This window comes from Rhinatrema bivittatum, chromosome 3 (genome assembly GCF_901001135.1).
Source record: "Rhinatrema bivittatum chromosome 3, aRhiBiv1.1, whole genome shotgun sequence".
In the NCBI taxonomy this organism is placed as follows: domain Eukaryota; kingdom Metazoa; phylum Chordata; class Amphibia; order Gymnophiona; family Rhinatrematidae; genus Rhinatrema; species Rhinatrema bivittatum.
The window spans coordinates 484,402,827-484,474,915 of NC_042617.1; the positions used below are offsets into that span (position 1 = coordinate 484,402,827).

A 72,089-nucleotide genomic window follows, 5' to 3' on the forward strand; every position below is an offset into this window, starting at 1 on the left:
TTGAGAATGCATTAGCCAAAATTCCCAGCTATTTGTCTGATATCAAGGATTGACTTAGTGATGATAAGCTTATACTGAATGTTAAAAAACAAACAAACTGACATTCTGCTTCTTTTCTGTTTTTCTGTTTTAGATGTTCCATCTTGTCTTTTGTTTGATGGCCTGTCAATTCCCATTACTTGTCAAGTCCGAAATCTTGGCATTATGCTAGATTCTTCTCATTCTTTATATTTCCATATCACTAATATAGTAAGAACATAAGAACATAAGAAATTGCCATACCAGGTCAGACCAAGGGTCCATCAAGCCAAGCATCCTGTTTCCAACAGTGGCCAATCCAGGTTACAAGTACCTGGCAAGTACCCAAAAGCTAAGTATATCCCATGCTACTTGTAACACTACCTCCCTAACCCCAAACCACTTCCCAAAAACTCATCCCAAAACAAAGTTCCCCCTTACCATGGTCCATATATACAGAATCAGTCTGAACCTTATAAATAAGTTCTCTCTCTTTCTCTCCCTCCCTTCCTCCCTCTTCTTGCACCTACTTAGGAGCTGTGGCACACATAACATACACAAGCCAGCTGAGGAAAATTAGGGGCTATGCATGTTAGTGCTGGCCCCTAGGGATGTGAATCGTTTTTTGACGATTTAAAATATCGTCCGATATATTTTAAATCGTCAAAAATCGTTAGGGTCACGATACAATAACAATTCCCCCGATTTATCGTCAAAAAATTGTAAATTGGGGGAAGGGGGAGGGGAAGGGGGAGGGCGTGAAAACCGGCACACTAAAACACCCTAAAACCCACCCCCGACCCTTTAAATTAAATCCCCCACCCTCCCGAACCCCTCCCAAATGCCTTAAATTACCTGGGGGTCCAGCGGGGGTCCGGAACGGCCTCCTGAAATCGAATCGTGTTGTCTTCAGCTGGCGCCATTTTGCGCCGCCATTTTGCAAAATGGCGGCACAAAATGGCGCCGGCCATAGACCAACACGATTCGACTGCAGGAGGTCGTTCCGGACCCCCGCTGGACTTTTGGCAAGTCTTGTGGGGGTCAGGAGGCCCCCCCCCAAGCTGGCCAAAAGTCCCTGGGGGTCCAGCGGGGGTCCGGGAGCGATTTCCTGCCGCGAATCGTTTTCCGTACGGAAAATGGCGCCGGCAGGAGATCGACTGCAGGAGGTCGTTCAGCGGGGGTTCCCTCCAAGGCCACACCGATTTCAGAGTGGCCTTGGAGGGAACGGGGAAAGCCATCGGGGCTCCCCTTGGGCTCAGCGCATGTAAAGTGCACATGTGTGCAGCCCCTTGCGCGTGCTGACCCTGGATTTTCTAACATGCACGCGGCAGCGCGCGCATGTTATAAAATTGGGTGTACATTTGTGAGCACCAGGTAGCGTGCACAAATGTACTCCACGTGCGTAATATTTAAAATCGGCCCCATATTGATGTAAGCGTGCCCTTCCCAACTATTTAAAATTCACATAGCTCCCGCACAGCCCACTTACGCGCGTATGTGGCTGTTTTTGTGCATGCAAGACTGTTAAAATCTACCTCTATACGTGCATATATTTTATGCATGAAAATAAAATAGTATGTGCATAAGCTGGTATTTGGTCTTCCCACAGTCAATGCTGAGCATTAAGCCCATTAAATTTGACTAATATACTGAATAAGAAGATTTGTGTGTTTATATTTTTTTCAAGGGATTTAATATGATAGTTTTTTCATGTTTTTTCCACATTGTTCTTTCCTTCTTTTTGACATGATACCTGTTTCCTGTTGGTTTATAGGCACTGCTGAGCTCCAAGCCCTTTTTTCTGATCCCTGACAGAGTCTTATCATTCAAAACACTTGACCATTGTCAGGTCTTTTTGCAATGGACATGGACATTATCATGCAAGTTTTCTTGCATTTGAGAAGAACTTTCCTTTGCAACTATTTAAAGTTTAGAGATTAGATTGAATTTTGGATATTGATATGATTTTCTTATATCCTGAGTATAAGAAATTCTTTGAACCATTGAACTTTTTGTTTTAGCATATTATAGAACATTTTATCTGTACGCTAAACATGGATAATTTTGCTCCACTTGACCAATAACTATACCTTAGATCAGGGGTGGGCAAGTCCGGTCCTCAAGGGCTGCAAACCAGTCGGGTTTTCAGGATACCCCTAATGAATATGCATGAAGTAGATTGGCATACAACTGAGGCAGTGTGTATGCAGGTCTCTCTCATGCATATTCATTAAGGATATCCTGAAAACCCGACTGGTTTGCAGCCCTCGAGGACCGGAATTGCCCACCCCTGCCTTAGATGCTATCAGCAATCAATAAGCTTTAACGCATGTTGCTGTGATGGCTTCTTATGATGGTCATCAAAAAATAATGCTGGGTGTGTTTGGTCAGCATTTTTGAGAATGGAATTATGTTTTGGAATTTATGTTGATTTTTCTACTCAGGGATTTTTTGTGTTTGGGTGCTGTTTCATGTTGTGGGTGTTATGTAGAAGGTCCCTGTTTGATCCCCAACTTAGATCTTCCAATTCTCAGGTGGGCTGGGGATGCCTGGGATTATAGTCATTACATAAGGGTAACACCTGGTGACTGGCCCAGGACCATCAATGCAATGACCAGGCTAGATATATTGAGAGCAAGGGATATAAAATAGGAGGAAACATCTCTGGATATTTGTAATGAAGGATCAGGGTACCAGGTCCCAAATCCTGTTCTATTTGAGCTGGAAGTACAAAGGAGCAGGAGGAAATTGCCAGGTCAAAAATACAAATAATAAATCAGATGAAAGTGATATACCCTCAATTTTTAGTCATTTAAGAATAAAGCAGTGTGTTTCCATTTTATAAATTAAAAAAAAAAATCATCCTAATCTGATGGAGAGTGATATGGATGATATAACCATGTTAATTAAGGGACGATGAGTCTTCAGATGGGTGACACTAGTCTGATTTATTAGATAATTTTGCAAAAGACTGTGCTCATTATAATTTCATTTACAGATAAGTAGATTAAGTGAAAGTTTGTCTTGTTGGACTCTTATGATACATGTTCTATAGATACTTAGAAATCTGGCAAGCCTTCCATCTTTTTGTGTATTCCTTTTCGATTTTTAGAATTAATTACTCGTATTTTCCAAATCTGAGCTCGTTACAATCAGGTACTCTAGTGATTTCCCAACCTATGAGGACTTAACAATCTAACCCCTAGATTCATCAAAATGCTATAAAATTGAGAGAGAGAAATTTGTATAAGATTCGCATAATAGTCAACTATTTATATCACTATAGGAGAGTCCTCTTATAACTCAAGGTGAGGTTTTGGTGGGGGTCTAGTGCTTTGGGGCCAGTTTCACATGCCAAATGAGATGTACGAACAGCACAATACACATCAGTGAAGATTTGACGTGATTTGGAATGAGGAAAAGTACACAAAGATAACATTTCTACAGTGTACTCTCGCCCAAGCTTGATGCATCTCTACCTGGGTGCTATCAAGCTAGGGCAAGAGTACATTGTAGAAATCTCATCTTCATGTATCTTTCCTCATTCCAAATTACATCAAATCTTCACAGATGTGTACTATGCTGTTCATCCATCTGCCTGTGCATGTAAAACTGACCCCAAAACCCTAGAATACCACCAAAACCTCACCGCGAGTTTCTAGATGATCCTCCTATAGTTGTATAACTAGATGACTAATATATGTACCAACCTACAGGCTCTCTCTCTCTCTCTCCTGCCCTGCTCTGCTCTGCTGAAAAAAGTCCAAAATGGAATTTGCAATATTTATTGCAAATTCCATTTCAGGCAATATCGCACAGCTTAATACCAGGAAAAAAGGTATAGCTATTTCTGACATTAAAATGTGCATTACACTATTGCATGCAGCGTTAAATGCCCCTCATTTTCATTAACACCACTCAAACTCCTCTTCTTTGAATAAAATTTATAAATACAATGCGATAAATAACGCATGCATTATGACTTTATCTTGGGTGTTAGGGCCCTAGCGCCGCGATAATGGCCTAACACATTTTGATAAATGACCCTGTAAGTTTTGATAATTTATGACAATCTTAATATTAACACTGCTATCATAGTGAAAACATAAAGTACTTAGAATTCTAGGAAAAATAAACATTATGCAAAAGATACAGGGGTAGATTTTCAAACCGCGCGAATTGGCGTACTTTTGCTGGCGCATCAGGCGCAAGCAAAAGTACGCGGGATTTTAGTAGATACGCGCGTAGCCGCGCGTATCTGCTAAAATCCTGGATCGGCGCGCGCAAGGCTATCGATTCTGTATAGCCGGCGCGCGCCGAGCCACGCAGCCTACCCCCGTTCCCTCCGAGGCCGCTCCGAAATCCGAAATTGGAGCGGCCTCGGAGGGAACTTTCTTTTGCCCTCCCCTCACCTTCCCCTCCATTCCCCTACCTAACCCACCCGCCCGGCCCTGTCTAAACCCCCCCCCTTACCTTTGTCGGTGGATTTACGCCTCCCACAGGGAGGTGTAAATCCCCGCGCGCCAGCAGGCCGCTAGCGCGCCGGGACACAACCTGGGGGCGGGTACGGAGGGCGCAGCCATGCCCCCGGACCGCCCCGGGCCGTAACCACGCCCCCGGGCCCGCCCCCAAAACACTGCCGACACGCCCCCAAAACGCCACGCGGACCGGGCCCGCCCCCGACACGCCCCCCTCGCCAAACCCCCCGGACTTACGCGAGTCCCGGGGTCTGCGCGCGCCGGTAGGCCTATTGAACATAGGTGCACCGGCGCGCAGGGCCCTGCTCGCCTATATCCGGGCGGATTTAGGCGGATTTAGGCGGATTTAGGCGAGCAGGGCTCTGAAAATCCGCCCCAAAGTACTTAGAATTCTAGGAAAAATAAACATTATGCAAAAGATACAGATTTTAAATTATTTACAGACAAAAGCATTAGAAAGGAAATAAAGAATGGCATAGGTGGGTCTCTTATTATGCAAAGCAGTTTCATGTCCTCAAGTTGGTTTCATTCACTTCCAAAGAATTTTTGTACTTGCTTATTGTATAAAGCCTAGAAGAAAAGAAGACATAATAACATATATTAAAATTAGAGCATATTTAAGGGTAAATATTCAAAAGTGCACTAGAGATGTGCATTCATTTGAAACAAAGGGTACAATGCAACAAATGAGAACATTTTTGTTTCATTCATGGAACCCAAAAATGAATGGAGGGTGCCCACAAATTTAAATACAAATTTTTGTTTCATTCATTTATGTTTCCCATTCAAATCCCATTGAAAAGTGCTACAATGAGACTGATAAATATACCAACCAAGAAATTTGCGAATAATGTAGTAGAGAGGACAGAGTTGAGATGAGAGAAGCAGGCAAGTAGATATGAAAAGAATATAAAATTTTTCATTCTGGGTCAGATCAAAGGTCCATCAAGCACAGTATCCTGTTTCCAATAGTGGACAATCCAGATCACAATTACCTGGTAGATCACAAAGAGTAGATATATTCCATGCTGCTTATCCAAGGGAGAAGCAGTGGATTTCTGCAGCTCCACCTTAATAATAGTTTAAGGACTTTTCCTCCAGGAACTTATCCAAATCTTTTTAAAGTGCAGATAAACCAACAGCTTTCACTACATCCTCTGGAAACAAATTTCAGAGCTTAATTATGAGTTGAGTAAAAAAAAATATTTTCTCTTATAAGTTTTAAATGTACAACTTAGTAACTTCATTGTATGTTCCTTAATCTTGTAAAATATACATGTAAGGACCCTTCATAAGATATATACTTTTATTTATATATATTTTATTTTGTCTTTCTAAACGTGAAAAAATAATAATCTATTTTATAGAAAATGCCAATTAATTCCTGCTTACTGAAGTTTTCTGAAAGATAAGGACATACCCAGAGCCACTTCCTCTTAGCTGAGAAGTTAGAAACAAAGGCAAGAAACTGAAGGGGGGATAGAATGAGTCAATAAAATGACTTTGATTTTAACTCCATTAGATATCACATAAAAATTATATTATAGCAGAGTAAGATTTGCCAGCATGAAGCAGGCAGAGAGACCTGAGACCCGTACAAGATTTCAGCACAGAATGAGAAGATGTCCAAACAACTGCAGATAAAAAAAACTCAGGAAAGTACTGTGGACATTTTGTTAATCAGACCATGATTACAATAAAGGTCTGACATGGAGAGCCTTGCCATCCAATCAGATTTGAAATAAATTCGGTGACAATTTGCTGACATTGCAGAGTCATAAGGCTCAGTCATACCTAATGAGATATCTAGAAAGCCAATAATTCAGATGTCTATGACCTCGCTAACCAATGAAAGAGGCCTAATACCAAACTTCAATAATTTATAATTCAGATACAGGTAGTGACAAACTAAACTCTGCCTATGATGACTGCATGCAAAATTATCAGTATAGAAGTCTAAACCAAGAAGATCACAATGGACAACAGGAAGTCCTGGGAGCACAAGACAATGTAGAGAGTCCTGGCAGTACAGCAGCATGCCCTATTAAAGACTTCAATTTGGCCAGTCTTCTGAAGCAGCTAAAATTCAGGTGACATAAATCATAAGTGAACCTGGGAAGTGGGGTTCTGCTAAGATGGTCCACTAAGGGTTAGGATCCAAAAAACAAGAAAGGAGCACTACTGCATGCAGTCAATAAATCAGGCGAATGTGCAGAGTAAATTCAATGTCCTCACATAATTTTGAGTGAGGAAATGTATTCTTTGGAAATGCAACTCCGCAGTATTATAACAGGATATAATTTAAAGTGGGTCCCCCGACACGGACCCATGTTTCGCCACGAGGCTGCGTCGGGAGGAACAAACAGTACTTTATTTCTTCTACAGAGTAAAACAAAAATTATATTACAAAAACAGCAAATCAAAAAGTGGACAACAGGAAAATGTTGTCTTTTTAGGTCTTTTCATCCAATTTTACTTCGCTGATATTTTGTTGTTTTAGGCGCAATTGTTGCTATAGGGGTAGATTTTCAGACCGCGTGAATAGGCGTACTTTTGCTGGCGCATCAGGCGCAAGCAAAAGTACGTGGGATTTTAGTAGATACGCGCTTAGCCGCGCGTATCCACTAAAATCCTGGATCGGAGCGCGCAAGGCTATCGATTCTGTATAGCCGGCGCGCGCCGAGCCGCGCAGCCTACCCCCGTTCCCTCCGAGGCTGCTCCGAAATCGGAGCAGCCTCGGAGGGAATCCTCTAACGCCCTCCCCTCACCTTCCCCTCCCTTCTTCTACTTAACCCACCCGCCCGGCCCTGTCTAAACCCCCTCCTTACCTTTGTCGGGGGATTTACGCCTCCCTCTGGGAGGCGTAAATCCCCGCGCGCCAGCAGGCCGCTAGCGCGCCGGGACGCGACCTAAGGGCGGGTCCAGAGGGCGCAGCCACGCCCCTGGGCCCGCCCCCAAAACGCTGCCGACACGCCCCCAAAATGCCGCGCGGCTCGGGCCCGCCCCCGACACGCCCCCCTCGGAAAACCCCGGGACTTACGCGAGTCCCGGGGTCTGCGCGCGCCGGTAGGCCTATTGAACATAGGCGCACCGGCGCGCAGGGCCCTGCTCGCCTAAATCCGCCCGGATTTAGGCGAGCAGGGCTCTGAAAATCCGCCCCTTAGTGTTCTCCTTTCATTACACTACTGTACCAATTCTTGACCAGCTGTAAATTCTGCATTAATTTTAGTTTAGTTTTTCTTTTTTACATGTCTTTTTTACATGTCTTTTCAGTTACCGTTGGTTAACTTTATCTCTTTTAACGTTTGCCTTCTTACTTTCTACATGGCATCCCAGTTGAGTTTACCTTCCTGCTAAGCCCACTTCTAGGTCCTCCTTTCACTTTCATTTTCATTGAAAACCTGTTCCTGTAGTGCCCTTTCAAGTCTGACATGTAGTATCCACTTTTGATTGGCTGCTGACTTTTTTTGCACCAAATTGTTTAAAGTTAAATAGCCACTGTCTTCATGGACACGTCGCACTACCAGTGACGCTGAATGTGAAACTGGTTACAGGTATAAGTCTAATCCTGTTTATTATAATTTTTAAACATGTTGATTTTGTTTACAAATTTTTTCTAGTATTTTTGTTTAAATATTCTTTGTTTATTTATCCTGTGGTCCATGTCTCCTTAACCTTTTGCTTTTGCTTTCACTTTTGTTTTTTATGTTTTTATCTTTTTTCTTTCATTTTTACTTCACTGCTTTATTCTTTTCCCATGCCCGTCTGTCAGAATTGATTGCTGGAATTTTTGTGCTAGATAATTACTGCCATGAATTCTTTGTTAAAAAATTATTTTGTTTAAAAATCTTTATTAAGTATTGCTGAGGTTATATAGGCACCAGTCTTCATGTTTGTGCTATTTTTAGATATGCTAGATCGTTGACCTTTAGTATTTTAGATCTTTAGTTATGCCAACACCATTTTCCTATTGTCCACTTTTTGATTTGCTGTTTTTGTAATATCATTTTTTTTTACTCTGTAGAAGAAATAAAGTACTGTTCGTCCCTCCCAACACAGCCTCGCGGCGAAACACGGGTCCGTGTCGGGGGACCCACTTTAAATTATATCCTGTTATAGCACTGTGGAATTGCCATTTCAAAAGAATACATTTCCTAACTCAAAATTATGTGTGGACATTGAATTTACTCTGCACAATCTCCTGATTTATTTGACTGGTCCACTAAGGGTTAGCCCATTTGACATTACAATTATAGATAATTTATCCTGGTGATTAATTTGGGGCAATAGGAATCCAAGATTTTGATATTAGGCTTATGATTTGCATTCCCTGTGTATAGGCAACTTTAAGTTTAGAACGGCATGTTTTCAGATGTTGTCTAGAAAAGAAAGGAACATTAATGGACAACAACTGGAGAAACTAATGATAAAGAATCCCTTTCAACAAACAATTGAGGTTGGAAATGACAATTTTTATACCTATGAAGTCAGAGAAAGAATATACACGTTATTAAACTCATAGAATAATGTTTATAATGTGTATCTTATTCAGTGGGGGGCGGATTTTAAAAGAGTTACGCGCGTAATATATGTACGTAACACTTTTAAAAGCCTCCTGCGTGCGCCGAGCCTATTTTGCATAGGCTCGGTGATGCACGCAAGCCCCGGGATGCACATATGTCCTGGGGCTTGAAAAATGGGGCGGGAAGTGGGTAGGGAGGTTCAGGGGTGAGGGCGGGGCCGGAGCCTCCAGGTACAGCAGCCATTTGCTGCTGTGCCCGGGATTGTGGGCCAGCCGGCGCCGGCATGTGCAACCTACACCTACCCAGAGGCAGGCGCAACTTAAAAATTAAAGGTAAGGGGGGGTTAGGTAGGGCTGGGGGGCAGGTTAGGTAGGGGAAGGGAGGGGAGGGGTGGAAGGAAAGTTCCCTCCGAGGCCGCGCCAATTTTGGAGCGGCCTCGGAGGGAACGGAGGAAGGCTGCACGGATCGGTGCACACAAGTTGTACAATTGTGCACCCCCTTGCAAGAGTCGACCCTGGATTTTATAACATGCGCGCAGCTGCACACGCAGGTTATAAAATCGGGCGTAGATTTTAAAATCTGGCCCTGAGAGTGAACTGCAGCTTTTGCTATGTTCAGTGACATAGCTCTCTTCACTTGTGCTGAAATAATTACACAGAAAAATGATGAAAAATGTTATATTCTGTTATTGTCAGGAAACCTCTGTAATAAAATGAGTGCTTTCTTATCTGTGCCATATAGTTGTTGTTGTTCTTCGGTATTTTACAATCTTTGTACTTTTTCAATAAGAAAACAACCAAATCACATTTACTTGTTCCACTCTATTCATTATTTTATTGACCTCTATCATATCTGCCCTCAGCCATCTCTTCTCCAGGCTGAACAGTCCTAACCTATTTAGCTTTTTCTTATAGGAGAATCCTTCTATTCCCTTTATCATTTTGGTTGCCCTTTTCTATACCTTTTCTAATTCTGTTATACCTTTTTTGAGATATGGTGAAAGATCAATCAAGGTGATCCTGTTGTGCCTCTGATGCTACAGATTGTGGGTCTTGTTGATACTCTGCCTTGCAGCCACACTCATGATGTACCATCTTAGGAGTCTTGCTACCACTCATCCTTGTTGGAATAGCACAGGCTCTACATCTTAGAGGTCTTGCTGCCACTCTGCTTTGCTGTCATATCCCTTATGCTTACCTTGATGGTTTTGCTGCTACTCTATGTAAACCGTTGTGATGGTTACCTAACTGAACGACGGTATAGAAGAGTTTTGAAATAAATAAATAAATACTCATCTTTACTGCTATACCAAGATTCCACTCCTTGGGGGTCTTGCTGGCACTCTGCCTTTTTGCCATACCCCTTATGTTACTCCTTTAGGGACTAGCTGCCTTGCTGCTATTCTCATTATGCTACAACTTGGGGATTTTGCTTCTACTCTATTTTGCTACATTACCACTTATGTTACTCCTTAGAGGTTTTGCTACCACTCTGCATTGCTGCCATACCACTGATGTACCACTTGGGGGTCTAACTGCCACTCTGCCTTGCTGCTATACTCTTTATGCTGCATCTTGGGAATTCTGCTGACACACTGATATCCCACCCTGAGGGTCTTGTGGCCACTCATCCATGCTGCTATTTCCCTTATGCTAAACCTTGGAGGTCTTTCTGCCACTCTTGCCTTGCTGCCATACCCCAGACATACACCTTTGGGTGTTCTTGCCAATGTGGATGGCTGTTTTGTACCTCCCATGGTGCCTTAGGGTCTTTTTGCCACTCTTTGTGCTGTTTTATATCTATATCAGTGCCTGTGCGGGGGGGGGGGGGGGGGGGGGATATGTCACATTTCCTGCTTTTTTCTTCTTTCATGGTGCCTTAAGATATTCAAGCTACTCTTGGTGACACTTTACCCCTCTCGTGCTGCCTTTGGGATTCATGACACTGTTACTGCTGCCATCTTTTGAAGTCTTGGGGGTGTTCTTGCTGCTGCTTTGCTCCACTTGTAGTGCCTTGCAGAACTTCTGCCACTGTTGTTACCCTTTTGGCCCTTTATGGTGTCTTAGGATATTCATGCCACTTTTGTTGCCACTTTTCCACAGTCTTGCTACCTTGGAGATTCTTTCTCCTTCTGGTGATGTCTACCCACATGTTTCATTAGAATTCATTAGAAAACTCCAATTTTGAAGCTCAAAATAGGTGTCATTGTTTCCTCCATTGACTTTAATGGGAAACTAACAAACAAATGGAATGAATAAATCAACTTTTTTGCATTTTAAATGAACCAAATGAATGGAGGTGGCCTACGAAACGAATAACTTAACCAAAATGAATCGTATAAGAACTATTTGTATACAATGAAGGCAATGCATGCAAATAGATCTCATGCATATTCATTGTGGCAATTCTGAAAACCAGAATGGTTTGTATTAGAGATGTGAATCGTGTCCTCGATCGTCTTAACGATCGATTTCGGCTGGGAGGGGGAGGGAATCGTATTGTTGCCGTTTGGGTGTTTAAAGTATCGTGAAAATCGTGAAAATCGTGAGCCGGCACACTAAAACCCCCTAAAACCCACCCCCGACCCTTTAAATTAAATCCCCCACCCTCCCGAACCCCCCCCCCCAAATGCCTTAAATTACCTGGGGGTCCAGCTGCGGTCCGGAATGGCAGCGGTCCGGAACGGCCTCCTGCAATTGAATTGTGTTGTCTTCAGTCGGCGCCATTTTTCAAAATGGCGGCGCAAAATGGCGGCGGCCATAGACCAACATGATTCGACTGCAGGAGGTCGTTCCGGACCCCTGCTGGACTTTTGGCAAGTCTTGTGGGGGTCAGGAGGCCCCCCCAAGCTGGCCAAAAGTCCCTGGGGGTTCCGCCGCTGAACAACCTCCTGCAGTCGATCTCCTGCCGGCGCCATTTTCCGTACGGAAAACGATTCGCGGCAGGAGATCGTTTTCCGGACCTCCGCTGGACCCCCAGGGACTTTTGGCCAGCTTGGGGGGGCCTCCTGACCCCCACAAGACTTGCCAAAAGTCAAAAAACGATTCACATCCCTAGTTTGTATCCCCTGAGGACCAAGTGTAGGAGCCCCTGGAATTGGAGTACATTAACCAACGCAATGAAATGACCATGAAAACTGGGAAGAAACCTACTTTTATATCCAAACTGTTTTCTACTCTTTGTCTCAGCAAGGAGACGACAGACAGTTCTGTAGAAAACTGATCTATAATACTGGCTACGTTAAACCACCTGAAATCTGCTGCTACACTATTGAACTCAATGCCTCCAAAGGAAGGATATTGTAGAAAGAGGCAACTCAGAGCACATTTGTGGGTTGCAGCAGATTGCTGGCAGCTTTGAGCTCTTGGCACCATAGCTCTGCAGGCAACAGCCTGAAGTCTGTTTACTGCTGACATGACAAGTCTTCCAACTAATTCTCTGCAGCTCCATAGATTCAAAAAAAAATATTAGTTTTACTTTGAAAATAGAAAAAAAAAAGAGAAAAAGAAAGAAAATTGTAATGATGTATATTTGTTTGTTACTTTACATGCATAAAAACATATGAACATAAGAATTACCATACTGGATCAGACAGAGGGTCCATCAAGCCCAGTATCCTGTTTCCAACAGTGGCCAATCCAAGTCACAAGTGCCTGGCAAGATTACAAACAGTAAATAGATCCATACTGCTATGCACAGTAATATGCAGTGGCTACTCCCTAATGTCCAAATTTTAAAAGGGACACACACATAAATTTTGGGGGTTATGTGCATGGCTGAGCCTTGTGTGCACCGCACGCATTTTAGAATGGGCTCAGCCACGCACGTATCCCCTGATATGCACCGAAGTGCCAGCCTGCCTGAAAGGGGCGGGCTGGGAGGTATGGTCTGGGTGGGGCAGGGGGCAGGACGTGACAGCACCATTAGATGCTGTCCCAGGGAAGCACGTGCTGGCAGCCGGCTGGCGTATGGAAGACACTTCTGCTCTGGTGGAGCATCAAATATTGAAATAAAAAAAGGGGTTAGTTAGGATTAGTTTAGGGGTCGGGGAGGAGAGGGGAAAAGGGAGGAAGGGTAGGTAGGGTAGGTAGGGTAGGTAGGAGTAAAGGAAAGTTCTCTCCCAGTCTACAACTTAATTGGAGCAGGCTGATAGGGAACTGGGCAAAGGCCAGATTGTGTCACCGTGCGTACTATAGAAAATCCCCCCCTTGCACGTGTGAGTTGCGGGCTGCCCGCACATGTGCACATGGTTGTTAAAAACCAGTGCATATGTGCACACTAATATTGTATTTTATAACATGCGTGCATCCATGTGAGTGTGCTGGGAACCGTGCACACATGGACATGCACATACTCCTTTTAAAATCAACCCCAAAGTCTATTTGGTTAGTAACAATTTATAGACTTCTCCAGGAACTTGCCCAAACTTTTTTAAACCCAGCTTTGCTAAATGCCTTAACCACATCCTCCTGCAATGAATTCCAGAGTTTAATTGTGCGTTGAGTAAAAAAGAACTTTCTCCGATTAGTTTTAAATGTGCCAAATGCTAACTTCATGGAGTGCCCCCTAGTCTTTCTATTATCCGAAAGAGTAAATAACTGATTCACATCTACCCATTTTAGACCTCTCATGATTTTAAACACCTCTATCATATCCCCCCTCAGCCGTCTCTTCTCCAAGCTGAAAAGTCCTAACCTCTTTAGTCTTTCCTCATAGGGGAGCTGTTCCATTCCCCTTATCATTTTGGTAGCCCTTCTCTGTACCTTCTCCATTGCAATTATATCTTTTTTGAGATGTGGTGACCAGAATTGTACACAGTATTCAAGGTGTGGTCTCACCATGGAGTGATACAGAGACATTATGACATTTTCCGTTTTATTCACATTCCCTTTCTAATAATTCCCAACATTCTGTTTGTTTTTTTGACTGCCGCAGCACACTGAACCGACGATTTCAATGTGTTATCCACTATGACGCCTAGATCTCTTTCTTGGGTTGTAGCACCTAATATGGAACCTAACATTGTGTAACTATAGCATGGGTTATTTTTCCCTATATGCATCACCTTGCACTTATCCACATTAAATTTCATCTGCCATTTAGATGCCCAATTTTCCAGTCCCACAAGGTCTTCCTGCAATTTATCACAATCTGCTTGTGATTTAACTACTCTGAACAATTTTGTATCATCTGCAAATTTGATTATCTCACTCATCGTATTTCTTTCCAGATCATTTATAAATATATGCCCTCCTGATCGGTTTTTGAATGATATATCATGACCATTACCGCCCCATTCCTAATACGGACATTTTTTACCATTAGGCCATTGCACCTGGAGTCGGTTTTGGAGGCTGCTACTAATTCACTAACCCTCAATGTCCTGAAGAAAGCCAGCGAGAAGGAAGCTCTAAATAGGTGAATCTCAAATGCTGAACTACAAATATCGGGTAAGGCATTCCATAGCTGCACAAGTAACTCATGTGTGATAGGCTTCCTGATGTCCTTCACATGACCCGCCCCTTGGCTCCATCCAGCCAACATTTTCTTTACTAAGAACGATCTGGTCGGGTCACCTCTTCTTAGCACCTTGGTGAAAAAGGCAAATCCAGCGAGGTGCTTAACTGCCGTGCAGTTGGAGACCCTTGCTTCTTTAGCTCTTGCAATGTATTATATTATCATACGAGTCAAGGCCAGACCCTGCTCCCAACCCAATCCCTTGAAAAATGCCTGAACATGCTCGTATCCTCGAGAATAAGAGGTCCACGTAGCAGGAGCTACAGCACCGTGCAGCAATTCCCTGGTTGTCACGTCCCATTGGTCCATTAGCACTCCGGGAACCTCGTTGCTTCCTCGTCCGTGGTTGGAACCTGTATGCGAAATGTATTCCATTTAGCGCACGACAAAGCATCAGCCATGCCGTTGCTTACTCCTGGCACATGGCGTACCCTGATAGCTGTGTTTAAGCGCAAACACTGGAGGACTATCTCCCTACACAACTCGCCTACCAGAGGGAAATTCACTGAATGCTTGTTAATGACATCGACTACAGTTTGGTTATCACAACAAAATATTTTTCTTTTGTTGGTTAAACACTCACTCCATATCACAAGGGCAATCCGTATAGGAAATAACTCAAGAAAGGTTATGTTCCATGTCAATCCCCTTTCTTTCCATAAAACCGGCCAGGGCTCAGCGCACCATGAACCTTGGAAGTACAACCCAAAACCCCAACCGCCTGAAACATCGGAATAAATGCCCAAGTCATGATTAGAAACCAGGGGTCCTGCCATATTGATACTCTATTGTATTCATCTACAAATTTGGCCCAGACTTCCAAATCCTTCTTAATGACTGAGGACACCCGAATAAAATGATGGAGCTTACTAATTCCCACCGCAGCTAATGATAATCTGCATAAAAATACCCTTGTCATGGGATTGACCTGGCACGCAAAATTAAGACTGCTAATGAGTGACTGTATGCTTGCTAACGTCAACTTTTTTGCTGCTGCCCCATTCCTAATCATTTCCCTCAGCTTGGCTCACTTGTCGGCCGGTAGCCTGGATACCATCGCCTGATAATCCAACTCAATACCCAAAAAGGACTGAATTATAGAGGGACCCTCAGTCTTGTCCTTCACCTATCACCCAAAATTCACCTAACAATGTGGCACAGGTGTTGCACCCCTCCGGGCCGACGAACAGGAAGTCATCCAGATAATGAATCACATTCGGGATTCCAGCCCGCTGTTCAATGACCCAATGCAGAAAGGAACTAAACAATTCTAAGGATGCACATGATGTCGTACACCCCATAGGCATACATTTCTCATAGAAGTACTGCCCCTTAAAGCGAAAACCGAGAAGAAGGAAACTATCTGGATGCATGGGCAACAACCTAAACGCTGATTCTATGTCAGTTTTGGACATTAATGCACCCTTCCCGCATGCCCTTAACAAGACAAGGGCTCTGTCAAAGGATGCATATTGGATGGTATATTTGTCCTGTGGCAGATGGTCATTAACAGACCTCCCCGGAGGGTAAGAAAGGTTCTGTATTAATCTAAACAATTGTTACCACTGATGCGGAAGCACTCAGCTGCTCGTGCTCAGCTGCAAGTCATTGTCATTCACTTGGGTGGCAATAACCTTGGCAGAGTACCTGCTGAAGGACATTAGGGAACACCTCGTTAATAGCTGCAATGTTTAGAAACACTCGCTTGGTATGGTCCGATATCATACCACGGAGAAAATGGTGCAATTCGAAGCTATGGAACAGGGAGTGCCGGAAGTTGAATTGGCAGATAGGCGCATGCATACATAGTCTGGGGGTCGTCAGATACAGCTCGAGTGGGCAGACATGCAATGCAAAGGATTGTACCAGGATGATCTCGTTCACCTGTCCTATATTGGGCAAGATTTATTTAATAACTCCCTGCAGGAAGAGTTGGAGGCGTGCCTATGGAACTGAGATGAGATGGCTGCAGCTATGTTTTTTGGGGGGCATGAGGCAAGTCACCAACTACGTCATTGCTGGTGGCGGGATACCCGAGATTGGGCGGCATGGCAATGTCATGCTGGAAGTGCCAACTACAAAAATGGTGAGTTAAGTCCAGTGTAGGACGAATGTCAACAGGTCAGTGGCATGCTGGGTGCCCCAAGGTGTGGTCCCCCTTGCTTGACACAGCAGGGAGACTGGCTCGGCTATGTCAGTTATCAGTTATGTTTTGATTAATAAAGTTGCAGCCTTTTCTTACCCACTACAGAGTCCCGTGTTTGATTGAGGTGGGGAAAGGGATGCATGGGCTATCAGGGAGGGGCAAGAAGGTAGGCAGTGTGCAGGGCAGAACGGGGAGGGGGGTACATCCTGGCTGCCATAGTTATGGGAGAACTGGGCCCCCCTACCCGGCATTGCCCAGTTCATTGTTAACCTGGCACCAGGTGGGGAGTACCCAGATGTTACCTCCCTGCACTTACCCTCTCTGTAGGGGGACGAGGGAGGCAGGCCGCGCAGCATGCCGACAGCAACAAACCTCGCATCTTGCGGGATTTCGGGAGCAGGGACGCGGCGCGTTGATGACGCGACGCATGTACAAGCCACAAGACGATTGGCACCTCGCGATGATGTCCGCGGGCCTATTTAAAGGCCCCTGCCTGTCACCTAAGGCACCATTTTCCAGTGGCAGTTCCACATCCCCACCCTCCCACCCCCTCAATTGGCATAGTCCACCGAGTATAACTTTCTAGGCAGCGTGAGCGTCTCATGTTAAATAGTGGTATCAGGTCTCTTCCGCGGGTAGCATTAGTACTCAATGTTAATAGATAGCTAAACTATTTATGTATTATATATCATTTCATTGTTCATGTTGCAGCTTTGGGGTTGAATGTAAGCGGGAGGAGCAGGATACCCGAGCCGGGGCAGCACGGCAATGTCATGCTGAAAATGCCAACTACAAAAATGGTGGGTTAAGTCTGGTGTAGGATGACTGTCAACAGGTTGATGGTGCGCAGAGCACCCCAAGGTGTGGTCCCCCCTTGCTCGATGTGGCAGGGGGGTGGGTCAGTTGTACCATGCCATCTTGCTCAAACGCAGCACCTCGCTCTTCACCTCGCTCAGGTATGTCAATTATCAGTAATGTTTTGATTAATAATGCTGCGGCCTTTTCTTACCCATACAGAGTCCCGTGTTCGATTTAGGTGGGAAAAGGGATGCATGGGCTATCAGGGAGGGACAAGAAGGTAGGCAGTGTGTGGGGTGGAATGGGGAGGGGGAACATCCTGGCTGCCAGAGTTAATGAAATTAACCAATTTACCTATTAGTCCACCAATTTACCCAGTCCTTCTCCAGGTTATCAAAAGCTTCCTGATTCTTCAACCTGAGCTCCCCCAGTTCACCCAGGTCTCCCACCCAGTCAGTACTACATAATAAACATATTTAATATCATTTACACCAGATAATTAGAATGTATAAAAATACAAGGGTAAGTTAGCAACAACTTTATTAATACATATTTAAATGAACATTGCACAGCTAAATATTAAGGATGTACACACTACTTTTTTAAATTTAATTTTGTTAATTCTTTTTTGAGGATTTTTGTACATATTTTCTTTTTGTGGATTTAATTTTTTCATTTTTATCATGTATGTTTCATTTTTTGAAAATTGTGTGCATTATTTTCAAAAACCAAAAATATATACCGTATTTTCCGGCGTATAAGACGACTGGGCGTATAAGACGACCCCCCCTTTTTTATACATATTTTTAAGAAAAAAAATAATTTTACACTCAAACAGGAGCAACCCTATCTATGAAAAGGCAACACTACAAATACCGTATATCAGGCCCTAAAAACCAATATACCTCTTATTAGGAAAACAGAACTAGCAAGCAGCTATAGATCCCCACACATAAATAATTGTAAAACTATACTAATAAGCAGAATAAATGTTTCAAAACAGCTATGAACAGAATAACATCCAACAATTAAAAACTCATAAAAACTATTAAACATTCTCCAAACACTAATAAAATATTTCAAAAAAGCAGACACATCACATAATATTAAATAATTAAAATGGCAGTCAATCAAGAAAAATAAACTTAAAAAGCTACCTTTCCTTACCCCCTCCAGCAGCTCTCCTATTCCTCTTCCTCTTCCTTAGGGCCCATGTCTCTCACACACACACACCATACCAGTCATGCCCCCATGACCAGTTTCTGTCTCTCACACACCAATCATCTCCCAAACAGTCTTTGACACACACACCAGACACCTTCCTGAACAGTTTCTCTCATGCCATACACACACACACAGGCTTCCCACTCCCGTGTTCTGCTTACCGTACATATACGGGCTTCTCACTCTCATAATCACTTTCTCTGTCTCACACACACACACCAGTCTCTCTCTCATTTCCATGCTCACTCTCCACGTGCACAGGCTTCTCATTCCCTGAATCACATTCTTTCTCTCACATTCACACACACCAGTCTCTTTCTCTCACACACACCGTCACCTTATCAACCAGTCTCTCTCTCATGCACGCGCACACACACACACACAGCCAGCCCTCCCGCTCCCATGCTCTCTCTCACATAATCAGGCTTCTTACTCCCATGCTTTCTCACATACCCAGATTTCTCACTTCCATGCTTTTTCTCTCTCTCACACTCACATACACATCAGTCATCTCTCTGAGCAGTCACTTTCATTGTCTCTCACACGCGAGCTCGCTGACCAGTTTCTCTCAATCACACACATGCTCTCAATCAAATGCATTCTCTCACTTACACACAGGCTGGCTGTCTCTCTCACTCTCTCTCTTTCACCCCCCCCCCCCCGAGCACAAATAGTAGCTGCAGCAGCTTCCTCCTCCAGCCCCCGCAGGCCAAGAAAGAAGAAACCCATCGGCCGCGGGAGGCTCATGCTGCTGTCTCCTTTCCCGATTACCAGCTCCTTCGACTGCTCGGGGCCGTTCCTGCTGTCGCCACTGCAATTTTTTCACGCGGCACGGCTCTTTCTTCCCGCGCATCACTTCCTGTTCCGGTTCAAAGGGGGGGGGGGTGGGAAGAAGAAAAGGGAAGCCGCGGATGCCGCGGATTTCCACAGCTTTTTTTTTTTTGCACCGCTGCCGTTCCCGCTGGGCTTGAACGTGCTGATAGCCCAGCGGCAACGGCAGTGCGGTGCGCGGGAAGGAGAAAGCCATGCCGCATGAAAAAATAGCAGCGGCGATAGCAGGAACGGCCCCGAGCAGTCGAAGGAGCTGGTAATCGGGAAAGGAGACAGCAGCATGAGCCTCCCGCGGCCGATGGGTTTCTTCTTTCTTGGCCTGCGGGGGCTGGAGGAGGCGGCTGCTGCAGCTACTATTTGTGCTCGGGGGGGGGGGGGGGTGAAAGAGAGAGAGTGAGAGAGACAGCCAGCCTGTGTGTAAGTGAGAGAATGCATTTGATTGAGAGCATGTGTGTGTGATTGAGAGAAACTGGTAAGAGAGCAGGTGTGCCCTATAAGACGATACCCGGCGTATAAGACGACCCCCGACTTTTGAGAAGATTTTCTTGGGTTAAAAAGTCATCTTATACGCCGGAAAATACGGTACCAATTTTCTTTTTATTTTAATTTTTTTGTTTGAGACAGAAGGAAAATGGGTTCACTCATCCCATTTTACACTTTCATTTTGAATGAATTCACATTCCTACTGAATATGTTATGGCCGCCGGCCGCAGCGGTCCGCAACCAGGGTCGGCCAACCATCCGCAGCGTCAGGCCATCTCCGAGGCTCCCACTGTCATGGCCGCCGGCAGCAGCGGTCCACGACCGGAGCCGAGCACTTACCCACGGCATTGGGCTGCCTCCGAGGCTCCTGCAGGAGCAGGCAGTCATCCCAGATGCTCTCTTCGAGGCTGTTGCCACTGCTGAGGCCTGGCCGCATGGCTCCTTCCCTGCCGGGCTGCCTCCTCCCCCTCCGGGACTGCATAGAGCCGCTCGCGTGACTGAAAGCTAAATTTAAAGGGGCCACGACAGGAAGTTGTCGTGGCTCCTCCCTGGGACTCCTCCTTTAGTTCATGTATATAAGGTAAGGTCTACTGCTCAGACCTTGCCTTGGCATTGTGGCTTCTTGTCCGGTTGGTTCCTGAGCTCCGAGTTCCTGTCTTGATCCTGGTTCCCGCTGTTGGACTGCTTCGGTCCTGTTCCTGTACTTCTGATTCTTGCTTCTGCTTCTCCTCTCTCGTTGGACAGATTCTCTTGGCTTGACTCTTGGACTGGCTTCCGCCCATTCTCCTGACTTGACATTGGACCGGCTTCCGACCATTCTCCTGGCTTGACCTTGGACCGGCTTCTGACCATTCTCCCGGATTCTCCACTGGACCGGCTTCCGACCATTCTTCAGTCTCAACTCCTCGACTGACTAATGACCTGCTGGAGGCGCCAGCTGTCTGGATTCCATGACCTGCAGGAGGCGCCTGCATCCAGACCTATCTTCAGTCTTCAGCGACTCACCTAAGACCAAGCGACCCGGGTCCCTACAGGCTCCTCCTGGGGGTACCGCGGGCTTCCAATGGTGAAGTACCTGTTCAACTGCTGCTATACCTGGCCTTGCCTTCCAATGGTAGGGACCTAAGAGGGTTGATTCTCTCCAAGGTAGCGCTAACCCTTCCTCGGACTAAGGGTCCACCTCCAGGTCCGTAACAGAATATTATACTCCACATTATATCATCCTCTTTTTCTACTGGGAGTGCCTCAGTGATCTGTACTTGGACCGGTGCTTTTTAATATATTTATAAATGATCTGGAAAGAGGTATGATGTGTGAAGTGTTCAAATTTGTAGATGACACAAAATTAGTCAGAGTAGTTAAATAACAACTGGATTGTGATAAATTACAGGAGGACCTTGTGAGACTGGAAGATTGGGCATCCATATGGCCATTGAAATTTAATGTGGACAAGTGCAAGGTAATGTATATAGGGAAAAATAACTCATGCTATAGTTACATGATGTTAAGTTCTATAATAGGAGTTACCACCCAGGAAAAAGATCTGGGCATCATAGTAGATAATACATTAAAATCATCAGCTCAGTGTGCTGCGGTGGTCAAAAAAGCAATCAATGGGGGTCATTTTCTAACGGGATCGCACGCAAAAAGGGATAGTTAAATCGGGGCGGAGTCCGCACCGGAAGGGGAGGAGTCAGGGCAGACTCCGTGAAGATTTTGCTGGCAGCTATAAGGTAAGACACCTTATCGCTGCCAGTAGTGCGCCCAATAGCAAGACCCTTTATGATGGTGCTATTGGGTGCAAAAGCTGGCAGTGATAACACCACGGTGGTGCGATTGCTGCCACCTTTCGCAGGCTTGCCCCCGGTCGTCCCCCCCCCCATCCCCCATTACCGCCAAATTCAGAGAGGCTTGCACCATTGGAAAATCAAGCCCAATGTTAGGAATACCTTGGATATTGTGTTCAATTCTATTTATTTATTTATTTATTTTTCATTTTTATATACCGATGTTCCTGTAAAGAATACATATCGCACCGGTTTACAAGGAACTGAACAGTCACCTCCAGGGCGGAAATACATTAAAACATTAATTAATTCTAGTTGCCATATCTCAAAAAAGATATAGTTGCACTGGAGAAGGTACAGAGAAGGGTGACCAAAATGATAAAGGGAATGGAATGACTCCCCTGTGAGGAAAGGCTAAATAGTTCAGGGCTGTTCAAGTTGGAGATGAGATGACTGAGGGGGGATATGATAGAGGTATTCAAAATCATGAAAGGACTAGTGGAGCACTCCATGAAGTTAGCAAGAAGCACATTTAAAACAAATCAGAGAAAATTAGTTTCCACACAACATAAACTTAAGCTCCAAAGTTGTGGTTAAGGTAGCTAGTGTAACTGGGTTTAAAAAAGGTTTGATAAGTTCCTGGAAAAATCCTTAAACTGCTATTAACCATGTTGACTTAGGGAATAGGCACTGCTTGTTGCTGGCATTAGTAGCATGGGATCTATTTAATGTTTGAGTTGGGATCTATTTAAGTTTTGCCCGATAGTGTAACTTGAGTTGGTGACTGTGGAAACAGAATATTAGGCTTGATGGACCCTTGGTGTGACATAGTATGGCATATTTTATGTTCTTATGTACAAAAAATTAAAACCATTTCTGTCGTCATTGGATTTCCATACAATATTCCATGCATTCGTAATGTTAGGCCTTGACATATGTAATTCTCCATATGTTGGGTTTTAATACAGTAAAACATTATTTGCAGATAGTTCAGAACATGGGCAAAGGCTATAGAGAGTACATTACTCCAATTCTTTGCGCCCAACATGGCTACTCATAGATTGGCACATCAAATTTAAGATTCTCATTTTGGTCTATAATCCTTAGATGGTAAGATTCTAGTTTGTTTGAATGCTTTATTGAAAATCCACAAACCTACAAGAGTTCTTATATCTGCTGGACAGAATCTGCTGGATATACCTTCTGTTCAACAAGTGCTTTTGGATGAAACATGAGAAAAGACATTTGTCATAACTGTCCCCTACTGTGGAAATCATTACTTAGCAAGCTATGATTAATTGAATGTATCCAAATGTTCAGAAAAAAGCTAAAAAAAAACCCACTGTTCTTTCATCAGGCTTTTGACATCAGTGGCTCCTTGTAATATTACTATCTGGGTGAGTTATATTTCAGTTCACTGTAGATAGTGTAAAAAAATTATAATGATGTCAGCATAACCCATTACATAATAGCTGATGCAGTGTTTTTTGAGACCGTATATTTTATTTTGAATGTTTTATTGTTCCATGCTTAGAACATTGGACTAGGTGGGTTTAAAATAAATAAATGCTCATTTTTGTAGGTCCTCTGATATTTCTTTTGATCATGGCATAATGAGTTTCCATTAACTTTTAAGGTGAATACCAAACTCAAAACGTTTTGAACTTTTACATAGGTCACGCCCAAACTCAGTTGTGCAGATGTACTCTGCAGAGCGGTTTACTTTTTACCCAAATATGCAAGCACTGATTTAATTAACCCATTAGTTGTACTAAGGAACCTAGGGTAAACTCACACTAGGGTACACTCACACTGATTCTAAATTAGTCTTATTTTTCCTGCTTTCTACATTATTGTGTCTCAAGAAATGTGGAATTGTTTAAATTAAGAAAAGACTGATTTCAAGTAAATAAAGGAATCATGTAAGAACTTGTAATTCTCATTATTATGCTTCTGGTTCACAAACATTTTTACAGCACTATTGGTGGCAATACTCTCATTACAACCTTGATTCCGCATTTGGAAGTGAAACTTTTGCACAATGATGTACTGATTAGATAAGAAATGGGCTTTTAACAATGCCATGGTCTCTTCATGTTATACAAGGCAGAAGAGACCAGTCAATGTATGATGATGGCATATGTTGGTTTTTTCCCCCAACACACAATAAAGAGAACAGCTCAATTCTGTTCAGGGATCTCAATCTTATTTTCTTACTTTGGGGCCAATGCAATATGGTGTGCTGAGTCGAGCGCACTCTTAACAAGCGGTTGGACACGGGTAGAATAGGCGCTAATCAATCCCTGAATGCAATAAGGGGATTAGCGCATATTCAACGCGCGTCCAGCGAGGAGTGAATGTAACAGCGCTCTTCACATGCAAATGCATGTGAATAAGGCTATTAGGCATTCACTCCCGATGTAAAAAGAAAAATGTGCATCTCGGACACACATTTAACTGTCATCTATTAATGCCTGCCAGGAGCAGACGTTAATAGATGTGTGCATCAAAAAAAGAAGAAAAATAAAAGAAATAAAATAAAAAAAAATTTGACAGTCAGACCCATCACAGAAACCGACACCGAGTTTAACGGCATTGGTTTTCGTGATGGGTCCAACTGTCAAAATTTTTTCTTTTATTTCTTTTCTTTTTCTACTTCGCTGAAAACCAACTCCGAGTTTTTTTATTTCTTTTCTTTTTCTTTTTTTAGTTCACTGAAAACCAATGTCTTTTTCTAGTTTGCTGAAAACCAACGTTGAGTTTATTAGCATCGATTTTCATGGCTGTCTGCCGTTATGGAAAACCAACGCCAATAAACCCGGCATTGGTTTTCATGACCGCTAAAAACTAATGCCGAGTTTATCGGTGTCAGTTTTCTTTAGCGGCGGGCAGCCACAAAAACCGATGCCGATAAACTCGGAGTTGGTTTTCAGTGAACTAGTCATGAAAACCGACACCAGGTTTATTGGTGTCAGTTTTCAGTTCACGTTAGCAAGGATGCCCTAAGGGTCACAAGCGACCCTAGCACATCCTTGCTAATGCGACCCCCTAATTTGAATATTGCATGGTGACCCCCTTTCGGGGGCCATGCGTGTGTTAAGAGAGCAGGCACTTACTGTTCAGCGCCCGCTTTCTATGTGCCTTTATTGCATCGGCCCCAAACCGAATGACAGTTCTGCATAAGAGTCCAAGGCATTATACAGAGATTATGATGTCTCATATCAAATTCCTGCTGAATGTGACAAATAGTGGCAATAACTCCAAATTAATGTGTTGCTTTGATTTCTAAGCACAGCCCAACCCTCTAAGCCTGGCTGATCCTGCTGGACTCACAGATCAACAATCATACACCCCTGCTGCTCATGCATATCAACAGCAGCAGGATACTACTCTTTAGGGATGTGCAGCCAAAACATTTTCGTTGCATTCGTGATACGTATTCGTCGGGGGTCATTTCCGTTGCATTCGGACGTATGGCGCCCCCGATACGTTGATATATGAATTTGTTTTCTGGTTCCCATTAAACTCAATGGGGGAAGGATTTCCAGCCTATTTTTGGCTGCAGAATTGGGGTTTTATTATCAATTTTGATGAAACTTCTGGGGAGCAATCATCACAACAACAAAAGAGCTCCAAGGTACTTAGACTGTGGCAAAGTGGCACCAAAGTGGCATGAATAGCCTAAGGCACTGTAAAGGTGCAAAGGGGTACCAGATGTGGCAAGAGTGCAGTAAGAGTGTCAAAAACACACCACAGCTTCAATAGAGAGCACCAATAACAGATGCGTCTATCTTTTAAAACAACAACTTTCGAATGTCACTGCCAGGAATGCCCCTAAACCGCCCCTTTTTGACATGCATATATGAGCATGCAAAAGTGAAAATACATGCGGATTCTGGACATTTATAAAATACTGAACTTATGTTAGTTTGTACAGGTGTAAAGCTTTGAAAATTCACCTTTACGGTTCTTCCTGGTAACTGACTTTCCAAATTACCTGGAACTTCGGAGAGAGCTCTTCTTCTTCAAAGATGCTAAGTTGCCTGATCTGCAGCATGAAGACTTGCAATCGATCACCTGATATATAATTGGGTTGTACATAGCTGCAGATTTTGCTAGCAAGGTGGGTACCACTGAAAATGAAATTGGTACTGAGTCTGGCTTTCCAAAGGCTGACCATACGGACACAATGGCGTACGGTATCCAAGCAAATAGAAATCCTGCACAGATCAACATTGCCACCTTGTGGAAGAAATGCAAAAAAACCATCATCAGTAAGTTCAAATATGCTAAAATAAAAACAAAAAAGTGTCCTTCTGTTGTTATTTTGTTTCAGATGACATGGACAGTGAACAATGTCAATAGAGAAAAAGTCAATAAGCAAATAAGTGGTGTAAATAAGTAATTACAAGAATCCATACAGGCATAAAAGGAACACAGATTTGCCTGCCAACCAGAAAACATATCAGTTTCATCAGTTAGATCGCATATACAGATTATCATGCAACCGGTCACTTAGAAAGTACATAAATGATTTAGGAGAACCATTTTCATGTCTATGAAACTTAGAAGTTTAGACATTGTTAATTTTCTGCTCAAGCTTTCCTATAGCACAATTATAGCCAGTCTTAAAAAATTGTTTTTAGGCCTTATTTTTTACTGTTTATGTATTTACATAGAAACATAGAAATGACGGCAGAAGAAGACCAAATGGCCCATCTAGTCTGCCCAGCAAGCTATGCACTTTATCCATTTTTTTTCCCCTTTTTTTCTCTCACACCTGTTACTATTGGCTTCCAGTACCCTCCAGCCCTAATTCCCCTCCACCCCACCACCAATTTAGAGAGCAGCGCCGTATCTGCATCCAAGTGAACGTCCAGCTCAATTAGGGGTAGCAACCGCTGTAACAAGCAGGCCACACCCTTACCCCATACTCTTACCCACCCCTGTTTTTATTTTTTTGTTTTTTTTTTTTTTTTTTGGAGATAGCAGCCCTCCATCCTTCCGCTCCGTGAAGGTGGAACACCAACTACTGGCCACTGGCATCCCGCTCCGTGAATGCCTCTGTGGCTACTGCCGCTCTGTGCAGTGTTTGAATGCCTCCTCTTTATTCACGCCCTCTAGACTTGATGGATCCACAGTGTTTATCCCATGCCCCTTTGAAGTCGTTCACAGTTTTAGACTTCACCACTTCCTCCGGAAGTGACCTTCCTCCGGAAGGGCATTCCAGGCATCCACCACCCTTTCCGTGAAGAAATTCTTCCTGACATTGGTTCTTAGTCTTCCTCCCTGGAGCCTCAGCTCGTGACCTCTGGTTCTGCTGATTTTTTTCTGACAGAAAAGGTTTGTTGTTGTCTTAGGATCATTAAAGTTTTTCAAGTACCTGAAAGTCTGAATCATATCACCCCTGCTCCTCCTTTCCTCCAGGGAGTACATATTTAGATTGTTCAATCTCTCCTCGTATGTCATCCGATGAAGACTCTCCACCTTCCTGGTCGCCCTTCTCTGTACCGCTTCCATCTTGTACTTGTCTCTTTGTAGATACGGTCTCCAGAACTGAACACAGTACTCCAGGTGAGGCCTCACCAAGGACCTATACAAGGGGATAATCACTTCCCTTTTCTTACTCAATATTCCTCTCTCTATGCAGCCCAGCATTCTTCTGGTTTTTGCTATCGCCTTGTCGCATTGTTTCGCAGACTTCATATCATTAGACACTATCACCCCAAGGTCTCTCTCCTGCTCCGTGCACATCAGCCCTTCTCCCCCCATCGAATATAATGCATTCGGATTTCCACTCCCCATATGCATGACTCTGCACTTCTTGGCTTTGAATCTCAGCTGCCATATCTTCGACCACTCCTCCAGCTTCCTTAAATCCCGTCTCATTTTCTCCACTCCTTCCGGCGTGTCCACTCTGTTGCAGATCTTAGTGTCATCCGCAAAAAGACAAACCTTACCTTCTATCCCGTCCGCAATGTCGTTCACAAATATATTGAACACGACCGGTGTTGATCTTACTGTTTTAAGTATTTTTAGAGTCCTAATAGAAGCAATGCATATTTTGGTGATAGGAGGAGGAGTGGGTACTAGTTTGACACATTTTATGACTGTTTTTATGAAAATGTATTAGTTATTTTAGGAGGTTTGTAAGTTTAGGCTTTTTAGAGTTGTTGAATTTTACTAAACTGATTTTCATTGTTTTTAATGTATATTATTTATTGCTGTAAACCGTTGTAATGGTTCCTGAATGACGGTATATAAAATCCAATAAATAAATATGTGTCAAAAAACTAAGTCTACTATGACTTGTAAACTGAGCAAACATGAATGCGGGTCATGAAGGGGAAAAGTGCATAAAATAGTGATTTACTACACAAAATAGACATGTTCAAATTAAGTGCAAGGAAATGAGAAGGACTGTTATTTTTCTTCTTGAGTCTGGATATAAATTTATTACAGAGTGACATTTCACAAATAAGAAAATATTTTGAAAGGAAGTGTAATAGACATAGAATGTGTCTAGAAAAGTACCAAAATACACAGATATGTACATGTACCTATGAATATGTATATATGAAACTGGTATGTATCATTTAGGTTAGAGGTAGACAAAGCCAGTCATCGAGTGCTGCAAACAGGTCTGGTGTGCAGGATAACCACAAGGAATACATACATATGGAGGAAGTGCATGCAAATCTATCTCATACATATTCATTCTAGATCTCCTGAAAATAGACATATTTGTGGCACTCAAGGACCAGAGTTATCTACCCCGATTTAGGTTTTTGCTTGTGAGCAATAAGAAAATATTCAATTGACATTTAGAGCTCTGGATATGGTAGTAGGGTGTGGAAGGATATATAAGGAAAAGCATAAGCATTGTCAAGTTAAGTGTAAAACATTGATAAGACAGGCAAAGAGAAAATTTGAAATAAAGTTGGCCGTAGAGTCAAAAACTTATAATAGAAACTTTTTAAAATATATCCAAAGCAAAAAACCTGTGAGGGAGACAGTTGGACCGTTAAATGACCGAGGGGTTAAAGGGGCTCTTAGGGAAGATAAGGCCATTGCAGAAAGATTAAATGAATTCTTTGCTTCTGTTTACTATTGAGGAAGTTGAGGAGATTCCAGTTCCAGAGATGGTTTTCAAGGATGATGAGTCAGATGAATTGAACCAAATAACTGTGAACCTGAAGACGTAGTAGGCCAGATTGACAAACTAAAGAGTAGCAAATCACTTGGACCGGATGGTATGCATCCTAGGGTTCTGAAGGAACTCAAAAATGAAATTTCAGATCTATTAGTTAAAATTTGTAACCTATCATTAAAATCATCCATTGTATCTGAAGACTGGAGGGTGGCCAATGTAAACACAATATTTAAAAAGGGCACCCGGGACGATCCAGGAATCTATGGACCAGTTAGCCTGAATTCAGTGCTAGGAAAAATAGTGGAAATTATTCTAAAGATCAAAATCACAGAGCATATAGAAAGACATAGTTTAATGGAACACAATCAAAATGGATTCACCCAAAGGAGGTCTTGCCTCACAAATCTGCTTCATTTTTTTGAAGGAGGTAATAAACATGTGGATAAAGGTGAACCGGTAGATGTAGTGTATTTGGATTATCAGAAGGCATTTGACAAAGTCTCTCAAGAGAGGCTTCTAAGAAAACTAAAAAGTAAAGGGATAGGAGGCAATGTCCTTTCATGGATTACAAACTGGTTAAAAGACAGGAAACAGAGAGTAGGATTAAATGGTCAATTTTCTCACTGGAAAAGGATAAACAGTGGAGTGCCTCAGGGATCTGAACTTAGACTGGAGCTTTTCAATATATTTATAAATGATCTGGAAAAGAATATGACAAGTGAGGTTATCAAATTTCCAGATGATAAAAATTATTCAGAGTTGTTAAATCACAAGTGGATTGCGATACATTGCAGGAGAACCTTGTGAGACTGGAATATTGGGCAAGTTCAAGATGTTGTATATAGGGAAAAATAACCCTTGCTGTAGATAGGTTCCAGATTAGGATCTACTACCCAGGAAAAAGATCTAGATATCATAATGGATAATTCTTTGAAATCATCAGCTCAGTGTGCTGCAGCAGTCAAAAAAGCGAACAGAATGTTAGGAATTATTAGGAAGGGAATGGTTAACAAAACAGAAAATGTTATAATGCCTCTGTATCGCTCCATGGTGAGACAACACCTTGAATACTGTGTACAATTCTGGTCGCCGCATCTCAAAAAAGATATAGTTGTGATAGAGAAGGTACAGAGAAGGATGACCAAAATGATAAAGGGGTTAGAACAGTTCCCCTATGAGGAAAGGCTGAAGAAGTTAGGGCTGTTCAGCTTGGAGAAGAGACGGCTAAGGAGGGATATGATAGAGGTCTTTAAAATCATGAGAGGTCTTGAACAAGTAGATGTGAATCGGTTATTTACACTTTTGGATAACAGAAGGACTAGGGGGCACTCCATGAAGTTATCAAATAGCACATTTAAGACAAATCGGAGAAAATTATTTTTCACTCAATGCACAATTAAGCTCTGGAATTTGTTGTCAGAGGATGTGGTAGTGCAGTTAGTATAGCTGGGTTTAAAAAAGGTTTGGATAAGTTCCTGGAGGAGAAGTCCATTAACGGCTATTAATCAAGTTGACTTAGGGAATGGCCTCTGCTATTACTGGCATCAGTAGCATGGGATCTACTTAATTTTGGGTACTTGCCAGGTTCTTGTGGCCTGGTTTGGCCTTTGTTGGAAACAGGATGCTGGGCTTGATGGACCCTTGGTCTGATCCAGCATGGCAATTTCTTATGTTCTTATGTTCTTAACAAAGCTCCTTGATGCTCATTTTTTTGCATCCCATATGCAATTCTGACTGATCACATATCCATATTAAACTTTGAAAGGGAATCACATGATTATGCTGTCAGGGGTAGATTTTAAAATGCCTGCGCGCATAAATCCTGCCTGATTTACGCGCGCAGGGCACTCGCATGCTGGCGCGCCTATTTTGCATAGGCCGCCGGCGCGCGCAAAGCCCCGGGACATGCGTAAGTCCCGGGGCTTTCGTAAAAGGGGTGGGAGGGGGCATGTCCAGGGGCATGTTGGCAGGCCATGGGTGTGTCCGAGGGCATGTCCGGGGTCAGGGGGCGATCCGAGGCGGGTCCGGGGGCATGGTGACGTTTCGGGGGCAGGCCGGGAGGGCGGTCCCGAGTCCCCTGGCACTGCGGCCTGTACGGTGGATGGCGAGGCTGCGCGTGCACTTGCGCGTAACTTGCACAACAAAAGTAGGGGGGGGATTTAGTTAGGGCTGGGGGGTGGGTTAGATAGGGGAAGGGAGGGGAAGGTGAGGAGATGCGGAAGGAAAGTTCCCTCCGAGGCCGCTCCGATTTCATAGCGGCCTCGGAGGGAACAGAGGCAGGCTGCGCGGCTCAGCGCATGCAGGCTGCCGATTTTGCGCAGCCTTGCACGCGCCAACCCCGGATTTTATAAGTTACACACAGCTACGCGCGTATCTTATAAAATCCGGCGTACTTTTGTTTGCACCGGTTGTGCGTACTTTTTTAAGATCTACCTCTCAGTGTCTGCTCAGTTTTTTAAATATTAAAAAGATTGCAATAATATATTGTAATACAATTTTGTTTTGCTGTAATCTTTACATTACTGTGAGCTTGAGAAGTTAGGATATTCTTACGGTACAATTTTAAACTGGTTCTCATGAGTTACAAGTTCCAATAAGAAATACTGTAAATTACCTTTCTACTTGGAAATCTAATATACCAGTATGAAATCTGACACATTAACAAAAGCCAAAATTAGTCAGCAGGATGTTTTTTAGTGTGATGTTTGCAATAAAAATAGCAGTAGACTGTGCAATGTGCCATAATATAATATTGAGTTGATGTAGGCAAACACTAATGACATCACAGTTGATACTATTTTATAACAGAAATGCAATGCATGGTGTACCTTGGTCAATTTCATTTCCAGTGTATGGCTACTTTGATTCCTCGTATCAAATTGAGCAATTTCTTTGGTGGACGACTTCACTTTAGCAATAATTTTCACATAGGAAAACACAATCACTGTGGTTGGAAGAAGGAGGCAGAAGACCAGCATGCTGACAACAAATGCCTGTCCCGATATCGAGGCTTGTGCTAGCCACCAGTCCAAGGTGCATGATGTCCCAAATGGCTCAGGAGCATAGTTTCCCACTCCAACTAATGGCATAGTAGACCACAAGCAGGCATAGGACCAGATGATTATCAAACAGATGAAGGCATGGTGTCTTTGCAGCCAGGCACCTAGGAGACATTTATTTAAATATAGACAAGAATGAGTTGGCTAAAACAAGATGATAGAATTTTCAAAATCATCCATTACTTTTGGAGTAAGGAGTCTGAACAGCCTCACTGTCATATAAAAAGATTTTTTTTTTTTGTCAAACAGCAGTCTAGCCATAAAATGTTATATATTGCATAATATTTTAATGTATTCTCTTTAAAATTCTAGAGCAATGGCCCTCACCACTTTGCAAAAGTGGCCCTCACCACTTTGCAAAAGTGAGACCTTTGAGGTTGCTAGTTTGGTCTGCCTATAATTTCCATTTCCTATCTAGAGGTAACCAGATAAGCGGAACCATACTTTCTCTTATCCTATCTTGGTTATAACAGACTAACAAGGGAATGTAGAGTAGTGAGGCATATTTATCTATTCTCCAGTGGAAAAATTGGTCTAGTTTTTCCTCAGTATTTTTCCTATTGAAATACTGGGAGATTTTCAGTGCTAAATCTGGAAACATTTTGCACTGAAACAAACACCTGATTATTCTTTCTTAATATGTGTTTTGTCTAATAGGGATATGCACAGAAAAAATGTTGGTTCGGTTCGTTATTTGGCTTATTAGCCATATTAATTTCTTTTGTTTATTTCGGTTCCCAAGTTAATGTGGTTTACATTAAAGTCAATGGGGGAAGCAATGAATCTTATTTTGGACTTTAACACTGGGGTTTTCTCTTTTCTATCCAGGTTTAATGAAACTTGCAGGCAGGAGTCAGCAGCATAAAGATGAGCACTGCAAGACAGCAAGAGTGAGGAAAGGCAGCGCAGCTGTGGCATAAACAGCCCAAGTCCACTGTGAGAGGGGCAAAGCATCACAAACAGTGGCAAGAACACGCCAAGGCACTATAGGAGGGGCAAAGAAGTACCAGCAGTGGCAGGACACAGTGAAGTGAATTTTCAAAGGGTCCACCAGCCCTTTCACTGGTTAACACAGCAGCTAGCATGAATGTTTCACTGTTTTGTGTTCACATCCATGTTAGTATCAAGTCTTCACTATTGAGGGAATGTTTAGTGGGTCGTCAGTGAAATTTATTGCATAGCATGTATGTACACATTACAATTTTACCAAGTTAAAGACTAAAATGTTCTGAGCATGATTTTTATTGCACAGGCCTCTTTGTGTTTGTTTGGCATCTTTATAGCTTTCTGCTCTACAGAAAAAATGTTATAGACCTCTTCTAAAAGCAGTACTATTGAGAAGACACAAATTTAAGCACTTTTGAATGCAGTCTGAAAATAAATTGTCTAAAACTTGCTTACCATAAAACAAATGACAGATTTTCAGGTACCTATCTAGGCTGACAGCTGTCATAGTGATAAGGCTCCCACAACCAAAGAAAAATCCAGCCCATCCATACCAGCGGCATCCACTCCAGCCAAATATCCAGCGGTGGCAGAAGGAGGAAACTATAGAGAAAGGCTTTCCTGAAACTTAACAGGAAAAAGCAAACATTAACTGCAATCTCTGTGGGCATTTTTTTGATCAACTGGAATCTATGGCACTACTGTAAGAATGAAGCCGAGTAGACTAGATGGGCCTTATTGTCCTTATCTGCAATCATTGTTTTGTTATTCTGAATAGTTCTCTTGATGCCCCCCAAAAAGTTATTTTAAATGATATTTCTATATTTAAAATTTTTTTATATTTTCTCCAAAACTATTATAACCCCTGTTATGGTTGAACCTGGATAACAGTTCCAGAGGACATATCTCACATTTCTATTTTAAGTGGAACCCTGTCAATATGCTATAAGATGTATTTCCAAGATTTCCTGCGTGGGGGGACAGTTTCCTTTCAAGGACCTCACATTGCTCTTAGATTTCCACTGATAATCACAGCTTTAAGAATAATGAAGGCACTACTCAATAACACACAAGAGAAGGTATTTGGTTGTTTCTAACATTTCTCTTTTACTGATAATGTGCAAATTATGATTTAAAGTCATTTTCCTGTTATTAAAAATGCTTTTATTAAGTTTGTGACTTCTTGCAGTCTTTCTTAAGCCATCGGATATTAAAGCCAATTGATGCATTTCTTTAAATTAATGACTTCTCATAGTCCCTCTTAAATTCAAGATGTTAAATTAATTTACTTCTTAAGTTGATTTATATCTTCCCTCCCATTGGATTCTGGGCAAAGCTTTTGTGCTTCATTCCCACTGTAGTTTGAAGTATCAAAGGCGTACTTTAAAGTGTTTAGTCTTTTATCTCCTACCTCCTCTTATAGTATTAAAGGTAATACCTTTCTCTCCTCTTCTCCAATCCTTTAGCAGATGATCCTGAACTAAATGGTGAATTTTGAATATCCCACTTGGTTATCCAGCTAAACATTAGCCAGATAAGTCATTATCTAGCTAAGATTTAGCTGAATAAGAAAGGGACGTGTTGGGAGTGTTCTGGTTTCAAGATCAAATAATGGAATAATTTACTCAGCTAACTCCAAATATCAGAGTTAGCTGGAAAAGTTATTCAGCTTTCTCCATAAAGGCTTGAGAGCAGGTCTAAAGTTATCCACGAAAGTGTTCCCAGATTATTTTTCCCTTAACCGGCTATGCAAAGATATCAGTTATAGAATATTATTACCTCATCGTAATCTTTGTAATTTACTCCCCAGTTCATTGATCCAAGTTATCCTACCTGTTCGATGTAACCGCATTCTTATATGCCTGTTAACTGTTATAATGTAAACCGAAATGATATGTAACTTTGCTACATGAATTTCGGTATATAAAAATGTTAAATAAATAAAATAAATAAATCTGGTTAAGTATGGATGCTGTGTTAAAACAAAGTCTGCGTTACAGGCCTCCCATCCTGATCTTTCCCCCATCCCCTGTTAAATGTATAATGTCCCTGGAAGCCAAGCCTTCTTCCCCCTAAAGCCCCCCCAAAGCCCCCAAAATAAATTAGACATTTAAGTGGGGTGGTATGTGGGGAGTAGGGAGATTGGGCCAGTAGGCACGAAATGCAACCTTTGGTTTTTAAAACACACCATCAACACTTAACCAGCTATATCCTTTGGGGTCGACGCAATACAGTACACTCAACCGAGCGCACTGATTAACCCACAGTTGGATGTGGCTTGTATAGGCACAACCTAATCCCCTTATGTTGATGAGGCTATTAATTACTCACCTGAAATTAAAAAAAAAAGTGCATCCAATACGCACATTTTGGCACTTAGAAATGAACGCCTGCCTAGAGCAGGCATTAATTTCTGAGCACTCCCAAAAGTTGTACAGAGAAGCAGAAAATACTGCTTTTCTGTACATCCTCCTACTTAATACCATTGTAATATTAAGTAGCAGGAACAAAAGATTAAAAAAAAAAGTTTTTAAAAAAGTGCTGATGGTCAGGTTCAGAAAACTGACGTTCAGTTAACCAGCGTCTGTTTCCGAACCAGTGTCTGTTTTCTAAACTGGCGGACGGCCGCGGATGGCTGGCCTCTCCCGGGCCCATGTTGTCAAGGAGGTGCTAGGGGCATGCAATTGACCCTAGTGCCTAGGGATGTGAATCATTTTACGACGATTAAAATTATCGTCCGATAATTTTAATATCGTCTTAAACCGTTATGAAACACAATACAATAGAGATTCTAACGATTTATCGTTATAAATCGTTAGAATCGTGAGCCGGCACACTAAAATGTAACTGCTTCTCTTCTCCACGTTTATTTATGTTTTCGGTTATATTTTTGCACCCCTGTTTTCTGTAAACCGACATGATGAGAACGAGTTCTTGAATGCCGGTATAAAAAAACCTTAAATAAATAAATAAATAAATAAATAAATAAAACCCGTTAAAACCCACCCCCGACCCTTTAAATTAAATCCCCCACCCTCCCGAACCCCTCCCCAAATAACTTAAATTACCTGGTGGTCCAGCGGCGGTCCGGAACGGCAGCGGTCCGGAACGGGCTCCTGCTATTGAATCTTGTTGTCTTCAGCCGGCGCCATTTTCCAAAATGGCGCCGAAAAATGGCGGCGGCCATAGACCAACAGGATTCGACGGCAGGAGGTCCTTCCGGACCCCCGCTGGACTTTTGGCAAGTCTTGTGGGGGTCAGGAGGCCCCCCCCCCCAAGCTGGCCAAAAGTTCCTGGAGGTCCAGCGGAGGTCAGGGAGCAATTTCCCGCCGCAAATCGTTTTCCGTACGGAAAATGGCGCTGGCCATACGCGTATGGCTGGCGCCATTTTCCATACGGAAAATGGCGCCGGCAGGAGATCGACTGCAGGAGGTCGTTCATCGAGGGTTCTGGCGCCTCGCTGAACGACCTCCTGCAGTCGATCTCCTGCCGGCGCCATTTTCCGTATGGAAAACGATTCGCGGTGGGAAATCGCTCCCTGACCCCCGCTGGACCTCCAGGAACTTTTGGCCAGCTTGGGGGGGGCCTCCTGACCCCCACAAGACTTGCCAAAAGTCCAGCGGGGGTCCGGAAGGACCTCCTGCCGTCGAATCCTGTTGGTCTATGGCCGCCGCCATTTTTCGGCGCCATTTTGGAAAATGGCGCCGGCTGAAGACAACAAGATTCAATAGCAGGAGCCCGTTCCGGACCGCTGCCGTTCCGGACCGCCGCTGGACCACCAGGTAATTTAAGTTATTGGGGGGGGGGGTTCGGGAGGGTGGGGGATTTAATTTAAAGGGTCGGGGGTGGGTTTTAGCGGGTTTTAACGATTTTAGCGGGTTTTAACGATTTTAACGATTTATCACGATATTTTACCCCCCCCCAAACGGCAACAATACGATTCCCTCCCCCTCCCAGCCGAAATCGATCGTTAAGACGATCGAGGACACGATTCACATCTCTACTAGTGCCTCTTTGACAGTGCGACCCATAATTAGAATATAGCATGGCGCCCCCAGGAGACGTGCCAGGGACGTTAGGAAAGCGGATGCTGAATACTCAGTGCCTGCTTTCTGCACGTTTTAATTGCATCGGCCCCTTTGAATGTAGCTAGTTAAGGGCAAAGTTATCTGTCAACACATATCTGGATAACTTTGAAATTTAACCATCAATATTGAACGATAGCTGGTTATCTTTCAAAGTTGTCTGGCTACATATAGCCAGATAATTTTACGATTGTACATCCCTAGTAATTATATATACTAATGTAATTTATGTTCGGGTTTGTAACCTCAGTGGAGGATGAGACAGGGTCCCTGTCACCCCGAAACCACAATTCTGTGCCCTTCCCAATCAATCTCTCAATTATGGCACCTTAGACCAGATAAAATCATCACATCAGAATAAAACAGTAATTAACCCTTTTACTAGTATTGTGTAAGTAGACAGCAAATCCAACCAGAACATTAAATTGGAAAATACAACACTTGCAGTTTTTTTATTTTATATCAAGCAATGCAAAAATAACTCTGGGTATGGCCTGTTAACCAGGGCAGCCAACATATTCATATGGATAGTAAAAAGAAAAAAATAGGGACGGCTATTAGAGAAAGGTGGGAGGGAAATGCAGTGAAGCACACAACTTTCAAAAATTGTCTTTATCACTGAGTGTTCAAAAAAAGGAGGCGGAAGAACTAATCCACCTCAGTGTCACCAGTTTATAAAGGGTGCACCCTGTCCCAAACACAAAATTGTGTGGAAAGAAACAATCAGTAAATGAATTTGTCCCCCTTGATGGTAGAGCTGGCTAGACGACAAACCGAATAGATAAGCACTGCAGTGTTTGAAAGGTCTCTCTCTCTCTCTCCTCGGGAGCTTCCCCAAATGGTTAACTTGGTATTAACTAGGGATGTGCATTCGATTGAGAGGAAATAGGAAATATAAACGATATTTCCTATTTTGTCGCTTTTTGGGGGGTTGCTGAAACGATAGGAACACCCACAAAATTTTGTGTGGTTTTCTTATCGTGTTTGGGGGGGGGGGGAGAAAGGGCACATTTAGGTCTCTCTCTCTCTCTCTCTCCTCGGGAGCTTCCCCAAATGGTTAACTTGGTATTAACTAGGGATGTGCATTCGATTGAGACGAAATAGGAAATATAAACGATATTTCCTATTTTGTCGCTTTTTGGGGGGTTGCTGAAACGATAGGAACACCCACGAAATTTTGTGTGGTTTTCTTATCGTGTTTGGGGGGGGGGAGAAAGGGCACATTTAAAAAAAAAAAACCCCAACCCACCCCAATCCTTCAAATTTAATTAATTGCAAACCCCCACCCTCCCGACCCCCCAAGACTTGCCCAAACCCCCCCCCCCCCCAAGACTTACCGAAAGTCCCTGGTGGTCCAGCGGGGTCCCGGAAGCAATCTCCCCCTCTCAGGCCGTCGGCTGCCACAAATCAAAATGGCGCCAATGGCCCTTTGCCCTTACCATGTGACAGGGGCTATTGGTGCCATTGGCCAGCCCCTTTCACATGGTAGGAGCAATGGATGGCCCATGCCATTTTTTAAGATGGCACCGGCCGTCCATTGCTCCTACCATGTGACAGGGGCTGGCCAATGGCACCAATAGCCCCTGGTCTAGTAGGGGCCCATGGTGCTTCATAAGCTCTGGACCGAACAGCATCCATTTTCCAAAATGGAACCAGCTGCCCCATCACATTATATTTATTTATTTATTTATTTATTTAAGGCTTTTATATACCAGAGTTCATGCACTTGTGCATACCACTTCGGTTTACACAGAACAAGGAACAGAAAATTACATCAAACAGATTGAACAATTAAACAAATATACAATTACATCCAACAATTGGGTATAAATAACATGGCTAACTTAGTAGGAACTTAGAGTTTGAGGTAAAGGAGAGAAATAGTACCAAGTGGTAACAGAACAATGTTAATGGCTAAATAATAAATATAAATAGTAAATACAAATTCTTATAATAAATACAGGTGTTTACAGAAGTCTTTGGGGGGGGATTAAGGAAGGTGAGGGGTTTAAATTTTTATTTTGGATCAACAATCGTGATTTCCAACGTATTCAACATGGCTATGTTGAATAAGTTGGAAATCCGATCGTTTTCGTCTCATCACTTTTTTAAGTTAAAAAAAAAAAAAGTAGCGTTTTACATTTAAGTTCAAAACGAATGCACACCCCTACAATTGGTCATAAATGATCAAACCATGGGCCTCATTTATTAAGCTGTGGTACAGAGTAAAATAGACTTACCAATACTCCCCCAAGGGAGTTTTGGTAAGTCTTGGGGGGGGGGGGGATTAAGGAGGGTGAGGGGTTTAAAATTGTATTTGAACGTATGGACATAGACTCAAATTATGGAATTCTCCATATGTCCATATTGACCGCAAATGGGACCCCCTTTCGACTTATGGACATATGAACTTAAACTTTTGCTCTGCACATCCCTAACCAATTGTACTAACCTCAGAAGTAGCATTTGAAGTACTTCTGCAGAGCTACATGCTGTTAAATCAATAACCACTGAAGTACTTTGTATATGTGTTACTTATTGTGGAGCCTATTTCTTTGCAAAATAATAAATGTTGCTGGTAATCTTTAAAGCTAAATTAGTAAATATTTTTTAAAAATGTATGATATTACCTGAAATTCCCAGATCGCACAATGCTAAATTGACTGTCATTATTTCTGCAGGCCTCAGTTTCTTTTTTCGATTATAAGCCATAAAAATAACATATCCATTTCCCAGAGTTGAAAGAACACCTGTAATAAAGCACATTGTTATAAATTAAGCATAACATTGTGAATGAATAAGAATAGTGATAAACTATGCTATTTTGAACTGCTCCATAGAAGAAGTTGAATCCAAATACGTATAAAAATGAATGTGCTTAGTTCTGTATAGTATTGCACAGCATCAGGGGTATACATGTTATTGTTTCTGCTTATATTATATTTTACTTTAACTATTAAAACAATAGGTAACCTATCATTAAAATCATCCATTGTACCTGAAGACTGGAGGCTGGCCAATGTAATCCCGATATTTAAGAAGACTCGAGGAGTGATCTGGGAAACCATAGACCAGTGAGCCTTATTTCAGTGCCAGGAAAAATAATGGAAACTATTCAAAAGAACAAAATCAAAGAACATATAGGAATTTAATGGAATGCAGCCAGCATGGATTTACCCAAGGGAAATCTTGCCTCACAAATCTCCTACATTTTTTTGAAGGGATTAATAAACATGTGGATAAAGGTGAACTGGTAGATGTGGTATATTTGGATTTTCAGAAGACGTTTGACAAAGTCCCTCATAGGAGGCTTCTAAGAAAACTAAAAAGTCATGGCATAGGGAGATATCCCTGTTTTACCATGTAAAGCAACAAAATATGAATCTAGAAAGGACAGAGACTATAAAAGATGGATAATGACAAATGTCCCAGCAAAGAAGTACTATCTCAGCTGAAAGCAAGAAGACAAGAAATTTTGCCCATCTTGAACAATACTGGCCAGCTTATCAAGATCTGCTTGTTGACTAAACAACTTCATCCCTAAGAGAGAAGCCAGAATCGTCCAAGGAGAGTCCATTGAACAGGGTGGTAAACCCCACCAATATGCAAAGGGGGAGTCTCTGAAAGGGAGAAAAGCTGATGTGGCGAGACATTGGGTCAAGATGTGACAGAATCCCCCAGAGGAAAAAGGGGGGAGGGCAGAGACCTGAAATGTAGAGATGGCAACCTCCCAATACTACATGATTATGCATGAACTTTATGCATAGTTATCAGCTGGTTAGAATAAGAAGGGGCAAGCAGGTGGGTGAAGGAGGGCCGACAACACAAAGAGGGAGGCAGATGATAAGAAGGATCCCTTGCAACCCCTGTGTTGAGAAAGTATAGGACTGGGTGTGGTCGTGAAACTGATGAGAGGGAACCCCTGCCTTAGTATCTGGGAGCCGACTATGAAGTCTGGGATGGCCAGGAGCGGAGAGATGCTCTTCTGTCCAGCTGTACCAGCAACAAGGAATCAAGCTTTCCCCTCAAGACAATCCCTGAGATCTTCAGCCAGAGCCTACTCTAAAGGTAAACAGAGGGAATCTCCTAAAGTTTGGGTGGGGATAGGAAGTTAGCTCCCAGTATTCATACTTTATGCTGGCTAAGGTTTATGGCATGTTTAAAGCCACTAATGAATAGGGATGTGAATCGTGTCCTCGATCGTCTTAACGATCGATTTCGGCTGGGAGGGGGAGGGAATCGTATTGTTGCCGTTTGGGGGGTAAAATATCGTGAAAAATCGTTAAAAATCGTTAAAAATCGAAAAATCGAAAAACCGGCACATTAAAACCCCCTAAAACCCACCCCAGACCCTTTAAATTAAATCCCCCACCCTCCCGAACCCCCCCCCCCAATAACTTAAATAACCTGCGGGTCCAGCGGCGGTCCGGAACGGCAGCGGTCCGGAACGGGCTCCTGCTCCTGAATCTTGTCGTCTTCAGCCGGCGCCATTTTCCAAAATGGCGCCGAAAAATGGCGGCGGCCATAGACGAAAAAGATTGGACGGCAGGAGGTCCTTCCGGACCCCCGCTGGACTTTTGGCAAGTCTCGTGGGGGTCAGGAGGCCCCCCACAAGCTGGCCAAAAGTTCCTGGAGGTCCAGCGGGGGTCAGGGAGCGATTTCCCGCCGCGAATCGTTTTCGTACGGAAAATGGCGCCGGCAGGAGATCGACTGCAGGAGGTCGTTCAGCGAGGCGCCGGAACCCTCGCTGAACGACCTCCTGCAGTCGATCTCCTGCCGGCGCCATTTTCCGTACGAAAACGATTCGCGGCGGGAAATCGCTCCCTGACCCCCGCTGGACCTCCAGGAACTTTTGGCCAGCTTGTGGGGGGCCTCCTGACCCCCACGAGACTTGCCAAAAGTCCAGCGGGGGTCCGGAAGGACCTCCTGCCGTCCAATCTTTTTCGTCTATGGCCGCCGCCATTTTTCGGCGCCATTTTGGAAAATGGCGCCGGCTGAAGACGACAAGATTCAGGAGCAGGAGCCCGTTCCGGACCGCTGCCGTTCCGGACCGCCGCTGGACCCGCAGGTTATTTAAGTTATTGGGGGGGGGTTCGGGAGGGTGGGGGATTTAATTTAAAGGGTCGGGGTGGGTTTTAGGGGGTTTTAGTGTGCCGGCTCACGATTCTAACGATTTATAACGATAAATCGTTAGAATCTGTATTGTATTGTGTTCCATAACGGTTTAAGACGATATTAAAATTATCGGACGATAATTTTAATCGTCCTAAAACGATTCACATCCCTACTAATGAATAATGATGCAGATCTTTCTTTAGTAACTAGTGCTCAGTAGCAAGGATGTTAGAGATATGTACTGTTTTATTTCCTTCTGAATGCTAATCTTGCAAAATCTGACAAATAAAAGTCTAATACTGTAGTAAACGCATTGTCTTTCCTCAACTAGTCAGATTGTGTTTGTGGTACAGGAGGTAATTGGGAGAACTGTCTGTAGTCCTACTAGCCCTGACAGGTGTGAGAGAAAATAGGTACCCAGTAGCTGACAGGTTCCTGTATCCCTTATATCACATCCTTTCATGTCCTTTCATGGATTGCAAACTGGTTAAAAGGCAGGAATCAGAGGATAGGTTTAAATGATCAATTTTCTCAGTGGAAAAAGGTAAACAGGGGAGTGCCTCAGGTATTTGTACTGGGACTGGAGCTTTGAAAGAGATACGATAAGTGAGGTGATCAAATTTGCAGATGACACAAAATTAATCAGAGTAGTTAAATCACATGTAGATTGTGATAAATTACAAGGAGGACCTTGTGAAACTGGAAGATTGGGCATCCAAATCGCAGATGAAACTTAATATGGACAAGTGCAAGGTGATGCATATAGGGAAAAATAACCCATGTTGTAGTTTCATTATTTTAGGTTCCTTATTAGGAGTTACTACCCAGGAAAAAGATCTAAGTATCATAGTCGATAATACATTGAAATTTTTGGCTCAGTGTGCTATGGCAGTCAAAAAAGCAAACAGAACGTTAGGAATTATTAGGAAGAGAATGTTGAATAAAACGGAGAATGTCACAATGCCTCTGTTTTACTCAATGGTGAGACCACGTCTTGAATATTGTGTGGAATTCTGGGACCGCATCTCAAAAAAGATATAGTTGCACTAGAGAAGGTACAGAGAAGGGTGACCAAAATGATAAAAGGGATGGAACAGCTCTCCTAAGATGAAGAACTAAAGAGGTTAGGCCTGTTAACCTTGGAGAAGAGAGGGCTGAGGGGGGATATGATGGAGGTCTATAAAATCATGAGAGGACTAGAATGAGTAAATGTGAATTGGTTGCTTACTCTTTCAGATAATAGAAGGACTAGAGGGCACTCCATGAAGTTAGTAAATAGCACATTTAAAACAAATCGTAGAAAATTAATTTTCATTCAATAAAAGCTCTGGAATTTATTGCCAGAGGATGTGATTAGGGTAGTTAGTGTAAAAAAGTTTTGGATACGTTCCTGGAGTAGAAGTTCATAAACTGCTATTAATCAAGTTGACTTAGGGAATAGCCACTGCTATTACTGGCATTAGTAGCATAGGATCTATTTAATGTTTGGGTACTGGATTGTTCAACTGGTCAAACTTAATTGAATCTTAATTCCTTAGCCAACTATATATGTGGGCCCCTTACTCTAAGGGTCTGTATTTAGCACAGACTCTGATACGGTATAGGGTCACTTTACTTTAATTACAACTCCTTTTTTTATCCATTTTTGTTCATATGTTAAAATGATTGTCACTGTTCAGAACTCTCAATCGAGTACTACATAATCTATACCCGCCTCTGCCACAAGAATACAGGATACGAGAGAAAAATTAATACTCATCCAATCCAGTCTTGGTTAGCATCTCAACTCGATCGCGTTTCGGACAGTGTCCTGCCTCAGGGGATTTTCTTTAGTATCTGCATTCAAATCATACGAGGAAACCATTCATCTTCTAATGTTGTAACATCCTTGGCTTTCTTTTATTCTTGGCTCCCGTGTTCTTTTTTCTTGCGCGAGCTCTCCTGAGTCGCACCCTCTCTTAACATGGCGTCCAACAGAGAGATCTTTTTATTTTTTTTATTTTTTTTTTTTAATATTTATTTCTCATTTTCAATACATAATTCAATAATACAATTGAACTTTCACTAAGGAGATAAGGTATTTGTTACATACATCATATAAATTTCCAAATAAAAAAATTTTCAAATAAAATTTTTTTTTTATCTTCCTTATTTCCATAATACTAAACTAGTATATAAGGAGAGAAAGTTAAGCAAGAATATAAACTAAAGAAAAAAATTGAAAGTACCCTAAAATAAGGAAATATAAGGGTTTCACAGGAATAAAGTTTTACCCAATATTGGATTAGGTCTGATCTTCACTCTTTTGACTACGATATTCCTCCAGGAATTTTTCAAGATGCTCTGGCTCAAAATATAGATACTTTTTACCATCAACATACATTACAACTTTACATGGAAATCTAACAGAAATGTTAATTCCAAATGTTCTTCATAAGATCTTTTTAAATACCAAAACCGGAAGTTACGTCGGGAAATGAGTCTCCTTTCACGTCGGGTTGTCTGTCTCTTTTCCATATTGCACTAATCTTGAAGCCGAAAGTTATGTCGGGAGATAAGTCTCCTTTCATGTCGGGTTGTTTGTCTCTTTAACTTCTCTTCCAACTTGTATCTAAACACACCTCTGAATATTCTCACATTCTAGCCTTATGTAATCGGGTTATATATTATCCCATAGTCACCATATAAAGTTGAAACGATATCCTGATCAAGAACAATAGACCATCATCACGTTACTTTCTAATGATAACTTCACATCACTGGACTTCCATCACATACCGTTCACATAGTCTCCCATCAGGTCCATGTTTGCAAATTATACGCACATGGTCCTCATCTGCTTCTACTGCTATATCCAAAAAAACATAACTATCTTATCTTGGGACACTTGTACTAGGAACAAAGCATAGGATAATTACACCCCGTCCTCCCTCGGGGTACAATATTGATCAGAAAAGAATTCCATCCTAACTATGGGCACCTTAAATTAAAGAATACCAGTTGATTTTTTCATTCAATACGGACGGGTCTATTGTATGTAAGTAATAGATCCAAAATTGTTCACGAGTATTCAAGCGTGATTGAATGTCTCCCCCACGTGGGCCCACTTGTATTTGTTCCAGAATCAACCACTGTAAATCTGAAAAGGAGTGCTGTAGTTGAATACAATGTTGTACCATTGGGGCTGTTAATTTCCCAGTTTTTATACAGCTCTAGTGTTCAATAAGTCTTGTTCTAATTTTCCGTTGAGTTCATCCAATGTAAAGCAGTTCACACGGGCATTGTATCACGTAAATCACATGTTCAGAGTCACAACTTGTGGACCCATTCAATCGTATGACCCTGTCTGAATTAGGCACTTGCCATTGTGCGCCTGTCACAGCCTGGGTGCACATGTCGCAATGACCACATGTCTGGTGGCCCCCCGTTGTATGAGGCATCACTGTGGAGCTGAATGTGGATTTCACTATCATGTCTCTAATGTTCTGGCCCCTAAAAAATGCAAATCTGGGCCCTGTCTGGAATATGGAATGTAGGGTAAGGACCTGCCAATGGGTCCGAATGATATTGGTTACTGCACCAATTTGTTTGGAGTATTGAAGTGTACATGTTTGTGTTCTGAGAGAAGGGACGTTGTTGATACTGTAACAACAAGGTCCTGTTGGCATATAGGGCCCTCTTATATGCCTTTTTGATGACCATCCTCGGATAGCCTCTCTGGGCAAATCTCACTGACAACTCGGATGCTTGTGCTCGGAATTCTTCTGTTGTTGAACAAATTCGCCGCAGTCTCAGGAATTGCGAAATAGGTAACCCATTCTTTAATCCTTTGGGATAAAAGCTGGAATATTTAAGATAGTTGTTCTGATCTGTCTTTTTCCTATATAGAGTTGTTTTGATGGTATTCCCGTCTCGTTGAATGAGGATAACCAAAAAAGCAATTGAATAGCAATCAAAATGCACTATAAATTGTAGGTGTCTGTTCAAGGTATTTAACCATGTCAAAAATTGATTCAAGTTGTCTACTGATGAGACCCAGATAAGAAATATATCATCTATATAATGCTTATACAGCTTGATATATTGGAACCAGTGAGAGGTATACAACATGTTTCCCTCAAAATCTGCCACATATTTTGAGGGAAACATGTTGGCATATAGGGCCCTCTTATATGCCTTTTTGATGACCATCCTCGGGTAGCCTCTCTGGGCAAATCTCAATGACAACTCGGATGCTTGTGCTCGGAATTCTTCTGTTGTTGAACAAATTCGCCGCAGTCTCAGGAATTGCTAAATAGGTATCCCGTTCTTTAATCCTTTGGGATGAAAGCTGGAATATTTAAGATAGTTATTCTGATCTGTCTTTTTCCTATATAGTGTTGTTTTGATGGTATTCCCATCTCGTTGAATGAGGATATCCAAAAAAGCAATTGAATAGCGATCAAAATGTGCTGTAAATTGTAGGTGTCTGTTCAAGGTATTTAACCATGTCAAAAATTGATTCAAGTTGTCTACTGATGAGACCCAGATAAGAAATATATCATCTATATAACGCTTTTCAGCTTGATATATTGGAACCAGTGAGAGGCATACAACATGTTTGGATTAAAGAACAGGTTACCTATTTAGCAATTCCTGAGACTGCGGCGAATTTGTTCAACAACAGAAGAATTCCGAGCACAAGCATCCGAGTTGTCAGTGAGATATGCCCAGAGAGGCTATCCGAGGATGGTCATCAAAAAGGCATATAAGAGGGCCCAATATGCCAACAGGACCTTGTTGTTACAGTATCAACAACGTCCCTTCTCTCAGAATACAACATGTACACTTCAATACTCCAAACAAATTGGTGCAGTAACCAATATCATTCGGACCCATTGGCAGGTCTTTACCCTACATTCCATATTCCAGACAGGGCCCAGATTTGCATTTTTTAGGGGCCAGAACATTAGAGACATGATAGTGAAATCCACATTCAGCTCCACAGTGATGCCTCATACAACGGGGGGCCACCAGACATGTGGTCATTGTGACATGTGCGCCCAGGCTGTGACAGGCGCACAATGGCAAGTGCCTAATTCAGACAGGGTCATACGATTGAATGGGTCAACAAGTTGTGACTCTGAACGTGTGATTTACGTGATACAATGCCCGTGTGAATTGCTTTACATTGGATGAACTCAACGGAAAATTAGAACAAGACTTATTGAACACCGGAGCTGTATAAAAACTGGGAAATTAACAGCCCCAATGGTACAACAATGTATTCAACTACAGCACTCCTTTTCAGATTTACAGTGGTTGATTCTGGAACAAATACAAGTGGGCCCACGTGGGGGAGACATTCAATCACGCTTGAATACTCGTGAACAATTTTAGATCTATTACTTATATACAATAGACCCGTCCGGATTGAATGAAAAAATCAACTGGTATTATTTAATTTAAGGTGCCCATAGTTAGGATGGAATTCTTTTCTGATCAATATTGTACCCCGAGGAAGGACGGGGTGTAATTATCCTATGCTTTGTTCCTAGTACAAGTGTCACAAGATAAGATAGTTATGTTTTTTTGGATATAGCAGTAGAAGCAGATGAGGACCATGTGCGTATAATTTGCAAACATGGACCTGATGGGAGACTGTGTGAACGGTATGTGATGGAAGTCCAGTGATGTGACGTTATCATTAGAAAGTAACGTGATGATGGTCTATTGTTCTTGATCAGGATATCGTTTCAACTTTATATGGTGACTATGGGATAATATATAACCCAATTACAGAAGGCTAGAATGTGAGAATATTCAGAGGTGTGTTTAGATACAAGTTGGAAGAGAAGTTAAAGAGACAAACAACCTGACGTGAAAGGAGACTTATCTCCCGACATAACTTTCGGCTTCAAGATTAGTGCAATACGGAAAAGAGACAGACAACCCGACGTGAAAGGAGACTCATCTCCCGACGTAACTTCCGGTTTTGGTATTTAAAAAGATCTCTCTGTTGGACGCCATGTTAAGAGCGGGTGCGACTCAGGAGAGCTCGCGCAAGAAAAAAGAACACGGGAGCCAAGAATAAAAGAAAGCCAAGGATGTTACAACATTAGAAGATGAATGGTTTCCTCGTACGATTTGAATGCAGATACTGAAGAAAATCCCCTGAGGCAGGACACTGTCCGAAACGCGATCGTGTCGGGATGCTAACCAAGACTGGATTGGATGAGTATTAATTTTTCTCTCGTATCCTGTATTCTTGCGCCAGAGGCGGGTATAGATTATTTAGTACTCGATTGAGAGTTCTGAACAGTGACAATCATTTTAACGTATGAACAAAAATGGATAAAAAAAGGAGTTGTAATTAAAGTAAGGTGACCCTATACCATATCAGAGTCTGTGCTAAATACAGACCCTTAGAGTAAGGGGCCCACATATATAGTTGGCTAAGGAATTAAGATTCAATTAAGTTTGACCAGTTGAGCCATTATTGTTGTTGTTGTGAATATACATTTAGGTAAACTGGAATATAGGGATATTTTGGGATAAGGATTGTGATGGGTACTGGATTGGCCACTGTTGGAAACAGGATGCTGGGTTTGATGGACCTTCAGTCTAACCCAGTATGGTTAATTCATTTTTTTCAGTGCATTCAATTAAGGGCTATCAATGTGAAAACTTTAATATTTCAACAAACCATCCATCATTGTAAAGGTCAAAACATTACTACTCTCTTTCTCCTCTTTTTCTTCAACCCTCAGCAAGCTCGGTTATGCATATACATCTCTGTCATCCCACAGCCTAGCCAGGCAGTTCATGCAGCTTCTCTTCCTGCCCATGGGTATCAGCTCACCTACTTTTGTGATAATTTCCTGATTCTGGTGAGAATGTGGAAGACTGACCCTAATGTCTCAAGATGGGGGAGACTTTACAGCACTGCTTGTCATCCCTGGAGCCACCTCCTTCTTCCTTAATTAACAAAGTAAAAAGAACAACATATTCTCATTAACTTTATTAATAGTTGTTATTCGTTCTTTCCAACTCATGTAATATGATTTAGGGGGTCATTTTCCAAGGAGTTACCGCAGGAGATAATTCTGCAAATCGCGCTAACAGCCGTTAACGTGATTTGCGCATTTCTAATTTTGTATTCAGGGGGTGGAGTATATGTAAAGGTACATTGTGCGCTAGAGGCCAGTAAAGGTTTATTGCAGTTCACGACATTTCCGGACAGCCTGTATATATATATATGAGAGAGAGAGAGAGAGAGAGAGAGAGAGAGAGAGAGAGAGAGAGAGAGAGAGAGAGAGAGAGAGAGAGACTGACTTGCTATAATGTCTACTCCCTAGACAGGTATTTGTATCCCTCTGGGAGGCCCACCTAGTAACTCGAGGTGGGTATTAGGTATGAGTGTAGGGGGTTGGGGCCACTTTCACATTCAACATGAGATGTACGAACAGAACAGTGGTCTCTTGTGAAGATTTGATGGCCTTCGGAGTGAGGAAACTCACTCCAAGATGAGATTTGGGCAATGTTCTCTCCACCTAGCTTGATGGATGGAGAGAACATTGCCCAAATCTCATCTTGGAGTGAGTTTCCTCACTCCGAAGGCCATCAAATCTTCACAAGAGACCACTGTTCTGTTCGTACGTCTCATGTTGAATGTGAAAGTGGCCCCAACCCCCTACACTCATACCTAATACCCACCTCGAGTTACTAGGTGGGCCTCCCAGAGGGATACAAATACCTGTCTAGGAGTAGACATTATAGCAAGTCAGTCTCTCTCTCTCTCTCTCTCTCTCTCTCTCTCACACATATAGGCTGTCCGGAAATGTTGTGAACCGTGATAAACCTTTCATGAAACAGGCTGTTCGCGCAGTGCGATGATTCTTTGGTTGTTTATCGTGCACCGCGAAGATGGATTCGCAAATACATTTGCGCAAATCACGAAAACATTGCGGCACGTGAAGTTTCCCCGCTGCACGAAAAAAGCCTCATTTGCATGGGAAACGCCCCTTAATGCATTACCAATGCGATATTGGAAAATAAGGCCCTTAGTTTGCTGTTTGTATAAAATAAGGCATGAAGATGGCATGAATTGTATAGCTGCAGTACAAAAGTAGTTCTACATTACCCATACAGGCATTAGTGTTGAAGGACCCTTGGGCTGAAGGAGAGCTGGTGCAAACTGCAGGGAGGAGCCCTGCAAGTCCCCTCCATCAGCTAGCAGAGATGGCTGTGGCAGAGGCCCAACTGGAGCTTCACTTATATCAGCCCTGATTCCCCTTAGATTGAGCCCATGGGTGCTGGGGCTGGCAGGTCTTAAATGGGGACCTCTGCTGATGAACTGGTTCATGGAGAAGGTTGGGACAGACTGGTTACGGATGTACTCGGAGACAGGCAGTAGTTGAGGCAGACAATGTTCAGGCACAAGAGAGAATCAGGCAGTGCATCAGTGGCAAGTGGAGTTCAATTGTGGAAGAGTGTCAAGCTGAAGTCAAAACCAAAGATCTGACCGAAGGAAAATGGGATGGATAGATAGGCAGGGAGGTGAGGAGCAGCAAAGGTGAGCAGAAGAAGACACAGAAGATCAGAAGACTAATTACAGGCCAAGACTTGATGAATAACTGAAGGCTGACCACTAGAAGAAAACAAGAACCAAGAACTCAGGAACGAAGAGCAGGCAACTATCTCTACTAGTTGACCTATTGCCAAGGTAAGGAGGTGCTGCTGAGCTAGCCTTTTAAATGCCCTTGTTGGTGATGTCAACATCAGGCACCAATGGCATTTTCCTGCTGCGGGCCCTTTAAGAGGAGCAATGTCGGGTGCATGCATGCCTTAGGTGGGCCCAGAGGAAGTAGCAGCATCAGAGACAAGTAGCACAAGTCTGTTTGGGGGCCTGCTTTGGTGTCGGAGGTTGTTGCTTTGGGCTCAGGACTGGAGGTAAATGTAGTAGTCTGTGGGCCTGCCCCGCGGACTGCCAAGCACAACAATTAGCTGTATGTATACCACCTTGGATGATTTGTTTTGAGTCGATAAGGTGGCTAATAAGAAATTTTAAAGAAATAAACTTAAAAAGAAAGTGTTCAAAGAGACTAGTAGTGTTTGTTTTGTTTAGTTTGTATTATAAAATGGAATTGAATATCTCTGTACAGCACCAAAACCACAAGCATAATGTAATATGCTAGTGGAAAGGCAATGTCAGCAATGTGCCTGCAAGAAGTGTCCTGGATCACGGAGAATAATCCTTTTTGTTTATTTTTCTCTAATTTGTTGTTGATAAATAGAAAGATGGCGAGAAAAAGAGAGAGTGCAAACAAGTAGAAACTGATGATAGTACATTAATTAAAAAACACAAAGTAAAATATAGTACTGATATATATTGTCAAAATGAGTAGCAGGAGTATCAGCATAAAGAACAGATTTGGTTTGTAATTTTAGATATGAAGATCTAGAAATAAAGAAAAAAAGAACAATTATTGGATCTGGAATATCCACCATAACTAGTATGGAAGACAGTGATTCTTCATACACCTTCCCACTTCTTACGCTATCATCAGTAGTCTTGGTGCCACAACAAGAACAAGAAGCTCAGTGTGCTACAGGTGGAAAACCTATCTTTCCTAACAAAATCAAGAATCCTGTGAATAATAAGAAGAAAGATGGTTACACTCATTGGCTTACTTTTCATGCACTGGGCCCCCACTTTATAATAGAAAACAATGTCTTACTGCCTATCCCCATAGTAGGAAGGAAATGAGAATCTCTATGATAGAAATTCTATGATAGAATTTTCAAATTATACTGTATCTAACAATAATAGCACCAAAATGCAATTGTTTTTATCACAGCCTTCTAAGACTTAGAAGGAGTAATGAGATCTTATTGTGGTGGGCACATCAGTTCCACAAACTTCCAGCTAAGGGAAAGTAATAACTGTTGAGGGAAAAGATGCTTCAGTGAGGAGAGAAACATGAGTCCTGGACTCCTGCAGGTAATCTCTACATTTATCTAACTATAACATTATAGACGTTCCTAAAATGTCTAAAACTGTGGCTAAAGCCTGCTCAAGCAACTCTATATTGACAATATGGTCATATCAGTTCTGGAAACCATGATAAGAACAAACAGCAAAGTTGTGGTAAAGAAAGGTTCTCAAGAAAAGACAGCAGCTGTGAATATTGAGACCACAGACCCCTCTCTCTTCCTTTTGGCATACTTTCTGCAATGAAGAACATTTAAGTTCAACTAACTGTCCATCAGAATTTGGACTTTCAGCTTGAAATAGTAGTTGACAAAGTTGCCCAGATGGTCTCTAGAGTTAATGAGACTAGTACCTGGACCAAGGAGATGGCAGATAAAGTGGGAAAGATGGATGATTCACTCACTAGATCTTCAAAATATTGACAAGTTAGAGCACTCCATAAAAACAGTAACAGAGAAGCAAAACCAGAGCCACCGGAATACTATACACATGGTCGTCTTACTAGAGAAAATAGAGGGACCACAGCAGATTGACTTCTTCCCCAGATTCTTAATTTCACGGCCACAACAAGAATTAAAACATATTATGTTCATTGCTACCTACAGAAAGGAACAGAGGTCACAGCCAGCAATCATCCAATTGTATAATTTTCAGGACATCTCCAAGTTATATTGGCCACTCAGAAATTGGATGAAATTCACTATCAAGTTTAAAAGATCTGTATTTGCAAGAGCTTTTCAGCAGAGCTTCAGTAATGCCAGCAAGAATTTGTATCAGTTAAGTGGAAGTTGTGTCAGAGAGGACCAGTGCATGCTAAGTTATATCTGGCAAAATTAAAGATCACATGCGGATGACAAACCAAGATTTTTTTAGGAGGTTGAACCTGCAGAAAATAGTTTGCACTTGTCAGGGGACACCCGGGACAGTGATATTGATTCAAATGACTGAAGGAAGGTGACATCCCCTGGTACTTATGCGTAAGCAGACAAATTAATCCATCAGAAACAATGAAAATGTCATTGGAGAAACTTCTCTTTGAAACTAGAAAATTCTCGTTTACAAATAAGGGACACCAGTGGAAGCACACAATGGACAGCATACGTTCGGTGTGATTCAGCAGGCTCACAGAACTCACTCTTCCAGCATTTCCTGTTCCTTTTCTGTTTGTGGCTACTTTTGTATGGTAGATGCTCCAGGCTGGGGTGCCTAGAAGGGGTGTGATGGGCTGGATTTGTTGCAGAGGGACTGTCCTCATTGTCATTCAAAAACTGATCATGTGACCCTTCAAAGCTGGCCAAAAGCATTGGAAGGCTCTACAAATGGAGAAACGCTGATGAGGCAAGGCTTTATCAAGTGCCTGGGTTTGTTTCCCTTAGCCTTTCAAATTCTCTGTTTTTTCTTCTTTTTATTTTTTTTTTCTTCCTTTATCTGATCTTATTTTGCTCAGATGTTTTGGTTTGCATTACTGAGAATTTCTGAATGTTAAAATCCTTTCATGCTTTTTTTTTTCACAGAAGATAGGTGCTTATGCACTTTTTTGTATTAGTTAACCAGACTAGAATTTTCTATCTGGTCATATTTTTTTGTATTTCTTTAATTGCATTAGAAAAAATGTGGTCAAAGTTTCTGTTCAAGACACAAAGCAGAATCACCTTGAGTAGCTCCTCCAGATGCTCCCCCCTGTATTAGCCACACCAAATATTTCTCTTTCATCTGAGGTGAAGCTGTTTAGCATCTAAAGTTGTCTGGAACAGACACCCCTCAGGCAGTATAATTCCATCCTCTAGCAAAGTCACCACCCAAGAATACTCTTCCCGCTACACCAGTAATTGACACCAACAGGGAAGAATTCAAATCATCAGTCATCTTCACACCAACCACTGGGGGGAGGGGGGAGTTTGATTCCCAGGATTCAGTAATGTCTCACCGTCCAGATAGTTTGCCAGTGGATTCAGAACTTCTGCTCCCTCCAAGATTCCACTGGGGGAACAGCCCAAACTTAAGCCGCAGATTGATCCGCAGGCTCCAGTGTGGGCAGGGAGGCTCTCAGATGAGCAAGTCCTCACTCCCTACCTTTTCTTTCAGCCACCCTAGAACTAAAACTTTGAAGAAGGGAAATTAAAAAAGAAGGGCTATAAAGTTCAGCCCGCAGAGCTCAGATGCTGAGCAATCGCGGTGCACCCACCATCTTGGCTCCTTACATTTTGCTTCTAAACAAACATTTTTATTAAATATTATATGTTATAGACGTACATAAAATAGTGGCATGCTGATGATTTTTAAACATCTTTGACATCATAACTCACAACAACAAACAAGAATGGGCATTCTTATCTGCAGTTCTTAAATATACAAGAAATGGATATTTCTGAAACTTTAAGAGCATCCTTAATAAAAATCTGAAGCATGAGTAGCCACTGTGAAGTATTTTATTTCACATATTTTACTGTAATAACATGCTTTAGCATCATTTAACTCAGCCAAGAATTTAAAAAAATAGACAAGATACATCTTTCAGGTCCATCTGTCAAATGTTATATAGCCCAAATAATAAACTGATTTCCATCCAAAATTCTTTTTAAATCCTGAGCAAAGCAGCAGAAGGTGAGTACAAATCTCTTTAAAAGATGAAACAAGGATCCTTACCAATTATTGTTAAATAAATCCCAGCTATTATGTCAGCTTCCCAGGTGAGTTTTGACTGAAAAGGGTCAGCATGCTGTAGATAGTGAGGAAGGTATCCACTTTGAGGTAAACTACTGTTATTGGATGCCATCTTGTTCAAGAGTACAAATTAATGTCTGAAAAATAAATTAAGTGTGAAATCAGGACTGCTTCAATAAATCACAGTGTTTCTGCTTGCATATGACATTTGCAAAAAAACTCTAAAAATTACATGCTTGTAGTGCCACTGGTTTTACTAAATCTTGATTCACTTCATTTTAGGTTGCTGAACAGTATTTACTGTAGCATATAATTACTGTAATATATATCTTCTAAACTGAATAATTATCAATTTGCATTTACATATAAATGTATATGTTGATCATAAAGTGACAGCCAATTAAAAATGGAAGGAATTTAAGGGCACCTGCACTGATTTCAAAGACATTTGAATGTGGTTCTCGACCACATTTAGAGAATGTAAAAAACTGACATTGTAAATAAACATTACACACACGCATTTAATGAATTATGCATTACTTTATCTGTGTTATTGTCTAATCTATTTTTAGCTAAATTAAGCTATTGTCAGCAGGGAGAAATTATGTTATTATATAATGAATAAATTTAATCCATAAATAATAGGCAAGGGATATCAGATATAATATTCCACACTAGTTAGATGATGTTCTGTAATATACAGACAGATTAGTACAATTTTGGGAGCACCATTTCAGTTTCCAAATATTCATTATATCAAAAGTGCTGCACGCCCCGGCTGCACTAGGGCTGCGACTGGCCCTGCTCACCTTCCAGACTCAGCCTGTTACGGCTGTGGCTGCTGTGCAACCGCCTCACCACCAGGGGTCCCTCTAGAGCTGGCTTTCCTGACAGGCCCAGTCCATCTCCTCTGTCCACTCTATGCTCTGGGTGTGCCCTTATAACCCTGCCTGACAGTTGCCTCGGTGCTTCGGCATCGAGCTCACCTGGGCTCCCTGCTCTAGCCTGCCTTGCGTGGCCTTCGGGCCTTCTACCTTGTCTTCGGGCCTTTCCTTGCCTTGCGTGGCCTTCGGGCCTTTCCTTGCCTTGCCTTGCGCGGCCTTCGGGCCTTCTGTCTTGCCTTGCCTTGTGTGGCCTTTGGGCCTTCTGTCTTGCCTTGCGCGGCCTCCGGGCCTTCTGTCTTGCCTTGCCTTGTGTGGCCTTTGGGCCTTCTGTCTTGCCTTGCGCGGCCTTCGGGCCTTCTGTCTTGCCTTGCCTTGCGTGGCCTTTGGGCCTTCTGTCTTGCCTTGCCTTGCCCTGCCTTCGGGCCTTCTGTCTTGCCTTGCCTTGCGCGGCCTTCTGTCTTGCCTTGCCTTGCGCGGCCTTTGGGCCTTCTGTCTTGCCTTGCCTTGCGCGGCCTTCGGGCCTTCTGTCTTGCCTTGCCTTGCGCGGCCTTCGGGCCTTCTACCTTGTCTTGTCTAGCCTAGTCTTGGTGGCCTTCGGGCCTTCGGTCTTGCCTTGCCTTGCCTTGCGCGGCCTTCGGGCCTTCTACCTTGTCTTGTCTTGCCCTGCGTGGCCTTCGGGCCTTCTATCTTGTGCTGTGTATGGTCTTCGGACCTTCTGCCCTGCCCCGCCTTGCTTACTGTGCATGCGGTCCTACGGGCCCTCTGCTCTATTGTCTGTGTGTGTTTGGCCTACGGGCTCTCTGCCCCGCTTGCGGTGTGTAGCCTACGGGCCTTCTGTGTGTGTGTGTGGCCTACGGGCCTACTGACCTGCCTTGACCCGCTTACGGTGTGTGGCCTACGGGCCTTCTGTGTGTGTGTGTGGCCTACGGGCCTACTGACCTGCCTTGCCCCGCTTACGGTGTGTGGCCTACGGGCCTTCTGTGTGTGTGTGTGGCCTACGGGCCTTCTGACCTGCCTTGCCCCGCTTACAGGTGTGTGGCCTACGGGTCTTCTGTGTGTGTGTGGCCTACGGGCCTTCTGACCTGCCTTGCCCCGCTTACGGTGTCTGGCCTACGGGCCGTCTGTGTGTGTGTGGCCTACGGGCCTTCTGACCTGCCTTGCTCTGCCGCCTGCCCTGACCCAGCCTAGACCCAGACACTGCTTCTTGCTGTCTGCCCTGACCCAGCCACGGTTTCCAGCCATCCCTGTCTCTCTCCACCTGGAGCCACCCCTTTGGGTGGTGTTCACTACCCCTGAACTCAGCCCAGGCGTAACACAGCCTCCACTGCTCCCCCGGTCTCTCCCGCAGTTGTAGCTAGCCGTCTGCACCCTCGGGCTCCTAGCTCCTCGGCCTCCTCAACTCTGGACCCGGTTCCCTCCTGCTCCAGTGCCGCGTCCCTCGCGGCACAGTGAGGCCCGCGCTACACCTTCCTGCAATCAGTCCCTAGGTGCACACACATGCACAGGGCTGACCTTTAAAGGCGCTGTGGCGGGAAACCTCTCTGTGGCGCCCAGCAATGACATCACCTGACCCATGCATAAAGGGCAGGGCTCAGCCCTCCATTCCTTGCCTTGGCAAATGGGTGGTCACATTGTGTGAGCTAGTTGCCATCCTTGTTCCTGCGTTCCTGTGCTTGTTCCAGTGTTCCGCGTCCTTTCCTGTGTTCCTGTTCTCATTCCAGTGTTCATGTGGTCTCTCCTGTGTTCCAGCATTCCTGAGTTTGTTCCACGTTCTGCAACTCAGGTTGTACCTTCTCGTACTGATACTCGGTACTGACCTTGGCTTGCCTCTGACCACGCTTGGACCGATACCTGGTACTGACCTCTGCTTGCCTCTGACCATGGACTGATACCTGGTACTGACCTCTGCTTGCCTCTGATCACGCATATCCAGCATATCACGCATATCTAGCATAGCTCCCTGCTTCAACGGCAGGGGAGAAGAAAAACTGATACTTCATGCATATCCAACATAGCTCACTGCTTCAACGGCAGGGGAGAAGAAAAAAGGATTCACACTCACAAAGCGGGGAGTAGTTGGCTTGTTACGGCGGTTACTACCCGAAACCAAATAAGCCTGATACTTCACGTTCAACCCATATCCAGCATAGCTCTCTGCTTCAACGGCAGGGGAGAAGAAAAACTGATACTTCACGCATATCCAGCATAGCTCACTGCTTCAACGGCAGGGGAGAAGAAAAAAGGATTCGCACTCACAAAGCGGGGAGTAGCTGGCTTGTTACGGCAGTTACTACCCCAAACCAAATAAGCCTGATACTTCACGTTCAACCCATATCCAGCATAGCTCTCTGCTTCAACGGCAGGGGAGAAGAAAAACTGATACTTCATGCATATCCAGCATAGCTCTCTGCTTCAACGGCAGGGGAGAAGAAAAACTGATACTTCACGCATATCCAGCATAGCTCTCTGCTTCAACGGCAGGGGAGAAGAAAAAATGATACTTCACGCATATCCGGCATAGCTCTCTGCTTCAACAGCAGGGGAGAAGAAAAACTGATACTTCACGCATATCCAGCATAGCTCCCTGCTTCAACAGCAGGGGAGAAGAAAAACAACCAATAAGGGCTGAATAACATAGTCTGGGTAAAACAAATAAGCATGGGTGTAGCTTGCTTATTGCGGCGGTTACTTCCCCTACTACCCCTAACTAATCAAGCTTGATATTTCACTTGGATGCACCTCCATCACTGCTCTCTACATTAATGGTGGGGGTGGAAGGGAAATAGAACCAAAGAGCTAAGAGAAACAGATAAGTATGAGAAAAAATGTGTGAAGCTCGCTGGGCAGACTGGATGGGCCGTTTGGTCTTCTTCTGCCGTCATTTCTATGTTTCTATGTTTCTATCACACTTGGACAGATACCTGGAACCCGTGGCATAGCCAACTGGAACCAGAAGTGGAGCACTGGACCTGCAAGACCGTTGCGGGATCCAGGGGCAGATTTGCCTATCAGGGGATCGGGCTTCCCCCAATGGGCTGGTCTAGCTGATCATGTGGCCTCCTCTGCTCCTGCTCACATTGAGGGCGCTGCGTGGCTGTTTTGCTGTGACGAGCCCTGCAACACGAGCAGAATAGGGCTGGTGGAAGCACTAAGTGATCGCCTAGAGTGCCACAGGTTTGGGGGCGACTCAGCAGCCACCTACTGCTTCCATCGGACCTGCTCAGAATTGTGAAAAAAGTTTGTCCCGATTCCCGACACTGGTGGCAGCTGCAGGACCTAGGCCAGCAATTCTCAAGCGGTGTGTCGCATGCTACTCGCAGCCCGCGGGAACGAAGAAAAGAAGACCGTTGCTGCTAGCCACTGCCGAAGACCAGGCTGGCGGGGGCCGAAGAAATGAAGACCGGCGCAACCAGCTGCCACTGGCGACCAGGCCGGCAGGGGCTGAAGAAATGAAGACCGGCACTGCTGGCCCTCCCAGCTCCTCCTCAATTCAATGGGGTCTCTCATCTCGGCCGAGGCTTCATTAACCAGTGTTACATGCAGATTGCGCTACAACCTTCTCTGTTTCCGGACGAAGTGACAAAGATCACTTTTATCCTTTCGCGTTTGGAGGAGAAAACCCTGGCATGGGCCTCCCTACTTTGGGAGTGTTCTGACTCTTTACTACAGCAGCTCTCACTTCTTTTCTACGTTCCAACACACCTTTGATGACCCAGGCCAGCAGGCAGACGCCGGACACCATCTCCTCCACCTCCGCCGGGGTCCCATTCCCTCACTGGCCTCAGCCTGTTGGTCTATGGGCCCTGCAAAGGTTCTTGGGATTCACGAACTATTACTGTCATATTATCGCAGACTACTCCACGTTAGCTGCTCCACTCACCGCCATGACTAGGAAAGGATGTAACCTCCGGGAGTGGAGTCCCAAAGCCCAGTCTGCATTCCAGGCCCTTAAGGAGGCCTTCTGTACTGGTCCCTGTCTCTGCCATACGGACCCAAACCACCCCTTCATCGTAGAGGTTGATGCATCTGCCATTGGCGCAGGGGTGGCCTTCAGCCAGTACTCCACGAAGGGAACCTTAGTCGCGTGCTCCTTTTACTCCCACAAGTTCTCACCCACAGAACGCAACTATACTACTGGGGACTGCAAACTCCTAGCCGTGAAGCTGGCTCTCCAGGATTGGCGCCCCTGGCTTGAGGGGGCTCATCACAAGTTTACCATCTACATGGACCACAAGAATCTAGAACAACTTAAAGAAGCCCAGCTACTGAATGCCCGGCAGGCCCACTGGGCCCTCTTATTTGCGTGGTTCAACTTCGAGTTGCGCTATTCCCCGGTGGCGAAAAATCTCCACGCCGATGCACTCTCACGCTCGGTAGATCCAGAGGATACCCCCCCGAAGGTCTGACCCACATCATTGATCCCGCATGCATCTCCCTCGCAGCTACTACCACTATGCCACCCGGTAAGACTGTGGTGCCTCGTCGCCTCCGAGAGCGAGTACTACGCTGGGCCCATGATTCTCGACTTGCTGGTCACCCCGGTCTGGCTCGGACCCTGGAGATGCTCCGCAGGCATTACTGGTTGCCCAGCATGGTGAAGGACTCCAGGATTACGTAGAAACTTGTCACATCTGCGCCCAGCAGAAGACGCCCACGACACCTGTGGGGTCTTCTCCAGCCTCTTCCAGTGCCTACAGAACCATGGACGAACCTTGCCACTGACTTCATTGTGGAATTACCCCCTTCCAAGGGAAACACCGTGATTTGGCTCGCATTGACCGTTTCTCCAAGATGGCCCATTTCATATCTCTGCCTAACCTGCCTTCCACTCCTGAACTGGGGTGTCTCTTCTTAACCCACGTCTTTCGCCTCCATGGAGTCCCACAAGAAATCATGTCGGACTGAGGCCACAACTCGCGGTGAAGTATTGGAGGTCCTTATGCCGCAAGTTTAACATCACCTCCGCTTATCACCCTCAGGCGAATGGCCAGGCCAAACGAACAAACCGGTCCCTAAAGGCCTTTCTTCGGTCCTACATAAATAACCAGCAGGACAACTGGGCTGATCTCCTCCCATGGGCAGAATTTGCGCATAACTCCCAAGTTGCAGCTGCCACAGTGAGCTCCCCATTCCACGTCGTCTATGGCTGGCAAACCCGCTGCTGCTTCCAGTTCCTCTGAATGTGCCATCGCCGGCAGCTCAAACAACAACCCAGTCAATTCAGCACCTCTGGGAGCAAGTCACACAGAGACTGGGCCAAGCCACCGAGCGGGCAAGAAAGATTGCTGATGCCCATTGCTGCACTGCCCCACGTTCCTTCCTGGTCAGAAGGTATAGCTTAGCACCAAACATATCTGACTTCATTTAGCTTCCCAGAGGTTGGCTCCAAAATATGTGGGTCCTTTCCCAGTTTTGCGGCAAGTGGGGGCCATCACATATCAGCTTTGCCTACCCGCCAGCTTAGGCATTCACAACACGATCCACATCTCGCTCCTCAAGCCTCTTGTCATGTCTTGGCCCTCACGATGACCACCACCTCTGACCCAGGTCTCTGCAGAACCGGAAGCTTGCCTCCAAGTAAAGGAAGTTTTAGATGTCCATCATAGGAGAGGGTGCTGGGAGTATCTCCTGTCATGGGAGGGGTTCAGACCTGAAGAAAACTCATGGGAACCCTCTCACAACATTCTGGCCGGCTAGCTATGACCGGTCTCTCCCGTGGTCATAGCTACCTGTCTGCACCCTCGGGCTTCTAGCTCCTTGGCCTCCTCAACTCTGGACCTGGTTCCCTCTGCTCCGGTGCTCCGCGTCCCTCGTGGCGCGGAGAGGCCCGCACCACACCTTCCTGCAATCGGTCCCTAGGCACGTGCGCATGCACATGGCCAAACTTTAAAGGCGCCAAGGCGCCCAGCAATGACATCACCTGAGCCCTGCTTAAAAGGCAGGGCTCAGCCCTCCATTCCTTGCCTTGGCAAACGGGTCGTAACATCATGTGAACTAATTGCTTTCCTCGTTCCTGGGTTCCAGTGCTTGTTCCAGTGTTCCTGCATTCCCATGGTCCCTCCTGTGTTCCAGCACCTGTTCCTGTGTTCCTTTGTTCCTGAGTTTGTTCCACGTTCTGCAACCCAGGTTGTACCTTCTCGAACTGATACCTGGTACTGACCTCTGCTTGCCTCTGACCATGCTTGGACCGATACCTGGAACTGACCTCTGCTTGCCTCTGACCATGCTTGGACAGATACCTGGTACTGACCTCTGCTTGCTTCTGACCACGCTTGGACCGATACCTGGAACTGACCTCTGCTTGCCTCTGACCACGCCTGGACTGATACCTGGTACTGACCTCTGCTTGCTTCTGACCACGCTTGGACTGATACCTGGAACTGACCTCTGCTTGCCCCTGACCACGCCTGGACTGATACCTGGAACTGACCTCTGCTTGCCCCTGACCATGCTCAGACTGATACCTGGAACTGACCCTTGCTTTGGCTGACCATCCTCGGACAGATACCTTGGCTTTGACCCTTGCGCTCCATTCAGACACTCTTTTTGCTTCTCCTGAGACCACCAAGCCACCTGCCTTGACACTGTCTGAGGCCTTCCTCGAGCTAGACCACTAGGTGCTGCCTACCCTGCCCGGGGGACCTTCAGTTCCTGCCTTGTACTAGTGGTCTCCGGTACTCTCTGTTCCAGTCTAGCTCATCTGTTCACCGTCAGCCGCGCATCTCTACACTTTGTGGGCACACCTCTCCACCATCTCTTCGAGAGACCCCCAGAGGCCCACTTAAGCCCAGGCAGCCCCGGAATCCAAGGGCTCAACCCGTGGAGCCCCCGGGCCATTATTGGTGAAGCTCCAGCTTGCCTCTGTCTCCTTGTGTGCTCCATCTCCTGGCAGCAGGCGCCCTCTGGGATTTCTCAGAGGTCCGTACTAGAGATGTGAATCATGTGATCGATCGTCTTAACGATCGATTTCGGCTGGGAGGGGGAGGGAATCGGATCGTCGCAGTTTGGGTTTTTTAAATATCGTGTAAATCGAAAACTGGCACACTAAAACATCCCTAAAACCCACCCCGACCCTTTAAAATAAATCCCCTACCCTCCCGAACCCCCCCAAAATGCCTTAAATTACCTGGGGTCCAGTGGGGGGGGAGGGGAAGGGGGAAGGCGGGAAAACCGGCACACTAAAACAACCCTAAAACCCACCCCGACCCTTTAAAATAAATCCCCCACCCTCCCGAAACCCCCCAAAATGCCTTAAATTACCTGGGGTCCAGAGGAAGGGTCCCGGTGTGATCTTTTACTCTCAGACCTCCGTGCGTTGTAGAAATGGCGCCGGCGCTACCTTTGACCTGTCAGGTCAAAGGTAGCGCCGGCGCCATTTTGTTTTTTTGTCCCCCGACGTCAGGAGCATAGGAGATTGCTCCCGGACACCCGCTGGACCCCCAGGGACTTTTGGCCAGCTTGGGGGGGCCTCCTGACCCCCACAAGACTTGCCAAAAGTCCAGCGGGGGTCCGGAATGACCTCCTGCAGTCGAATCGTGTTGCCGTACGGCCGGCGCCATTTTGCGCAAAATGGCGCCGGCCGTACGGCAACACGATTTAACTGCAGGAGGTCATTCCGGACCCCCGTGGACTTTTGGCCAGCTTGGGGGGGCCTCCTGACCCCCACAAGACTTGCCAAAAGTCCAGCGGGGGACTTTTGGCAGTCGAATCGTTTTTCCGTACGGAAAACCGATTCGCGGTAGGAGATCGTTCCGGACCCCCGCTGGACTTTTGGCAAGTCTTGTGGGGGTCAGGAGGCCCCCCCAAGCTGGCTAAAAGTCCCTGGAGGTCCAGCGGGGGTCCGGGAGCGATCTCCTACGCTCCTGACGTCAGGGGACAAAAAAACAAAATGGCGCCGGCGCTACCTTTGACCTGACAAGTCAAAGGTAGCGCCGGCGCCATTTCAACAACGCACGGAGGTCCGAGAGTAAAAGATCACACCGGGACCCTTCCTCTGGACCCCAGGTAATTTAAGGCATTTTGGGGGGTTTCGGGAGGGTGGGGGATTTATTTTAAAGGGTCGGGGTGGGTTTTAGGGTTGTTTTAGTGTGCCGGTTTTCCCGCCCTCCCCCTTCCCCCTTCCCCCGATTTACGATTTTTTGACGATAAATCGGGGGAATTGTTATTGTATTGCGGCTCTAACAATTTTTGACGATTTAAAATATATTGGACGAATTTTTAAATCGTCAAAAAACGATTCACATCCCTAGTCCGTACCAATCCTGCGCCAGGCTATGGGTCCACCTCCAGCGCAACAAAAAGGTAATTTTATAACTGTATGTATTTGGATAAAATCTGGATACACCTTTTATATGCAGACTTTACCCCAAATTTTCAAAGCAAACTTATGTGTATTAGATCAGTTTGAAAATCTGTGCGCAATTGGGGGCAGATTTTAAATACTTGCGTGATCGTGTACTTTTGTTCACTCACCAGGCGCGAACAAAAGTACGCTTGATTTTATAAGATACGCGCGTAGTCGCGCGTATCTTATAAAATCCGGGGTCAGCGGGCGCAAGGGGGTGCACATTTGTGCAACCTGCACGCGCCGAGCCCAGAGCGGCCTGCCTGTTCCCTCCGAGGCCGCTCCGATTTCGGAGCGGCCTCGGAGGGAACTTTTCTTCGCCCTCCCCCCACCTTCCCCTCCCTTCCCCTACCTAACCCACCCCCCCCCCCCGGCCCTATCTAAACCCCCCCTACCTTTGTCGGCAAAGTTACGCCTGCTTTCAGCAGGCGTAACTTTGCGCGCGTCGGCCGGCAGCCCCGCTCCGTTCTCCTGTCCCGGGGGCTGGTCTGGAGGCGTCGACCATGCCCCCGGGCCCGCCCCCGAAACGCCACGGCACGCCCCCGAAACGCCACGTCGTTTCGGGAACACCCCCGGACACGCCCCCTCCCTCCCCTTTTCGAAAGCCCCGGGACTTACGCACACCGGCAGCCTATGCAAAATAGGCACTCCGGTGCACGAGGGCCCTGCGCGCATAAATCCGGAAGGATTTACGCACGCGGGCCTTTTAAAATCCGCCCCTTGGTGTTGTAGGTACACAGAATAACTCAGACAAAGCTACACCTGCACTTCAGAGGAAGTGACTTTTTAAAAAATAATTTAGATTTATATTCTGCCTTTCAGCCACCCTAAAGTAGATTACATTCAGGTACTGTAGAAATTTCTCTGTCCCCAACTTGTGTGGATTAACTTATACACAGGGAGGATAACTTTCAAAACTGCTTGCATGCGCCTATATACAATATATATATATGGGAGTGCAAAAAATTACTACTGTATTTTATAACCTGCACACAAGTGATAAGCACAGATTATAAAATATGTGTACATAAGTTTGGACTTATCCAGAAAAGTAGTAGCACTTATCCGGATAAATTCCAATTTATGCAGCTAGTTTGCAGCACTTAGCCAGAGAAGTCTGAAGAGAGCTATTTCTCCATCTAATTAGCACTTTTCTGACTTATCTTGGTATGCAAGATAGCCAGATCAGTCTAAAAAAGTGCTATTTATCCAGATAAGTTCTAATTTATCTGTCTAAATAGCGGCAAAGGCACTACTTAGCTACATAAATTTGAATTTAGCCGTATAAGCATGCAAAAATTATATACTAGTTCTGTCTTACTGTTCATGGATCTTGGTCGGTATGTTAATGCAAACTAACTGAGAGAAGAAAAGAAACCTCCAAGCTTGCCTGAAATTTATGTTGCACATAGTCTTAAGGAATTCTAAGTTTTTGTAGTCCATGAAAACCTGAACTTGATGCTGGGCCCCTTCCAGAATGTGACACCATTCCTCAAAGGTGGCTTTAATGGCAAGAAGTTTTTTGTCATAGATAAGATAATTCTTCTTTGCATCTGTAAACTTATGAGAGTAGAGGGCATAAGCTGTAAGCTTATGAGAGAATGTCATTAGGTCACCTTCTTTGAGATAGTATAACCCCAATAATAAACCTGGATAATTCGGCCTTCAAAATAAACGGCTGCTGTGAATCTGGGTATACTAGCATCAAGGCCATTGTACAGACCTTCTTCAAATGATCAAAACCCCATTGCTGCAAATGGATCCACTTAAAAGAAGTCCCTTTCCATTAGTGGAAACAGTGGTAAAAGTTTGTGAACCACAGGGAGCATTGTATTTCCACAACCTTTTATGGGCTAGGTCATTCGGCCACTGCATTGATCTTAATGGCATCCATCTGTATTCTTTCAGAAGAGATTTTTTTGACTCAGAAATTATATTGATCACTTGTCAAATTCACATTTCTTGTGTTTGGAGTACAATTTATGTTTCTGGAGCTAGTACAATACCTGACAGACTTTCTGATCATGCTCCACCAGATCTTTAGAAAATATCAAGATTTCATTCAGATATATGACTACTTTTTTATCCAACATCACAAAATATTTCAATGACGAAGTCTTGAAAAATAGCAAAAGCATTTCTTAATCAAAATGGCTATATCGCATTTGAAACACCATCTTCCACTCATCTTCCCTGATTTGGACAAAATTAAATGTTCCCCTCAAATTGCGCTTAGTAAAATTTTGGGTTGCCTGGAGGTATTCTAAGAGCTCGTTAATAAGGGGCAGGGCATAGCAATTACTAATGGTTATAGCTTTAAAGATCCAATATTCAATACAAGGTCAGAGAAAAACATCCTTCTTTGGCACAAAAAAGATGACAGCCCTGCTGGTGAAGTCAAATGTCAAATCCTTTCTGCAGGTTTTCCTTTAAATATTCACAAAGGGCCCTCAATTCCATATCTAACAAAGAATAGATTTTCCCAAAAGGGATTTCTAGGGATAGGAAGAAGTAAAAATATTGTTTGGTTTTTCATTTTGTTATTGGAGGGATTTTCCCCCACAAATTTTGTTTTGTTTAATGAACTACCATACACCAAAATGAAGACCTATGCTGAAAAGGGGGGCACCAGAGTTAATTAACTCCAATGCAGCCCCAGAGGATGTTGTCATTTTAAAGAAGGAAATAGAAGAGGATGATGCACCAAGGTCTGGTCTCCGACCTCTGGTCCAGGCCCTAGTGTCAGGCTTGAGTGTCCAGGCTAAGGCTCTGGCATCAGGATATGACCCCCAGACAGGGCCCCAGTCTCAAGCCTGGGCCCAGGCATTGGGACCTGGCCTCTGGGCTGGACCTTGGCATCAAGCATGAGTCCAGGCTGAAGCCCTGGTGTTGGGACCTGGCCTCTAGACTGGATCCCATCATCTGACCTGGGCCCAGACCTAAGAGCTAAGTCCCCAACATTGGGACCCGGGCTCAGGGCTGGGCCCTGCATCAGGCCTGTGCCTGGACAATGACATTGGTTTCCCGACAGAGCAGATAAGTGGGAACATTTTTTTGGCATCTCGTCTAAGGCCTTGGCATCGGGCCTGGGTCTCAGTTGAGACCCTGGCGTCGTGCTCAGCACTAGCCTGTGGCTCCTACATTGGGCCACAGCCTATGCCTAAGTAAGGCCTCAGCCTCGCGCTTAGCCCAGGCTCCAGCCTCAGCCTCATCCTAAGAGTAGGCTTGATAGATCACTTGTTTGTTTTTGTTTTCAAAATGAAACGTGAAAACCAACAAAATTTTGTTGAATTTTCAGTTGTTTAATTTTGAGAATGAAATATTTATTTATTTATTTAAAACGTTTTCTATACCGTCGTTAAGGTGGGTACCGTCACAACGGTTTACAGTAAGGCACAAAAGTAATGCTAGTAACCTCTATCAGTTTACACAGGTGCCATAATTTTCGGTAACATAGTTTTAATCAATGTTAGTTGTTAAATGAGTGTGAACACTATCATGTCCCGGTCGAATCTATAGCAGTTTTGAGTCAAGGACTCATTCTATAAGTAACTTATCTTTTACTGATGAATTTTATTAAAACAAAAACATACATCCTTAGTGATTTCTGTTTGCGTGGGTGTTTTGTCCCTTGCACTTACCTGGTTTAAACCTTGCATTTCCCTGGATTCTAGTCTCCCTTCTCTTTTTGAAAGGCTTGTTTGAATAGCCAAGTTTTAAGATTTTTTCTGAAAGTTTTGTTTTCTCTTTGTAGTCTTAATTCCAATGGCATGGAGTTCCATAATATGGGTCCCGCTAAGGATAATACCCTCTCTCTTACCTGCGTTAGTCTTGCTGTCTTGACTGATGGAATAGTCAGAAGAGCTTTGTTGGCTGATCTTAGATTTCTGTTGGGGATGTGTACGCGAAGGGCTGTGTTCAGCCAGTCTGCGTTTTCGTTGTGTATTAATTTGTGTATGGTGCATAGTGTCTTGTACTGTATTCTTTGTTCAATGGGAAGCCAGTGCAACTCAGCCAGTGTTTCCGTAATGTGATCGCTCTTCCTTTTTCCAGTTAATACTCTTGCAGCCATGTTCTGCAATATTTGTAGTGGTCTTATGGAGGTGTATGCTAAGCCTAGTAGAAGTGTATTGCAAATATAATGAAATAGCAAATTTCATCTCATTTCCTATTTCATTTCTCCCAAGTGTCCATTATTAGGGATTTCTGCCCTTGACTGCAAATCTATTGAGCAGTCATATGATTTATACAAAGGGAACGTATCGGCTTCTTTTTTATCAAAGAAATCCTGGTATGCCACATACTTTTCTGGTGGTTGTCCAGTGCCATCTAGGTGCCAGACAACATAGATTATCCAGATTCCAATTTTTACTTCTTGAATTTCTTTAGTAAGCAAGCAATTCTGGCAATATGTTGAGGGGAACATCATCTGCTGGACCTTCTAAATGATATACTTTCTTTCCCTCCCTCCCTCTGCCGGGGCTCCCGCTGCTTTCCTACGCTTGAGCCCGCTTGCTGATCAGCGAGCCGTGCAGGGGAGGCAAACCGCAGCGCAATAGAACATAGTGAAGTAAAGGGGAAAGTGAAGAAAAAGGAAAGAAAAACTGCAAGAGAGGAGGAAATTGAAAGAGGAAGCCGCCATCCCAACGTGGTGGTGAGTTAACCACACCCTCTGAGAGCCCCCGAGCCTATCATAGGGCTCCCTCAGTCCGCTTTAAATTGCCGCGCCACCCTCCAGCGTCGCGCGTACGAAGGAGCGCGAACTAAGGGGCCTGCCCCTTAGAGCGCCCCTTGGAGCGTCCCAGGGCCAGGGCCTATCCCTCTTACAGTCAGCCAGCGACAATTTTCTAGGTGCGCTCCTTAGTACAGACGAGCCTTTGCAGACCCTAAAACGACTCTTTTCCCTCAGACCACTAGTACCTCTAGTGCTTACTCCGAACTATCTAGGTGAGTCCGAGGTCGGGACCTCACCCACAGGAGCAACCCGACACACACCAGCCTTGCCTTTAAAGTACCAAGTACCTTATACCCCAACTCATGTGTGTGAGTGTTATCATCAGGTTCGGTACATGAACCTGCATACCCTGCCTACTCACTATATTTCAGTTTCTCTACTGCTCAGCCTCCAGGGATCGCTGTTCCAGCTTCTGAGGGACTACAGCCCAGCTGGGCATTCCAGCTCGCTACTGCCACCTCTAGTGGTTCAGTATACTGTCTAATGAAAGAACTAATGTGTATCTGTCTCCATACTCTGAGCCTGACCGGTGGTCCCTCTCGGGATACTCCCCCGGGGGCGTGGTCATCTGCCACTGGTCCAAGGATCCACCCACAACTCTCCTAAATAACAACAGATTGCTAACTCCCTAGCAGACTGCTAACTCCTAACAGAACAATTCCTGCAATGCATTGAAAGAACATACTTTCCCCACAAAATTTATACACATACCAGTGTTTATTTTATGTGTGAAAGAAAAACTTACTTGCATAACACTAATTTATACACGGAGGTAGGTATATTTGAAATCATGCACATTTATTTATTTATTTATTGAGTTTTATATACCGTCATTCAGTAATGCCATCACAACGTTTTACATATTTCAACAGGGGAATAAAAAGGTTACATATTTTCTAGGGATGTGAATCGTTTTTTGACGATTTAAAATATCGTCCGATATATTTTAAATCGTCAAAAATCATTAGAGGCGATATTTAATAGGAATTCCCCCGATTTATCGTCAAAAATCGTAAATCGGGGGAAGGGAAAGGGGAAGGGGGAGGGCGGGAAAACCGGCACACTAAAACATCCCTAAAACCCACCCCGACCCTTTAAAATAAATCCCCCACCCTCCCGAACCCCCCCCAAAATGTCTTAAATTACCTGGGGTCCAGTGGGGGGGTCCCATTGTGATCTTCCACTCTCGGGCCACGGGTGCTTGGATAGAAATGGCACCGGTGCAACCTTTGCCCTGTCACAGGGCAAAGGTAGCGCCGGCGCCATTTTGCTTCCTGTCCCCCGACGTCACGAGCATAGGAGATCGCTCCCGGACCCCCGCTGGACCCCCAGGGACTTTTGGCCAGCTCGGGGGGGCCTCCTGACCCCCACAAGACTTGCCAAAAGTAAGGCCTCAGCGCGAGGCTGAGGCCTTACTTAGGCATAGGCTGTGGCCCAATGTAGGAGCCACAGGCTAGTGCTGAGCACGACGCCAGGGTCTCAACTGAGACCCGGGCCCGATGCCAAGGCCTTAGACGAGATGCCAAAAAAATGTTCCCACTTATCTGCTCTGTCGGGAAACCAATGTCATTGCCCAGGCACAGGCCTGATGCAGGGCCCAGCCCTGAGCCCGGGTCCCAATGTTGGGGACTTAGCTCTTAGGTCTGGGCCCAGGTCAGATGATGGGATCCAGTCTAGAGGCCAGGTCCCAACACCAGGGCTTCAGCCTGGACTCATGCTTGATGCCAAGGTCCAGCCCAGAGGCCAGGTCCCAATGCCTGGGCCCAGGCTTGAGACTGGGGCCCTGTCTGGGGGTCATATCCTGATGCCAGAGCCTTAGCCTGGACACTCAAGCCTGACACTAGGGCCTGGACCAGAGGTCGGAGACCAGACCTTGGTGCATCATCCTCTTCTATTTCCTTCTTTAAAATGACAACATCCTCTGGGGCTGCATTGGAGTTAATTAACTCTGGTGCCCCCCTTTTCAGCATAGGTCTTCATTTTGGTGTATGGTAGTTCATTAAACAAAACATATTGCAAAATGGCGCCGGCCGTACGGCAACACGATTCGAGTGCAGGAGGTCGTTCCTGGACCCCCGCTGGACCCCCAGGGACTTTTGGCCAGCTTGGGGGGGCCTCCTGACCCCCACAAGGCTTGCCAAAAGTCCAGCGGGGGTCCGGGAATGACCTCCTGCACTCGAATCGTGTTGCCGTACGGCCGGCGCCATTTTGCAATATCACCGGCGCCATTTTGCAAAATGGCGCCAGCCGTACGGCAACACGATTCGAGTGCAGGAGGTCGTTCCCGGACCCCCGCTGGACTTTTGGCAAGTCTTGTGGGGGTCAGGAGGTCCCCACAAGCTGGCCAAAAGTCCCTGGGGGTCCACCAGGGGTCCGGGAGCGATCTCCTACGCTCGTGACGTCGGGGGATAGGAACCAAAATGGCATGCGCTACCTTTGCCCTGTCATATGACAGGGCAAAGGTAGCGCCGGCGCCATTTTCTATCAACGCACCCATAGTCCGAGAGTGGAAGATCACAACGGGACCCCCCCACTGGACCCCAGGTAATTTAAGACATTTGGGGGGAGTTCGGGAGGGTGGGGGATTTATTTTAAAGGGTCGGGGTGGGTTTTAGGGATGTTTTAGTGTTCCGGTTTTCCCGCCCTCCCCGATTTACGATTTACACGATATTTACAAAAACAAAAACGCGACGATTCGATTCCCTCCCGCCCAGCCGAAATCGATCGTTAAGACGATCGATCACACGATACACATCTCTAATATTTTCAAAAAGGGGGATCTATATATAGGCAACATCGTCAGGGTAGAGGTAGGGTAGATGTATAGAGAGGGGGTGGGAATAGATACAGTCAGGTTATAGTACAGCAGGTAGGGTAAAGAGGAGTGATGTAATAATGCGGAAGTTAACAAGCTAAGGGAAATCAACAGTTTTTCGATACCTCCAGCAGTTCACCCATTCCTTCTTCAGATCATCGAGACTCTCCTAGTTCTTCACCCTGAACGCCCCCCAGTTCACCCAGTCCTCCCACCCAATCACTAGCAGACAACAGACAAACCTGATATCAATTGTGCAAGATAATTAGCAGGTGTAAAATTGCACAAATACTTTGCCAAATGTACTCATGTAAGTCTATTATAAAATTGCAATTTTAACATATTTGAGTGAATTTTAAATGGGCCATGCATGTAACCCCCATTACACGCCCAAGAGCCGGGCCCAGAGAAAGGGGTGGTCCAGGGAATAGGGAGGGGAGGGGTGGGGTGGAGGCAGCAGGTACAGTCGGCCAGCGTGCACAAGTTGCTTCTGCTCCAGAGGAGCAGCAACT

At 44.3% G+C, this 72,089-nt stretch overlaps 1 protein-coding gene across 1 annotated transcript; it reads right to left on the reverse strand.

The window, feature by feature from the left end:
• Window positions 1–25,798: 25,798 nt before the first annotated feature.
• OPN5 (opsin 5) lies at window positions 25,799–54,914 on the reverse strand. The gene is made up of 5 exons (XM_029597025.1): window positions 54,782–54,914; window positions 39,678–39,797; window positions 33,419–33,589; window positions 31,787–32,121; window positions 25,799–26,047 (listed from the first exon to the last, which is right to left on the reverse strand). The coding sequence occupies exons 1-5, from the start codon at window positions 54,909–54,911 to the stop codon at window positions 25,799–25,801; spliced, it is 1,005 nt and encodes a 334-aa protein (XP_029452885.1). The 5' UTR covers window positions 54,912–54,914.
• Window positions 54,915–72,089: the final 17,175 nt, after the last annotated feature.

Excerpts from the sequence above, each read along its gene's own strand:
- OPN5 (XM_029597025.1), bottom strand. The coding sequence starts at position 54,911 with ATGGCATCCAATAACAGTAGTTTACCTCAAAGTGGATACCTTCCTCAC. Across the intron at positions 32,122-33,418 it reads AATCTGTCATTTGTTTTATG|GTGCCTGGCTGCAAAGACAC; the intron begins GTAAGCAAGTTT and ends AATGTCTCCTAG. Across the intron at positions 26,048-31,786 it reads TGGAAATGAAATTGACCAAG|GTGGCAATGTTGATCTGTGC; the intron begins GTACACCATGCA and ends TTCTTCCACAAG.